Here is a 61,386-nt window from a genome sequence, read left to right on the forward strand (position 1 = left end):
TTTTTAGGCCTACCAACATTTCAACTCGCATAGGTTTACCACAGAAAGTGATGTGTGGGACAACACGCACACACACTCACGTACGCAGACGCACACACATGCAAAGGTTGGTCTCTTTAGAGGCCGATATTTTGGTCCCATTGAACACTTTATGAGTGATATAAAGTGATAGTTCACCCAATAATCGATATACTGTTATTGTTTACTCATTGTCATGTGATTTGAAAGTCACAAAACGATCACCTTTACATTAAACTTAGCTATGGAATGCAAGACCAAAAAGTTGTTATTCCCTGAAAACCATCCCATTCACGCTAGCTTATAGGCTACATTAAAACATGTTAGAAGTGCACAAGCGCTAAATGGATTTGAGAGCTACATTGGAGATTTTCAGCAAATATTGATTTAAGTTTCAGTCTGTTCTTTACACATTCCACATATGTAGAATATTTTATGATCGTTATATGGAGCTTTTTTGTAGCTGCATGTACGCTCAGCTTTGAAAAAAAAAAAATGCTTAAAGTTGAGAAAACTTAGAAGTTTAAAGGCAACCAGCTGCAGAACATTTTTGAGTTTTCTCAACTTAGGGTCAATTAGTTGTACAAACTTTGTTTGAGTTATCAAAACATTTTTCATGTTAAATAGTTAAATAAAGCAGAATTTGTCATACAAAACAAAGTTGGATTTTTTACAGTGCATAAGCTATAGTTTGGATAATGAAAAAATAAGAATGGTAAAATAAGTTCCAGGTCTAATTGTAGCCTATATAGTTGTGAAACTCTTAGCAAATAATATCAAAATAAATAAATATGTGCACACTCACAGTTGTGTCTAATGTCAAAAATAGTTTCTTGTCTAGTCACATTCAGTTATGAATGACATAATTTAAATGATAGCATTTTTCAATTCAAAATGGCGAAATTAGCCAACATAAATTTGCGACTAAAAACTGTACATTACTGTGCAGTTACAAATATCCATCCTGAAACAGAACGCAATGGAGAGCATTTTTGCGAAATATCATATATTGTGGGGGTCAATTTGACCATTTCCAATTATCGGAGGTGGGGTGACTTACCCCATCAATGTCTATAGCGGTCACGTCCTGGTGCAGACACAAGCATTAAACTCTAGTGCACATGTATGGACCGCCTGTATGGACACATGGAGTGTCAAATGCAGTTCACTTTGAAGGGCCATGTGTGCCAGTGTTTGCGTTTTACTTTCTTGAATGGAAAAGCGCTGCATGGAAATTCTGCAAAAATCTCCTTTTGTGTTCTACATAAACAAAGTCTATGTTTGTTGAGTTTTAAACGACATGACAGTGAGTAGACAATGGCAACATATTTACTTTATTTTTGGCTGCACTATCCCTTTAAGAAAGACAATACATAAGCTAAAGAAGTGTGATGAAAAAGTAAGACACAGGTAATTGGCACTATGGTGAAATGATCTTCTTTTGCGGTCTCGTTCTCAGGCCGCAGACGTTAAGAGTGTGGGTCCGAATGAGGGCGTTGAGCCCGGCAGTGTTGCAGCTGATCAGAGGATGCGCCCCTTGTGGTGCAGTGGTTGTGCTGTTTTGTTTTGGTTCTTGATCCGTGTAGAATGATCGAAAGATTGTCGGGAGGAGGTGCCCTGAATGTGGGCACACATTCATACAAGCTCTACAGTATCTATCCAAAGGCGCACACACATGCATACAATGTATATTCAAATATATATTCTGCATCACATGTGAATCAATACTTATGTTAAATACTTAAGTGTATTTAAATATGTCTGCATATGATCTATACAATCTAAATGATAAAAAAAACAGCAAGTGGGACACAAATGACAATAACAAGTGGTCACACCACTAATAACAGTAAAAGTTATTCACTGTTAGACATTAAAACTAAATTATTAAAGAGACAGTTCATCCAAAAATTAAACCTATGGTCCCTTTTTACAGTAGATTTAGTCATAATAAGGGCTACATAGAGATTTGTTGTTCTTTTGTGTTCAATGTAAAAAAATAACTGCATACAGGTTTGGAACGCCATTTTTGGGTGAACTGTTCCTTTAAACCACACACACAAGTTCAGGGGGAGGAGCCAGAAACGTTAAGAATGATCTGCAGAAAGTGGCTAGTTTTGCTAAAACAACTCACTCAAGACGGACTGTTGCAAAAGGGCACGGACGGAAAGACGGATACAGTTACTGTTCACGTGACAGGACTAGAGGTCTACGTACAAGACACTGGCCCATTAAAAATCTGAGTTATAGTCTCCTCCCCCACAAATCTCTGTCTCCTCTCATAGCCATGGTCTGGAATCAGCTTCATCATCACCATCCTCAGCATCAGAGAAGTCGTTCAGCCACGGCTATGTGTTCAACAACACTGGGAAGAAATAAAGCAGACATTACATACCCAGCTATCAGGGAATGTTCTGAGAACTTTGGCTAACAGAGGTTCTATCAAAGTTATAGAATGTTTAACATGAATAGAGCGTCTGTTTAAAGTTACAGTTTTTCTCAGTCGCTTAGGTGCATTTTTCAGATAGCGGAAATTCCCGAAACTACACGTTCAACCTCCACATTAACTAGTCACTTATGCACATCATAAAATCCATTTCTCATTCATTTGAACAAATTGCAAATGCTTTGGTACATTCATGCAGTTATTTATGTAAAATTGTCTACCGTTCCCTACATTCCCTGCTGAAAAAACACCATACGCTGGTTAGGCATGTTTTGAAGCATGGCAGCCGGTTTGAGCTGGTTTATCCTGGTCCTTAGTTGGTCATTAGCTGATTTAAGCTGGTCCTGAGCAGGAGCTATTTTCTTAGGACCAGTTTAGGACCAGCCTTTGACCATCTTAAACCAGCTTATGACCAACTAAGGACCAGCTTAAACCTGCTGCCATGCTTTAAAACATACCTAACCAGCATGCCTTTTTTTAAACAGGTTTATCAATCGCTATTGTCATGCGTATCAAAACATATTTCAAGTATTCCATATTTCACGGAAGTATCACGTTCTAATATTTTATTCAGAATACAACATAGATGACATATCAAATGTTTAAACTGAGAAAATGTATAATTTTAAGGGGAAAATAAGTTGATTTTAAATTTAATGGCATCAACACATCTCAAAAAAGTTGGGACAAGGCCATGTTTACCACTGTGTGGCATCACCTCTTCTTTTTTGTCCCATTATAGTCTAACACAGGCTTCTAGTTTCTCAACTGTCTTAGGTCTTCTTTGTCGCATCTTCCTCTTTATGATGTGCCACGTGTTTTCTATGGGTTAAAGATCTTGACTGCAGGCTGGCCATTTCAGTACCTGGCTGGATCCTTCTTCTACGCAGCCATGATGTTGTAATTGATGCAGTATGTGGTCTGGCATTGTCATGTTGGAAAATGCAAGGTCTTTCCTGAAAGAGACGATGTCTGGATGGGAACATATATTGTTCTAGAACTTGGATATACCTTTCAGCATTAATGGTGCCTTTCAAGATGTGTAAGCTGCCCATGCCACACACACTCATGCAACCCCATCCCTTCAGAGATGCAGGATTCTGAACTGAGCGCTGATAACAACTTGGGTTGTCCTTGTCCTCTTTACTCCGGATGACATGGCGTCCCAGTTTTCCAAAAAGAACTTAAAATTTTGATTTGTCTGACCACAGAACAGTTTTCCACTTTGCCCCATTCCATTTTAAATTAGCCTTGGCCCAGAGAAAACGCCTGCGCTTCTGGATCATTTTTAGATATGGCTTCTGTTTTGACCTATAGAGTTTTAGCCGGCAACAGCGAATGGCACGGTGGATTGTGTTCACTGACTTTTCTGGAAGTATTCCTGAGCCCATGTTGTGATTTCAATTACAATAACATTCCTGTATGTGATTCAGTGCCGTCTAAGGGGCCCAAGATCACGGGCGTTCAGTATGGTTTTCCAGCCTTGACCCTTACGCACAGAGATTGTTCAGAATTCTCAGAATTTTTGGATGATATTATGCACTGTAGATGATGATAACTTCAAACTCTTAGCAATTTTTCCCTGAGAAACTCCTCTTTCTGATATCATGCCACTATTTTTTTGCCACAGCATTGGGGGAATTGGTGATCCTCTGCCCATCTTGACTTCTAAAAGACACTGACAGTCTGAGAAGCACTTTTTTTACCCGTTCACATAGCAAATTGACCTAATAAGTTGTAAATTGGTCCTCCAGCTGTTCCTTATATGCACATTTAACTTTTCCAGCCTCTTATTGCTACCTGTCCCAACTTTTTTGGAATGTCTAGCTCTCATGAAATCCAAAATGAGCCAATATTTGGCATGACATTTCAAAATGTCTCACTTTCAACATTGTATATTTTATGTATATTCTATTGTGAATAAAATATATATTTCTGAAATTTGTAAATTATTGCATTCCTTTTTTATACACAATGTGTACACTGTCCCAACTTTTTTTTGAATCAGGTTTTTTATTTTTATTTCTTTATTTCTTTATTTTGAAACAGGGACAACGTACAATAAACTTTAACCTCAAAGAGAGAGATGCATAGTACCGGGTTTTAGCTCAAGAGCTAATTATCACCCGTAGTCCCTGGGCAGGCTGTAAGCTACAATATATATTGTAAGCTACAATATATAAACATACATGAGTAATAGCCTGTAAAGTTTGTATTTTGGTTCCCTGTCAGTGCTACATTCGATACTGTTGACCATAACATACTTCTTGACAGGCTGGAAAACTGGGTTGGGCTTTCTGGGATGGTCCTCAAATGGTTCAGGTCATACTTTGAAGGGAGAGGTTATTATGTGAGTATAGGAGACCATAAGTCTGAGCGGACATCCATGACATGCGGAGTTTGTATGAATTGCTTTGAGAAATGCACTTACTGGTTTGCAAATCTTAAGGATGATTCAAGAAATGTACCAAAGCGACTGAGAAAAACTGTATCTAGTCTCTTTTGACAATCAAAACATTCGCACAAACATGTTATACATCATTCATGGAACTTTTTTCTGAAACATTTTATTTGAGCACTAGGCAAATAATATATATTTTTTGTAATATATTTTTTTTCTTTTTAAGATTTTAAATTTCAAAAGTAACGTTCCCATACTACTTGCAACATGATCAAATTGAGAAAGCAATCCTTTAATGTTAATGTTCCTAAAAAATTGGTTATTTTCACTTAACTGGAACATTAGCAACATTTTCTTAGAACATATTTTTTGTTAGCTGGGTAATACGGCAATTTATTCTACACTTTGGCCATTTCTTATTCTATAATACACTCATTTATACTTCTGTAAGTCGCTGTACCTGCTATGTTTCAGTTCTCTGCTTTAGGGGTCTCCTTGTCTTTACATAGAAGAATAACAGAGAGGAACAGCCATCAAAAATATTAAAATCAAAAGATGACCAATATATATTATCAGAAATAGTACTAAAACTTACCCTTGGAGACCAGGATGTTCTCTGTTTGAGCTTCTTCGTCTCCTGGAGCCCTAAGAAAGTATAAAGTATAAAGAGAATTATAACTGGTGGTGTTTCTGTACAAACAACATGTGAATGTTGAACAGAGTATCAAAGAGGCTGGGCATGACTTACCTGGGCTTCTGTTTGATATTGCAGCTGCATCTGCGGCCTGCAGGGTGCACACGAGCAGAACGATTTAGAACAAATGGATGGATTTCAAATGTTACAAACAAACTGTCAGGATTTATTTTGTGATAAACGGTTGGGGCAACAGAGGATAATAAACCCTTATAGATGTTATCCTTGCAAGTGTGTCTTCATTTATATTTCTGTTACTGAGTGTGACATATATATACTCATTTGTCTAATTTATGATAAAACTTCATCTCATGCTCAGTTGAATAAAAGCCCTGCTGTATAATTAATATCCACGAGGCAGCTCAGTTTAGCTATTGAGCTCTGATCTCTTTGGTTTTACAGTACATTCTGAGTGATTTAGCTTCTGAATGAAGATGAGAGTTATGACTTAATACAGTGTTTTTTAATTTACTTTGGTACTATTTTCAGAAGCAAGGTGTACATTTTCAAAACTTTTAGTACTAATATCACAACAGATCATCAAAAGTGCACTTTTTCCCAAACATTTCAGCATATTTTTTAATTGTGTTAGTACAATACACAAAACCACAAACTATCCTTTCACTACTCAAAATAACTTTTTCATCTATAATACACCCCTCCTTGAACTGTCACCTTATCGTGGTGGAGGGGTTTGAGTACCTGAATGATCCTAGGAGCTATGTTGTCCGGGGCTTTATGCCCCTGGTAGGGCCTCCCAAGGCAAACAGGTCCTTGGTGACGGGCCAGACTAAGAGCAGTTCACAAGCCCATTATGAAGAAAGTAAAAACAAGGGCCGAGACGTCGCCCGGCATGGCGCAGCCGGGGCCCCACCCTGGAGCCAGGCCCGGGGTTGGGGCTCGTATGCAGGCGCCTGATGGCCGGGCCTTCCCCCATGGGGCCCGGCCGGGCTCAGCCCAAAAGAGCGACGTGGGGCCGCCCTCCTGTGGGCTCACCACCTGCAGGAGGGATCATAAGGGGCCGGTGCATAGTGGATCGGGCGACAGTCGAAGGCGAGGCCCCCGACGACCCGATCTCTGGACACGGAAACTGGCTCTAGGGACGTGGAATGTCACCTCGTTGGCGGGGAAGGAGCCTGAGCTTGTGCGGGAGGTCGAGAGATACCGACTAGAAATAGTCGTGCTCACCCCTTCACGCACAGCTTAGGCTCTGGAACCACACTTCTCGAGAGAGGCTGGACTCTCTACCACTCTGGAGTTGCCCATGGTGAGAGGCGGCGGGCTGGAGTGGGTTTGCTTACAGCCTCCCAGCTCAGTCGCCATGTGTTGGAGTTCACCCCGGTAAGCGAGAGGGTCGCTTCCCTGCACCTTCGAGTCGGGGATAGGTTTCTCACTGTCATTTGTGCCTACGGGCCGAATGGCAGTGCAGAGTACCCGGCCCTCTTGGGGTCTCTAGGAGGGGTGCTAGAAAGTGCTCCGACTGGAGACTCCATCGTCCTACTGGGGGACTTCAACGCCCATGTGGGCAGTGACAGAGACACCTGGAAGGGCGTGATTGGGAGGAACGGCCCCCCAGATCTGAACCCGAGCGGTGTTCTGTTATTGGACTTCTGTGCTAACCATGGCTTGTCCATAACGAACACCATGTTCAAGCAAAAGGGTGTCCATCAGTGCACTTGGCACCAGGACACCCTAGGCCGAAGGTCGATGATCGACTTTGTGGTCGTCTCATCTGACCTCCGGCCGTATGTCTTGGACACTTGGGTGAAGAGAGGGGCGGAGCTGTCAACCGATCACTACCTGGTGGTGAGTTGGATCCGATGGCGGGGGAGGAAGCTGGACAGACTCGGCAGACCCAAACGTACTGTGAGGGTCTGTTGGGAACATTTGGCTGAACCCCCTGTCAGAGAGATCTTCAACTCCCACCTCCGGCAGAGCTTCGACCAGATCCCGAGGGAGTCTGGAGATATTGAGTCCGAATGGACCATGTTCTCCACCTCCATTGTCGACGCGGCCGCTCGGAGCTGTGGCCGTAAGGTCTCCGGTGCCTGTCGAGGCGGTAATCCCCGAACCCGGTGGTGGACACCGGAAGTAAGGAATGCCGTCAAGCTGAAGAAGGAGTCCTATCAGGCCTGGCTGGCTTGTGGGGCTCCTGAGGCAGCGGACAGGTACCGGCAGGCCAAGCGGACGGCAGCCCGGGCGGTTGTGGAGGCAAAAACTCGGGCCTGGGAGGAGTTTGGTGAGGCCATGGAGAAAGACTATCGGTTGGCCTCGAAGAGATTCTGGCAAACCGTTCGACGCCTCAGGAGGGGGAAGCAGTGCCCTACCAACACTGTCTACAGTGGATATGGGCAGCTGCTGACCTCAACTGGGGATATTGTTGAACGGTGGAAGGAATACTTCAAGGATCTCCTCAATCCCACCGACACGTCTTCCTTTGAGGAAGCAGAGGCTGAGGGCTCGGAGGGGGACTTGTCCATCACCCGGGCTGAAGTCATCGAGGTAGTTAATAAGCTCCTCGGTGGCAAGGCGCCGGGGGTGGATGAGATTCGCCCTGAGTACCTTAAGTCTCTGGATGTTGTGGGGCTGTCTTGGCTGACGCGCCTCTGCAGCATCGCGTGGCGGTTGGGGACAGTGCCTATGGACTGGCAGAACGGGGTGGTGGTCCCTCTTTTCAAGAAGGGGGACCGGAGAGTGTGTTCCAACTACAGGGGGAATCACACTCCTCAGCCTCCCTGGGAAAGTCTATGCCAGGGTACTGGAGAGGAGAATTCGGCCGATAGTGGAACCTCAGATTCAGGAGGAGCAGTGTGGTTTTCGACCCGGGCGTGGAACGCTGGACCAGCTCTATATCCTTCACAGGGTGCTGGAGAGTTCATGGGAGTTTGCCCAACCGGTCCACATGTGCTTTGTGGATTTGGAGAAGGCATTCGACTGTGTTCCCCGTGGCACCCTGTGCGGGGTGCTCTGGGAGTATGGGGTCCGGGGCCCCTTGCTTAGGGCAGTACGGTCCCTTTACAACCAGAGCAGGAGCTTGGTTCGCATTGCCGGCAGTAGGTCAAATTTGTTCCCGGTGCATGTTGGTCTCCGGCAGGGCTGCCCTTTGTCACCGGTTCTGATCATAATTTTTATGGACAGAATTTCTAGACGCAGCCAAGGGCCGGAGAGTGTCCGGTTTGGGGACCACGCGATTTCATCGCTGCTCTTTGCAGATGATGTTGTCGTGTTGGCAACCTCAGACCGGGACCTTCAACATGCACTGGGACGGTTTGCAGCCGAGTGTGAAGCTGCTGGGATGAGAATCAGCACCTCCAAGTCCGAGGCCATGGTTCTCAGTCGGAAAAGGGTAGCTTGCTCACTTCAGGTTGGTGGAGAGTTCTTGCCTCAAGAGGAGGAGTTTAAGTATCTTGGGGTCTTGTTCACGAGTGAGGGAAGGATGGAACGGGAGATTGACAGACGGATCGGTGCATCATCTGCAGTAATGCGGGCGATGTACCGGTCTGTTGTGGTGAAGAGGGAGCTGAGCCGTAAGGCAAAGCTCTCGATTTACCGGTCAATCTACGTTCCTACTCTCACCTATGGTCATGAGCTGTGGGTCATGACCGAAAGGACAAGATCCCGGATACAAGCGGCTGAAATGAGCTTTCTCCGCAGGGTGGCTGGGCGCTCCCTTAGAGATAGGGTGAGAAGCTCGGTCACTCGGGAGGAGCTCAGAGAGCCGTTGCTCCTTCACATCGAGAGGAGCCAGCTGAGGTGGCTCAGGCATCTATTTCGGATGCCTCCTGGACGCCTTCCCAGGGAGGTGTTCCGGGCACATCCCACCGGGAGGAGGCCCCGGGGAAGACCCAGGACACGCTGGAGGGATTATGTCTCCAGGCTGGCCTGGGAACGCCTCGGGGTACCCCCGGAGGAGCTGGAGGAAGTGGCCAGAGAGAAGGAAGTCTGGGCGTCTCTGCTTAGACTGTTGCCCCCGCGACCCGGCCCCGGATAAGCGGAAGATGATGGATGGATGGATCTATAATACATGTTTCATTTACAGTAACCGCCTTTCATAAAGCTCTTATATCAAACGCTTAATTTGAATCTCTTCTCATTCAGTTTAAAACACGGACATAAAACACTTTTGACTTTTAACCGCCACAAGCTCAAAGTTTGTGGATGAGTGTGTGTGTGTGTGCGTGAGTGAGTGAGAGAGCGAGAGAGAGCGAGAGAGAGCGCGAGAGAGACAGACAGATACATTTGCTATTTGTGAACACAGAGCAGGATAAAGTACAAAGTACTTTATAAAGTACTGTGTATAGTATCAGATTGAACAGAGATGTGTCAGAAGGAAGACAGATAGCATCAAATCCTCGTACTTCACAACTTTTCATAACACACTAGATATATGTATATCATTTATGGATTCAATTACATAAGTTAGGTAATGTAATAGTTTTTTTTTTTTTTAATATGGCAACTTAACCCTGTATAACTGTAATTATTTCAGCAATGAGGATGATTTGAAACATGTATCTTGCATTTTTTTTTTTTTTCGAACATGAGAGAAATAAAAATACAACAATGTTCAGACATTATCAAAAGAAACAAATAAAGGTGAAAGACAAAAAAAAATTAATTAATTCTATCCCATGAACGAAAAAGGAGTAGGATGAAGTAAAACTTATATACTCCTACCCCTTTAATTATTATTTTTCCTTAAATAACATGCATATGCCTACGCCTACTCATACACATATATACATCAACACATATACATACTCATGTACACATTTGTATTTATACATACATACACCCATATATATACCTATACCCCTATATCCACCGACACATACACATACCTCCACATGCCATATACATACATGCATAAATTCAAAATAACCACTAACAAATGTTATAACTCTTAACAAAGGAGCGCTCCCATTTTCCTACAGTACTTCTTGATACTTCTTAAGAATTTTTTCTCTATACATTTTTTTAAAGAGGAATATGTTGGAGCATTGCTTTAAATTTTCATCTATTTTATTCCACAATTTAACTCCACATATTGATAAACAAAGTCTTTTCCTTGTTGTTCTAAATCTATTAATCTTAAAGTTTCCACATCCCCTTAAGTTGTACCCTCCCTCCCTCTCAAAAAACATCTTTTGTATATTCCCAGGCAATAGTCTATTTCTTACTTTAAACATGAATACAGCAATTTGATATTCAATTTGGTCATAATATTTTAACAATCTCGACTGCCAAAATAATGAATTTGTATGTTCACAAAATCCAACATTATGAATAATTCTCATAGCTCGTTTTTGCATTATTACTAACGGCTGTAGTGAATGTCGGTAAGTGCTTCCCCACACCTCTACACAGTAGTTCAAATACGGTAACAATAATGAACAATACAAGATGCGAAGAGATTTAAAATCCAGTATATACTTAGCTCTAGCCAGAATTGCGATACTTTTAGACAGTTTGGTTTGAATGTATTTTATGTGAGGCTTCCAACAGATCTTTTCATCTATGATTACTCCGAGAAACTTATTTTCATGTACTCTTTCTAAGTTAAACCCCTCTATCTGTATTTGTACTTGTTGATTTGGCTTACAGTTTCCAAATATCATGAACGTTGTTTTACTCAAATTTATCGATAATCTATTAATATCCAACCATTGTTTTATTTTCCTAAATTCTGAGGTGATTAATTCTGAAAGTAGCTTTAAGTTGTCTCCTGAACCAAATATATTGGTGTCATCTGCAAATAGTACAAACTTCAATACTTCCGATACTTTACAAATATCATTAATATAAAGTAAAAATAACTTTGGTCCTAACACTGACCCCTGTGGGACACCACATTTCATGCCCAAACATTCAGATGAATGCTCTCCTATTTTCACAAATTGCTGTCTGTCTCTCAGATAACTAGTTACCCAATTTAAAACTACCCCCCTGATCCCCATGCGTTCTAGTTTACTGATTAATATTTCATGATTTATTGTGTCAAATGCTTTTTTTAGATCAATAAATACCCCAACTGCACATTTATTTTGATCTGTAGCGTTTGTTATTTGTTCAATGAGTTCTGTTAATGCTAATGCTGTTGAGTTTTTTTTCCTAAATCCATATTGACTATCTGAAAGTAATTTATTTTTATCAATAAATTTCTCTAATCTATTATTAAATAATTTTTCAAGGATCTTTGCAAATTGTGATAATAGAGAGACTGGCCTGTAATTTGTGAATTGGTGTCTGTTTCCATTTTTATATATTGGAGTAACTTTTGCTATTTTCATTTTTGTTGGAAATGTACCTGTTAAAAACGATAAATTGCAAATGTTCATTAACGGTTTGGCAATCCCCTCGATTACTTTTTTTATAATTAATATGTCTATTCCATCATGATCAGTGGATGTTTTGTTTTTACATTCTTTAACAATATTTATTATTTCTTTTTCATCAACTGCTGTCAAAAATATTGAGTTAGGATTTCTATCTACTAAATGGTTATATCTACTTTCTAATGTTTGTGGAACTGGAATTTTCTCTGCTAAGTTTGGACCCACATTTACAAAAAATGTATTAAACTTATTAACCACCTCCTCCATATCATTGATGTTTTCATCATTATCAGTGAAATGATGTGGATAATTATCCTGTTTGGTATTATTTTTAATTATTTTATTTAAGATGTTCCACATACCTTTAATATTATTTTTGTTGTTATCTAGTAGTTTTGCATAATAGTCTTTCTTACAAATTCTCATAATATTCGTTAACTTGTTCTTATATTTCTTATATCTATTTTCAGCCTCTATTGTTCTGTGTTTCATAAAGTCTCTATTAAATGTATTTTTCTTTTTACAAGCATTTTTCAATCCCTTAAAGATCCACGGTCTATCATTTTGTCTTTGTTTCCTGCTCAATATTTTGATTGGGCAGTTTTTATCATATAATAGTTTAAATATTTTTAGGAATTGTTCATATGCTTTATCTACATCTTTTTCGTTATCCATAAACGTCCAATCTTGTGCTAGCAAATCAACTTTCAATGCCTCCATTGTTTCTTCTGTTCTGACCCTCTTAAAGAATATTTTTTTATCTTGTCTTTTTAAACTATAGTTATTATCATACACTATAAAAATTGGTAGGTGGTCACTGATATCATTAATCAGTAAACCACTCACTATATTATTTTGTATAATATTTGTAAATATATTATCTATTAGCGTCGCGCAATGAGACGTTATTCGACTGGGCCTAGTAATCTGGGGATATAGCCCTAAACTAAACACGGTGTTAATAAAATCCTCCGTCCTTTTATGATTTTTTGGGTTTAACAAATCAATATTGAAATCCCCACAGATGAACACAATTTTTTGACTAGTCATTGTAAATGTTTCTTCCATCCATTCCTTAAATGTATCAATATTCGAACTTGGTGACCTATATACACAACTTACAATTATATTTTTCTTTTTTTCCATACTTATTTCTATTGTAACACATTCCAACAGATTGTCCACTACCAGTGACATTTTTTCCACCACTTTATAATTTAAATCCTTGTCCACATATAATGTAACCCCACCTCCATTCTTATTTACTCTGTTAATTGAAAACATTTCATATCCCTCAATTTCAAAATCTGACCCTTTTTCACTGTTTATCCACGTTTCAGTTACTGCGATTATATTAAAGTGCTGTTTCAGTTGTTTAAGATAGTGTTTAATACTGTGAAAGTTGGCATAGAGACTTCTACTATTAAAGTGTATAATAGATAGCTGCTGCTCAGTCTTAATTGAACTATTAAAATTTTCCTCAGTGTAATAGTGACATTTATTGTTGATGCCAGCAAAGAAGTTGTTTACCGGATCAATGTCATTTTCTATATCCTGTGCATTGTAATCCGTGTACTGCAAAGAGTTCAGTTCCAATTGCTCATATTCAACCAATCTTTGTAGTAAATGCCCATCTCCGTTATGTGTTATTTTATTTTGCGACATAGTGAAGTTAGAATTTCAGCATGATATTTGCCTACCTGTTTATGTGTTGATGTTAGCTGGCTTTGTTTGTTTTGGTACACTGGACCGGGGATAAATAATCAGTTTATCCTGCCGTAAAAAGGCAAAGTTCCGGCATGAGATCTTTTCTTTTCCTTCTGACTGCCTCTGTAAAATCTTCATTGATGTATATTCTGGAACCTTTTAGATGTTTGGATCTTTGTAGTATTTCCGTTCTGTCCTTGTGTCTTAGGAGTTTTACCACGATTTGCCTCGGTCGGTCTCCACCAGGTTTTCCTATACGGTGAGCCCTCTCTACCTCCACCTCGTGTTGCAGCTGTAATTTTTCCTTCACAACTTTTTTTATCTTCTCCTCCGTCTCTGACCAAGTCTCTCCTTGTGACTCCTGTATCCCGTCGAATACCAGATTATTTCGCCTGATTTGGCTCTCCAGATACTCCATTTTGTCTGAGACCGGCATCAAACTGTCACATATTTTAAAAATATCATTTTGTATCGAGGTACTGCGTTCCTTCAGATCTTTTATCTCACTTTTAATATCATCCACTTCTTTTTGTGTATACTGCAAGCTAGTTTTTATTTCTTGCATTTCCTTGGATATTGACTCTAATCTCGAGTTAGTGGAGTCCATAATTAGCTTGACAAAGCCATTGAAATTGCTATGTTGTTGTTCCAGTAATGCCGTGAACATTTCCTTTTGTTGCTGCAACATTTCATTTACACAACTGATAGTCACATATTCTTCTTCTTGCTTTGTCTCCTTTTTTGGCGGCATGTTTTGTTGTTATCAGTAAACTGCGCGTTGTTCAAAACGAGTCAGTCACTTTAGGTATCTAACTACCAACATTTAGCTGTTTGATGCCAAAATATTTTAGATTGAATATGTACTTAAATGTTTTTTCCCCCTCATATGCAGGTATGTTGAGATTTTTCCCAGCAGGAAAAGTGAGATCCAAGTCCAGTATGGAACAGCGCGAAATGAGTCTTCGGCTTCCATAACAGGAGTTGAGGACATGCCCCGCATGCCCCGCAAAATTTTGTTGTTGAATTAACTGATTGTTAAACTGAACGAAGATAATACTGTTGTGTTTGGGTGATTAAACCAAATGTGCTCATTACATATTAAAATAATCTTGTGTTTGAAACAATATGTGGACTGCAATTTAATGAAAGCATGAGATCAGGTTCTGAAAGAATGACTAGCTGTGTTACAAGTGTGATCAGTATGGAGTTTTGTACTAAGAGTTTTGAAAATGTACACCTTACTTGTGAAAATAGTACCAAAGTGAATTCATAAAACTTATAATAACAAATAAAAAAGACATTTCTTACTGAGAATAAGGAGCATTCCAAGAGCGAACAGCACCACAGCAAACGCCAAACCGCAGATCCTCAAACTCTCATAGTCTGGTTAAGAAATAAAAGGTTTTCATTTTTTAAAACAATCTTTCAAGAAAGACTCAAGCTTATCTGAAAAAGTATTTTTTTTTTTTTTAAGTGAAATTTACATAAACCCTTCCGCTGGGAACACTGGCTGGATTATCATGACAGAATATGCTAATCAATGACTTGAAGATAGTTAACTCCACATCAGCCACAAATTCATCAACTAACCATTCAGGAACATCTTTTTGCATTCTACAAATTGCCACTTCTTCTTGAGTCTCTTCATCATTGTCTGTCTCTGGTCTGAAGATAAAGTACTGAACAGTTTTACTGCCTGTCTGCATGAGGTAATCATAGATGCTAACTGATCTGAGTTCTTGAAGCTCCGCCCCATAAGCAGCAGCTCATTTGCATTTAAAGGGACAGAAAACCGCTCAAAAAGTGGCAATTGTAACATGCTTAAAAAAATATATGTGGGGTATTTTGAGCTAAAACTTCACATACACTCTGGAACTTCAGAGACTTATTTTACATCTTGTAAAAATGGGCAATCAATCACCCCTTCAAATGGAGGAAATAAGCCTCAATACATGTTTTATTCAACTACATAAAATACATCAGTATTGCCCCACTCGTGAAATGAAAATAACATTGGAACAAAACTAATTAAACAACATTGAGGGGGTCATTTATTTTTAATTTATCATTATCTATATTGTATAACAAAATGATTGCAGGGTTGAGGGGTGACACTGTAAAAAACAAATCATGGGTCTTGTAATTTTCACACAAAAATTTAAGGTGATAATTAAAAATAGTGTGTAAATGGACTGCATTTATATAGCACTTTTATCCAAAGCGCTTTACATTTTGCCTCACATTCACCCATTCATACATAGTGTGTATATTTTTAGATATTATTATTATTATTTATAAGAAAATTGTGGTTCAGTGTTGTATAGAAATAAAAACATAAAATAATAGAAATAATAGTATAGAAATAATAAAACGTGAAAAGACATACACTTTTCTAATTTTTGTATGGAAATGTAAGAAATTTTAGGCTTGAACTAAGAAACCGATTAAGCTGATAAAATTAAGGAAAATCATGTTACTTGTTTATTTTAAGAGAATAAGCCGAACTGTGCAGTTTTATTTGGAAACACCATTGTTAGTTCCCAGCATATTTTGCTTAATTTAGATTAACATTGAAATGAAGCATTGTTTGATGTGTTTTTGAGTGAAGGGAAACATCTGTTAATGTATCATGTTCATTTATGTTTGACATTTTGAAGTTTTGACCGTTACCATTGTGCAGAAGAGTAGAGCTTATGGTTAGGTTGTGATATGAATAACTCCAAGTATTATGATTATTATTATTATGAAGAATTTTGCTTTGTTCCATAAGAAATAACTTTGCTAATGCTAGTGCAATAACAAGTGTGTTTCTACTTTTTCCAGCATCAAACAGACTATTAATTGAACATAACTGCAAGTCAAATATAAACAGGTCATTTCCATTTACTCTAATTTATATATTTTTTTCAAAGTCACCTTAAATTTAAAAAGCACATTCCACTAATATTTAATTCATCATAACAACTACTTAAATATTATGTGTAATATTGTTACCATCATTTTTTTAAAGTAGATACTGTGTCATATTTTTTACAGAGTAGATATGTCTAATGAAATTATGTTATTAAATTACAAAATTAATGTAATTGTTGTATTACTGAGGTAATATTTTATGCACTTTAAAAGGATAGTTCACCCCAAAATGAAAATTCTGTCATCGTTTACTCGCCCTCATGATGACCCAAACCTGCATGAGTTTCTCATACAATGAGCATTGTTATGATAATGTATGGACTATTATATTAATATATTATCTATAAAAAAATAATAATAGGCCTATACCTTTAGAAGAAGTCAGAGTCTGAGAGTCTGAGCAGTCTGAGTTACTGGACAGACCCGTTGATACCTTTTTTTTTCTATTCAGTCTTATATCTGGAGATCGACCACCAGTGGACTAGCTAGCCAACACAATTAGGAACAAATCTGCTTTCTTAATAAATCAAACAATGCAACTTTATAAGACTGTATGTTTATGAGAAAAATTATATTTAATAGGCTGCTCAATCAAGTGAGTAAACACAATTATACAACAGTATACTTAGAATACTCAATGATGCTTTTAAGTATATCTATCAAACGTTTTAGCACAAGTATAGGCCAAATATACTTAGACTATTCTGTCAGTATAAGTCCCGTTTACTTAAGTGGAATTGTACGTTAATTTTTCAGAAGTACATCAAGTATATTTCGGAGAAGTTCATAAAAAGTAGACTGAAAGACAGATAAGTGCACGGCACCAGAGATTAATTTTGATAGCACTCGCAAGGAAATGTACATAATCAATTCTCAAATATTAAACCTTTTAAAAATGGCTAAAAATACTGATTTACTAAAACAATCTTTGGCATAGAATAGACTACTGTTTCCATTTTGTTTAATTTCAAGAACCGATGTGAATTATACATTGCTGCTCTTAGTACGACTGCTGCGGCTGGTTAGGACATAAACTCTGGTCATTAACACGGAAAATATACCTTTTATCATGTGTCACGTCACACGGTGTTAAGCTGAATTTAGTTTGTGTCAAACATAGCACCAGCTTGTAGGCCAAAGAGCTAAACTTTTAATATGTCATCAGATATGCAGGTTTTTGCTTCCAGCTAACTCTCGACGTGATGTTGTTATTGTGGCCTCACTCAGAAGTGGCCTGCCTCCAGCCAATCTCAAAAAGAGGCCAAACCTGTGAAGTGTTGAAGTGGTTGTTGATGTCTGGGCAGCCAAAGAGGTCTGGAGCTCTGTCAGGGATGCAACTGGCCTCATGGGTTCTTCCCTGACAACTGCCCTTCTTGTCTGATTGTTCGGCTTGTTTGGACAGTCTGATCTAGTATCTGCAACTGTAGTGTTTTTGGTTCTTTGTTTTTTTTGTTTTAAATAACCTTTCTCTTTCTATTTAAACCACGAGGCCCTGTTTACACTTGTTGTTATGATCTTTGCTTTCCCACATAGTCGACTGACAGGTGAGTAGGGGTCCTTTACAGTTTCCCTGGATGAAACATATTAGTGTTTACAGTACAAATGCGATGAGGTCATTTGCTTTCAAGTTTCAGTGATCACGAAGCATTTTGGAGCCCATTTTGAACTGTTTCTTGACTATAACAATTTTTCTTTCAAGTTTGTATAACACGTAACTACAGTATGCTTCACAAGAAAATGCTATTTCAGGTTTTTTTGCTTCAAGATTTCCCATTTAATTTAGTGTTACTTGCTGTTTCTTTGTAACTGTTTGTGAAATTCACTAATAATTTGAGTGAAAAATGATTTCTTCACAATTGTTTTTCAGGGTACTTGTGATCAGTGCAGTGGGTAAAACATTGCTAAGAAATGCAAGTTATATGTGACTCATATCTGCAACTATAGAGTTATTTTTTAAGTAGATAATGCAAGTATTGAATGACACATCTCTTGTCCCCATGTTGATAAAAATCGGGAGAAGGTACAGAGGTGTTGTGTGTGCTGTGTAAACATGATGGTTAAGGTAGTTCTAGATGAAATGTGAATATATATTTATCTAATCAAAAGTTCACCCAATTTCAAATGACTACTTACTATTTTAAACAGTATTTTACAAAAATACTTTAATTTGTTACTTTAAATAGTGTAGAAAATTGCTATGTGGCAAATACATCTAATTGAAATCTCACTTAGATTTAAATTACTGGGTGTAATTACATTATGAATGCACAGATAAATATGACTGTGCATGAAGTATAACTATACATACTGTATAACTGTGTATATGAAGTTCTGTTGAAAGCCAAGATTACCAATTATAATAGTAAATGCCTATACTGGTGATGGTCTATATACAGTAAAATAACCATTGATATGAGTAAATATGACTGCTTTTGTAAGTGTTTATTCTTACCGTATGCAAATGGGTTCAAATCATTCTTTTTTGTACCTGATGGAAAAGCATAAAAAATTAGACAGAGATTTTTTAGCCATTGGTTTTAATATATGTATACATGGTTAAACAGTAATAACCTACCTTTGGCATCAGATTCAGACATAGCTAAGACAGAAGACCAATGCAGAGAGCAGAATCAACAATGTGAAAAGAGAAGAACAGAGAAAAAACATTAGTACTATTGATGTTTATGTTCAAAACATCCAATAAATGAAGCAAGAGTGTTGTATCATGTTATTTGTTTCTGAGCAAGATGAGAGTGCCCAAAGCTAGATGCAATATTGGCAAAAATTATGTTATGACAGGGTCAATGCAATTTGCTGTATCAAGCTCTAAAAAGTCTATTGGACTAAATCGATGCCTATGAGACGAGGGGAAACTCATAAAGATTAACATCTTTCTGATTTGCCTTCACACTAAAAAAAAGTTTTTTTTTGTTGTTTTTTTTAAATTCTGATGTTATTACAATGGAGGTGATTGTAAACTAGCCAGAATCACCATCAAACTGGAATGGGCTTTTAAGGAATGAAAATGTCTTTAATTTAGGCCTGTTAGTTTATTGAATCAAAGTCCATTAGCCCCTTAACTGTCACCCCCCTTTTTAAAAATAGTCATGAAAAATGCACTATCCAAACTTAATGGGCTGTAATTCATGAATGCTTTGGAATATAGACTTAAGTTTGGTCTTGATTTAAAGATGAGAATAAGCAGATTATTACTGAAGTGAAAGCATGAATTTTTATTGAAAATGAAAAATACAGTACTAAATATTATTTATTTTATGTAAAATAAATATTTTACAAAAAATGTTTTACTCTAAAATCACTATGAAATCAAAGTCATATGTCTAACCAAATTGTGTTCCAAATTTGAAGTTGATATCACAAAAATTGAAGTCCCCATGAGATTTTGTTTAGGCGCTATACCAAAAATAGCCACCGGGTGTCATTCAATTTCCATTGATTGTTTATTTGATGTATTTTCCTGTAAATTTCTATCCAAATATCAATTCTATCATAAAACAGTCACCAAATATGGAACACTGAGACCTTTCAAATGATATATGATTTGTCAAGAAATTATGTGTTTTGTCAAGATAAGAAAAGATTTTCATTACAAAACAGTTAAAGGTTACAAATGCTGTTATGATGTAGATTTTTTTTAGGGGCACTCTCATCATAAATTACTATTTTACTGGCATCATGTAATTTTTATCATAAAACAATGGACACATATCTCTTCAAGAGTGTTAGACCTTTCCAACAATATATAGTTTGTCATGATTACATTAGGATTTAAGTGAAATATATTGAAGCAAACGTAGGCGTCCCGTATACAGGACGGTGACAGTTAAGGGGTTAAAAAGTCTCCTTATATGAGATTCAGTAGGTTGCAGTGAATCATTTGACTGGTGGAGGTATTTATAGGATGGATACCCCTTTAACAGAAAAGTAAAATATTTTTAAATTGACCAAGTTTAATGTAAGAAAAGCTGCTAATAAAAAAGAGAGAGTGAAGGAACGAAATAAGGAAGTGAGGAAAGAAGGGAGGAAAAATAAAGGAGAGAAGTTTAATTAATGTAATTAATCAATGGAAAATGTTGGGTAGAACAAAAGGAAGGATTGAACCTTGTGGTTAGAGGGTGAAAGATACCAGCAATGGGTGACGGGTTTGTTGACAGAGCTAAAGAATACTTTTTTTTTTACTAGTTAGAGAGCTGTATGTGTGTATGAATCTAGTGCACATGTGCTGGTGGTTTCATGTGGCCTAATTGTGGGGGTCATTCTCATTCTCAGAGGAATGCCATAGATGGGAGTGTATTAAAATGGATGCTCTCATTTCACAAATTAAGTTTGTTTGGCAAAAGCAGAACGACAATTCGCGGACACGTAAAAGCACATGTACAGTATAAACATGGAGCTTTAGTTCAGTCTACTAACGCACTATATACTACCCCATCTACCCACCCCCACACGCACACACACACTCCCAGATTAGGAAAGGTCACTGATCAAATAACTATAGGATGGTGATAATGTGTCATCATGTCATGGCTTTTTTTCCCGTCCTCTTCCAGCTCTTTCCGATCCCAGCAGACACAGGGAGACTGGAGTGAGATGGAGGGGGGCACTTACCCGCCACACAGAGGGAAAAAAGGAGGACCAGAACAGTTTCCATGGCAACTGCAATGGGGAGAGAGAAAGAAAGAGGGAGAAATAGTAAATAGAGTGAGGATCGGTGTTAGTGGGTTACATGTTTACCACGTTCAGAGAGAAAGATCTCACGAGCTCACAGTGTTCAGAATCCCGATTACGCCCGGTACTATCCTTGACTGGAATATTGTAATTGTATGTATGCAATATTGAAAGAGCCTGACAGCATCATCAGGTTCAATTTACTCTCACTGTAGCCTCAAAAATCACAGATACACATCTTGTGGTTTTTTGAATCTGTTCTCAGAGTTCACTGAATAAACACTGTTTTTTTTTTTTAACATTAACCACTGTGTATGTGGGCATTTTATGTCTGGGCTAAAGTTGTTGTCAGGAGCAGGTGTTATAACAAAAATCATTATATAACATTGTGAGTAATTTGGTATCAGGTTGAAGGTATATTAAATATACATATAACACACTACCATTCAAAAGTTTGACATCTGTATAATATGTTGTCTGATTTAATATATTTTAGAATGTGCTTTATTCCTGTGATGTCAAAGCCGAATTTAGAGCATCATTACTCAAGTCCTTAGTGTCACATGATCCTTCAAAAATCATTCTAATATGCTGATTTGGAATTCTTTTTATTTTCAATGTTGACAACAGTTGTGCTGCTTAATGTTTTGTGGGAAATTTTTCCTAATTCTTTGATGAATATAAATTTCAAAATAACAGAATTTATTTGAGTGTACTGTGAACAAGTGCATTTCATTTGACATCATTAGATTATATACTGCAATAACAATAATACTTTTATATATTCACAAATGTTTTATATGGGAGGAAAGTTCAGTATGATGACAAAACAAAGACTGTGACATGGCATCATCTTTATCAAATGCATTATAAATATGCAGCGGGGATGAACAACGTGCATGCCCTCTTCTTATTACACACACAGGGATGAGCAGCAGCACACAAAGATGTTTAAATATTACAATTAAAAGGATTTCTCTATGGAGAATCGTTCAGTCTTTCCGCTTTCAAATACCGCCATTTAAACAGTGAATCCGCCATGGTGCAAACACAAATGGCTTTAAAAGGGAATGGAAGATGAGATTTTGGTTTATTGCAAGTTACACCCAAAACACACCAATGACTAATTAAGAGAACAGGGGACAACCCTAGCAAAAGTGGATTTGGACTTTGGATTTGTGCACTCAGATTGTTAAATTAGGCCCTTAAAATATAAATGCTTTACTATAGGGACATACATTTTTTTACATTTGTGTATATATTTAATTAATCCGATTTATTTAATAAACTTTGTACATCTCTAAAGTTGTTTATATTTCTTTGCATTTTATACATTTAGATATTACGCTCATTCACTGCAATTACACTCATTCACTGCTATAGGAGGAGAAGAATTGGCTAAACTTGTTAAATCATCAAAATCAACAACATGTATGCTTGACCCTATACCGACTAGGCTATTAAAAGAGATGCTTCCAGAGGTCATAGATCCTCTGCTTGATATCATTAATTCATCCTTGACATTAGGATATGTACCGAACACTTTTTAAGTTGGCTATAATTAAACCAAAAAATTAAAAAAACTTGATCCTAAATAATAAGTCAATTACCAGCCAATCTCAAATCTACCGTTTCTATCAAAAATACTAGAAAAGGCCGTGTCTTCACAATTATGTTCATTTTTTAGAAAGAAATTGTATATGTGAGGATTTCCAGTCAGGATTTAGACCGTATCATAGAACTGAGACTGCTCTCATCAGAGTTACAAATAATTTACTCTTATCATCTGACCATGGTTGTATCTCTCTAGTAGTGTTACTCGATCTTAGCGCTGCATTCAATACTATCGATCACAACATTCTTTTGAAAAGACTCAAAAATTATGTTGGCATTAGTGGAATTGCATTGGCATGGTTTAAATCATACTTATCTGACCGTTATCAGTTTGTAGCAGTAAATGAAGAGATGTCACACTGATCACAAGTTCAGTATGGAGTACCGCAAGGTGTGATGTAAAACATTCGATGGATAGTATTTCCTACAACTTAATTCAGATAAAACTGAATTTTTAATTATTGGACAGAAAGGCTCCACAAGTAGTAACCTAGAATACTGTTTAACACTTGATGACTGCTCTGTCAAGCCCTCGTCGTCAGTGAGGACTGAGGAACCTGGGTGTGCTCTTTGATACCAATCTTTCATTTGAAAGCCATGTCTCTAGCATCTGTAAAACCGCATTCTACCATCTTAAAAAATATTTATCTAAATTTGGTACATGCTTTCAATGCAAAATGCTGAACAGTTAGTATATGAGTTCATAAGCTCAAGGCTAGATTATAGTAATGCTCTACTGGGTGGTTGCCCTGCTCGCTTAATAAACAAACTCCAACTGGTCCAAAACAGCACCTCGAGTTCTTACAAGAACCAGTGTTCAAAAGGCTTCAGATATTTGACCAATCGCATCCTGTAACGTCAGCAAAGATCACGTGACAAGGAAGGAAGAAGAAGGCAGGAGTGCTGAGTAATTTAGAGAACATGAGCTGTCCTGAGATGAATCCTCTTCATCACACGTTAGGTTGGCAGCATCTGAATATTACTGATGTAATATAGTGTGCGTAGATTCAAAGTAAGTGTACATTGTTAGTTCTTCTTTATAATATGCAGATTGCTTCGTGCCGCAATTCGGTTGTATATAGCGCCATTGCACCATATTAATGTGCATTCTCTGGATTATTTAAGTAATTCTGACATCCTGTTATTCTGCAAGAAGTGTACACTATATTAAGTGAAATATATGCTAATGTTTCATTGTGTTAGTTCGTCATTGAAGAGTATTTGTTATTATGTATTACAAGCGTTGGTATCATTCATGTGAAAAGAGAATTCATAGAATGGCTGTTCTATTTGATTAGAACCTGTAATCGTTCTAAATCGTTGTTAAATTAATTTATGTAAAGGAATTTGTGTTATAATCACACTTGTAAGATGTTAAAGTAAACTCATATCTATATATTCTGTATTTTGTTCCAGAACCACACCTGTTTAGTTGAATAATCATCAGTAAAAATCATTTAAAGAGATTCTGGAGTCTGCAGAGTGAATTATCTCCACTTGATGTCATTGCACAGTTCTGACCGACTGTCTGCAGGGGTTCGAATCAATGCGAATTGGCACATAATCAACACTCAATTACAACCAGGAAGTATGATCATATTAGCCAAGTTCTGTCAACACTGCACTGGCTCCCTATTAAACATTGCATACATTTTAAAATCCTGCTTATTAGTTACAAAGCACTAAATGGTTTAGCTCCCCAGTACTTAAGAAAGCTCTTAACACATTATACTCCATCACATCAATTGCGGTCTCAAAACTCTGAACAGTTTATAATAACTAGAATATCAAAATCAACTGCAGGTGGTCGATCCTTTTCCTACTTAGCACCTAAACTCTAGAATAGTCTTCCTAGTATTGTTCGGGAAGCCGACACACTCTGTCAGTTTAAATCTAGACTAAAAACACATCTCTTTACAATGGCATACCCATAAAACATTTTTAACTTACATTATTCAAGTCAGTTGACTGATTGTTAGGCTGGATTAACTAGGTCAGCCGGAACCGAGAACACTTCCCATAAACACCTGATGTACTCGTTACATCATAAAAAGAGTGGCATCCACACTAATGTTAGTCTCTCTGTTTATCCCGAGGTTTACTGTCCGGATCGGATGGTGGACCTGCGCCCAGACATGACCAGCTCATCCTGGAGCGTTGAAGTTTTGAAACAATCGTCACTGTAAAAGCGCTATATAAATTAAGATTGATTGATTGATTGAATTTATTCATTGATTCATTGATTGAGTTATCTCTTGCAAAATCCAAGAACTAATCGCATAATTCTAATCACATATAAATGTATCAAACTGTCCCATGCTCAAATAATACATAGATGTATTTACTCAGGTGAAGGTCTACAATGCCTTCAAAATGAGCTGTTGCACTGTCCCTATCTGACTTGCCTTTTACATTTTTCTCAGTGATTTGACTTCCTGTCAGCGAATGCTGTACTAACATTTGTTATAGGAGGACAAAGTCGTTTGTTCAGTGTCATGGGCAGGATATTGCTGGATTCTGCCAGCAGTCCCACAATCCCTATGACAGCTTTCAGGGACCCATTCAGAGCAGTGTCATTTACTAGGACATTAAGCATGGGAGAGCCATTGACAAGAAAATGACACAGGGTAGAGGAGATTAACGGCCCTTGACCACAGGAAGGACAGTTATCCTACTTCTGAGTGTTTCAAGAAATGGATTTTGTCACAGGAACAATATTTTCAGACGGACTATTCATTTGCCAAATCAAAACATGGTCATTGTGCTCAGCTTCCCAAATTTATGAAAATCTATTAATCTCTCCAGCATGTGACAGTGTTAGTTCTTTTAATAGATAACACACAAACAAAAAAAAAATGGAAAATATAATTAGAAAAACAGAAACGAACCTGTGTTTACAGACAAAACAGACTTTGAGTCATTGTCAGACAGTAAAAAGTCTAAATATTTGATCAATCATGTAAACATATGGCTTAACAACAACACCAACAAAAAAAAATACATGTTTTAGTTCTATAAATACCTAACACCCCTTCTGCTTCTCTGCCCTTTAAAGCCAACCGTGCCATCAGCACCCTGGTGTTATGTAGGGCATCATCATCTCAAAATGGTGTCATGGTCAACCTGTGAAAGAGAACCAGGTCATTCTGAAAAAAAAAAATGCTGTTGCCAGGTCTAAGAAATTATGAAATTAACAAGATACTGAACTAATTAACACAGCACTCACTTAACTCAATTTAGTGTGCAATGTAACACAATAATGACTGTAAGTAAGCAAATATCTAAGAACGTCCCAAAGAGCAACTGTTCACAACTACACACGGATTCTGAATCTGTCACTAGTTCGCTACTTTCAAAAGATAAACTCAAAACATAAAGGCATGTTAGAACTGTAAATAGTTTGGGCTGTTTCTGACAAATTACTGAAAAACAAGGAGGCAGTGTGATTGTGTGGTATTACGTTTAAACAGTTTCATAAATACTTTAATATTCATAACTTAAATTTTAGACACAGATACTTTTGATACTTTGCCACACCAGCTGAAATAATTCCAAACAGAGCTGCGTTTCAGCATGATTGGTCTTGGTTCCTGGATGTTTTTTTGTTTGTGTGATTTATTCAATTACTTGGTCTTGGAATGAATCTGCATTTATGACCAAACTGACTCACTCATAAAGACATTGGAGAAGCTGTGAGTTTAATAAGCCTACTTAAAAACAATGACATTACCACCTTGAAATAAAAATAATGTAGCTTTCAGTAAAAAAGTTGTTTTATTTAAAATCAGCTAAAACAAGCTTCTGTGCAAAATCTCTTAACATTTCAGCCTCAACAAAAGGGCATGTCTGCTTCATTATTAAGAAAAGTTATATTATGTGGGTAAACGTTGTTCCCTCGCCTTGTGCTGTCTTGTTTATCTATCTGATTTAAAACTACATTTGAAAGTTAATTGTGAATAAAAAAATTGGATCTCCAATAGATTTTGTTTGTGTGTTAGAGAGAGAAAACAGTAATTCTGACTCCCTTGACCAATTGTCAATCTTAAAAGATTGAGCTTAGTCTGGTCATAGCCAGACAAGTTCAGTTCCCTTTATCGAGGGAACTCGCACTGCGTCATCGTAGATGACACATCGGGGAACGCCCTCGGCGTGACGCTGCTGAGTTCATATCAAAAAAGTCCAATCTTGATTGGTGTTGCGTAATGACGTAACGAGTGACGGCATACCCGGAGGTATAAAGGGACGCCGGCACAAGCAAACGCAGCTTCCTGCTTTCAGCGGTCGCGCTCTGTGTTCTGTCTGTCTATTTGGTGTTGTTTGTCCCGTAGGGCTTATTATATCATTAGATATGGCGAGCGAGCAGTTCAGACGGTTTGTGCCTCCCTGTCCGCGCTTTATTTCGGGCACGGACACACACCAGCTCTGTGTGCAGTGTCTCGGCATGCAGCACGCCCGGGCCGCTCTCGAGGGAGCGGCTTGCGGCGAATGTGATAAGCTGCCGCTGAGAGTACTGCGCTCGCGGCTGGCGGTCTTTGACGAGGCCGGTCAGCCTCGCGAGCCTCGCGGTTCTGGGCCCGCTGTTGCCGAGGCAGAGCGGCGCCGCAGGTCGTGGGGCTCGCAGCTGGATGTGTCAGCGGGATTAGGGAATGTTGAGGCATCTCTCTCTTCCTCTGACGATTCAGAGGATCTTCCGCCACGTGTGGAAGCCCGCGCTGCGGCTTCTTCCCGCGAGGCGGAGGATCAGGTGCTCATGCTGTCCGATTCCGAGGGATCGTTGACAATGAGCACCGAAGCAGGCGCAGTGGGGCAGTCGCCACCCCACTCGCAGGCTATGGAGGAGCTCGTGGAGGTCTTGACTCGCGCTGTGGCCAAGCTGAGCTTAGATTGGCCACAAGAGGAAGTGCACGTCCAGCCGCCAAGCAAGCTGGATGAGCGCTTCTTCAAGCGTCGAGCCCAGCCTCCACGCCGGGGTCTGCCGTTTTTCCCCGACCTGCACAGTGAGCTGTGCAGGGCGTGGGAGAAACCCTTCTCAGCACGTTTGACTACGCCCCCTGCACTTGACTTCGCTAACGTGCTGGGAGCGTCTGAGAAGGGATATGTTGCGCTGCCGAGGGTAGAAGAGGCGCTCGCGGGCCACCTCTCTCCCGAGACAGCAGCTTCATTGAAGACCCCGGCATTGCCCTCGAAACCATGCCGAGAGACTTCGAAGCTGGTGGCGAGGGCATATAGTGCGGCTGGTCGCGCTGGTGGGTGCCTGCACACTCTTGCGGTTCTGCAGGCCTACCAAGCGGACTTGCTGAAGGAGCTCGATGAGGGCGAGGGTCCCTCTCCGGAGGATGTGACTGAGCTGAGGAAGGCAGCGGATTTGTCTCTTCGTGTCACCAAACAAGCGGCCCGTGATATCGGCCGCTCCATGGCGGGTTTGGTGTGCGCGGAGAGGCATCTCTGGCTGAACCTGTCGGGGATCAGGGAGAGAGACAGACACTTTCTCCTTGATTCCCCGGTTTCGCCTTCTGGCCTTTTCGGCGGCGCTGTGAGCACCGTCGTCGAGAGGTTTCAGGAGGTGAAAAAGCAGGCGGCCGCTCTCAGCCAGTTCATCCCTCCCCGCTGGGGCTCCTCCAGCAAGGCTGCCTCGAGCGGGCAGTCTCGGCCAGCAGAGGGCTCCTCGCACCGTGAGGTGCAGAAGCAGAGCGTCGCTTCTCGTGCCCCTCCTGAGGGAGCTTGGCAGAAGAAGCGACGCTCTCGCGGGAAGTCTTCAAAGCCGAAGACCGACCTGAGGGAGGTTATTCAGGCCAAGAAGGCTTCCAAGCGGTCCTAGCTGCGGCAGGACCGCTGAGAGCTGTCCCCCACGGGGCGGAGCGACCGAGGTCGTTCTCCCCCCGAGGCTCTCGGGAAATCGATGTTGTGCTCTCGCAGTCAAAAGGGCTCCGGACCACGTCGTTTCCCCATGTTCGCGCGCGGCTCTGGCCAGCACATATAAAATCTGCGGCAGAGCAGCGACTGCGTTCACACACCGAAAATCTGCCTCGATTAGTCCCTGCCGGTTATCCGCTTCAGGGGGTCGAGGCAGAGGTTCGGTTGATACCCCAGACCAGCCTCGAGAGGCTGGTCCCCTTATCAGAGTATCTCGGCGCATGGTCATGCCTTCCGAATATCTCTGTGTGGGCCCTGCGCACTGTAGAACGGGGATACAGACTGCAGTTCAGAGTTCCCCCCCCGAAATTTGGGGGGATAGTCTGGACAGTGGTCGGTCCCGAGCAGGTGGGGGTAATGGGGCAGGAAGTACGCTCTCTGCTGGGAAAAGGGGCGATAGAAAGGGTCCCCCCGCCAGAAAGGGAGGTCGGGTTCTACAGCCGGTACTTCATAGTCCCCAAGAAGGATGGGGGGTTGCGTCCAATATTAGATCTCAGGCTTCTGAATCGGTCTCTGAGGAGATACAGGTTCAGGATGCTAACCATTCCTGTTATCGTGAGTCAGATCCAGTTCGAGGACTGGTTCGTCACGATAGATCTAAAGGACGCTTACTTCCATATTTCCATCCTTCCCAGTCACAGGAAGTTCCTGAGGTTCGCTTTCGGGGGCGAAGCGTTCCAATATCGGGTCCTTCCCTTTGGCCTAGCCTTGTCACCTCGCACCTTCACGAAGTGCATGGATGCAGCCCTGGCTCCGCTAAGACTCCAGGGCATCCGGGTACTGAATTATATCGACGACTGGTTGATCATGGCCAGGTCGTACGATATGGCAGTTCAGCATCGAGATGCTGTTCTAGCACACATGAGGTGTTTGGGGTTGAGACTCAACGCGAAAAAGAGCACGTTGATGCCCTCCCAGAGAATTACGTTCCTGGGAATAGTGTGGGACTCGGTAACGATGCGGGCACACATGTCACCCGCACGTATCGAGACCATTCGGGCGGAGGTCTCAAGTATAAGGTTGGGCCACAGCATCACTGTCAAACAGTTCCAGAGACTGGTGGGTCTCATGGCAGCAGCGTCCAGTGTGATTCCACTCGGCCTGCTCCACATGAGACCGCTACAGTGGTGGCTGAGAACCAAGGGGTTTTCTCCGAAGGGGAATCCCTTTCGTATGATCAGGGTAACGCGCAAATGCATTCGTTCCCTGGTTATATGGAAGAAACCTTGGTTTCTGTCCCTGGGGCTAGTATTGGGAGCATCGTGTTGCCGGAAAACCGTTTCAACAGATGCATCCCTTACTGGTTGGGGCGCGGTCATGGAAGGCCGAGGGGCGAGAGGTCCTTGGACAGCCCAGCATGCTTCATGGCACATCAACTGCCTAGAGATGCTGGCTGTCTGGAAAGCTCTGAGGAGTTTTCTCGAGGACCTTCGCGGCCACCATGTCCTGATACGATCCGACAACACTGCCGTGGTATCGTATCTAAATCATCAGGGGGGTCTGAGATCGCGCTCTCTGTACAGACTGGCGCATCAAGTCCTCCTGTGGTCCCACGGGAAACTGTCTTCTCTCAGGGCAGTTTATATCCCGGGGGACCAGAACCAGGGAGCAGACATCCTGTCGAGGCAGGGGCTGAGGCCCGGGGAGTGGCGTCTCCATCCAGAGGTGGTGGAGGCCATATGCGAGAGGTTCGGCCGAATGGAAGTGGATTTGTTTGCGTCTCGAGAGACGACCCACTGTCCACTTTGGTTCTCCCTCAGGCATCCGGCTCCGTTGGGCCTGGATGCCATGTCACAGGCGTGGCCGAGGCTGCGTCTGTACGCATTTCCCCCGATTGCTCTGCTCCCGGGAGTTCTGGAGCGGGTTCGCCGGGAAGGCATTCGCCTGCTTCTGATAGCACCCCGGTGGCCGACCAGGGTATGGTTCTCCAACATTATGGACCTGCTAGACGACCTTCCATGGCAGATTCCTCTGAGGAGGGATCTGTTGACTCAGGCGGGGGGCTCGATATTTCACCCCCAGCCAGAGTTATGGAACCTGTGGGCTTGGCCCCTGAGGGGGCAGAGCTCATAGAGGAAGGGCTGTCAGCAGGTGTCGTGGAGACTATACTCAGCTCCAGGGCTCCTTCCACCAGGAAGCTGTACAACTTGAAGTGGAGAGTGTTCTCCATATGGTGTAGAGACCGTGAAGTAGACCCAGTGAACTGCGCTGTGGCTTCAGTACTGGATTTTCTGCAAGTTTGGTTTTCCGCCGGGCTTACCCCGTCCACACTTAAGGTGTATGTGGCAGCGATAGGAGCTTTCCACGCACCATTAGGTGAGGGACCTCTGGGGAGGCACCATCTGGTTGTACGGTTCCTCCGAGGAGCGCGGAGGATGAGACCTGTGGCTCGTTCTAGGATCCCTGCGTGGGATCTGGCAGTGGTTCTCGAAGGGTTGGTTGAGGCCCCTTCGAACCGCTGGAGTTGGCTGAGGCCAAGAACCTCACGCTTAAGGTAGCTTTTCTCTTAGCCATCACCTCTCTGAGGAGGGTGGGGGACCTTCAGGCATTGGCAGTAACACCCAATTGCTTGGAGTTTGCCCCAGGCAACGTGAAAGCTATCTTGCGGCCGACCCCGGGATACGTCCCCAAGGTAACGTCTAATGCGGTACGGTCGGTGGTTCTCCAGGCTTTTCATCCCCCGCCTCATGTGACGGCAGATGAGGGCAGGCTTCACCTCCTCTGCCCGGTGCGGGCATTGACGATTTATTTGGAGAGGTCTGCCCAGTGGAGGAAGTCAGACCAGTTGTTAGTGTGCTTTGGTCCACCTAGGAAGGGGCTGCCTGCAGCGAAACAGACAATTAGTAACTGGATTGTCCAGGCAATAGCAACGGCCTATCAGGTGCGCAACTTGCCTTCACCTATAGCCGTGAGGGCTCATTCTACCAGGGGCATGGCCTCCTCGGTAGCCCTCCTTTCCGGAGCTTCTCTGCAAGAGATTTGCGAGGCGGCTGGGTGGGCCACACCGCATACCTTCGTGAGGTATTATAGTCTGCACCTCCCGGTGACGCCAGGCGCTAGGGTGCTCGCCCCCTGATTATGCACTCCGGTTCATGTCATGGGATGCAAGATAGGCGAGGACTAGTGGGTACTCGTTCCCCGATGTGTCATCTACGATGACGCAGTGCGAGTTCCCTCGATAAAGGGAACGTCTCGGGTTATGAATATAACCCATGTTCCCTGAGAGGGAACGAGACACTGCGTCTCGTAGCCCCGCCTATCTACAGAGCGGCCCGCTTCATAGCAGTAAGCTGCGTTTGCTTGTGCCGGCGTCCCTTTATACCTCCGGGTATGCCGTCACTCGTTACGTCATTACGCAACACCAATCAAGATTGGACTTTTTTGATATGAACTCAGCAGCGTCACGCCGAGGGCGTTCCCCGATGTGTCATCTACGATGACGCAGTGTCTCGTTCCCTCTCAGGGAACATGGGTTATATTCATAACCCGAGACGTTCTGTTATACGGTGACATTTTCTCTTTAAAATACATGTTTAATCTCTCTGACATAGCATTTGAGCATGTGACAGCTGACAACTGCACTTTTAACTTCAGTTATATTTGCTAGACAAGGCTGTTCACACACCTGAGACATTTTGAATGTAATGTTGGAAGTTTAAAAGGCAGAAATGACATATATTTGTTTAACAATGACCACTGGAAAACTGTAGTTGAGTAAGAGAGCAATTACAGTCTCATAATGTTGTATTTACTAATGTCAACGATTTATCGCTGTTCTACCTCTTGGTTACCAGATGTCCTGACAGAAGAAGGAGCAAATGAGCCAGAACCACAAGGGAATTATGGACATCTGGGAAATCGTCTTATAGCAGCCTCTTGGATAACCTCTTGTAGATACACATGGCTCTAGATAAAACTTTATGTTTGATAATGTTCACAGAGTATAGCTCAGTAAATAGCTCCCTTATCTTGGTATTTTTTCAGAGCTTCAGTCTTATCAGCATATCAACCATTCCAGAGGCCCTACTGCCAGTTAATGGACAATATCATACTTGATGAATTCACAAGGAGCAGAAGTGATTGGAATGAGTCGATAAAAGCATAGTTGAGATGTTCTGTTTAACCAGTTTAATCTCATTTGAAGCGTAAGTGATCTATTCAAATTTAAGACAGACTACACCAGGAATATTACTATAGGCTACTATAAATGTTCTGTCGTATTATAACAGGTCATTTTAAGTATATTGTAAACAGCAGACACCTGATTGATTCCTCTCATACTGATTGCAAGCAGTCCCTAAAAGATACCACCAGAAAACATTTACACTTGTTTTAATATTATTCTAAATAATTTATCAACAATACTGATTATATGTGGTAGTTATTGGCATAGGGAAAAAAGGCCCATTCATACCAAGAACTATAACTATAAAGATAACAATAACTATATTAGTGTTCACAGCAACAAATGCTAGAAATCTGTTTATTTAAAGTTTGCGCGCTGTGGTTTCAAAGGGCCCTTATCATATCTGCCCAATGTGGCGTCAAGCACAAATGTAAATTCAGTGAAATGTAGAAGGGGCAGAGAAAACATTAACATTTCATTTTTATTTTATTTTAATATTTTAAAAACGTTAAACATAGTTAAATCTTCTGTCAGACAAACTTTCAAAGTATTCATATTAAAAGTTAAAATATTTTGTTTAAAAATGGTCTGAAACATTTGTACACATTATGTCGGGAGAATCTGTATATGTATGGATAAAGAAGCGGAAAAGGTCTGAAAACAGAAAGACCGAAGACAAAACCACTAGTGCACACAAGGTGGAAATATTTGATGACTGAGAAAAGTAGTGATGATAAAGTTGCATCTTTTTTGTTAGAGAGGGCAAGGAAATAATTTCGTAAACCACACATTTCAGAGATGTTAATGCCAGTGCAGCGTTTGACACCACCAAATACACAAATAACAATGTTATCGCTTGCTAAATAACTATTAAATGTTCTTTTACTGTTCATTTTTGGTCAACAGTGTACTGGTACATTATTTAGAGTGTTTTCACACTTGTAGTCCTGGTTCGCTTAGCATACCATACCCAAAGGCATATATTCACAATCCTTATGTATAGTTTGTGATCGTTTGAGAAGCAGACCAAGAACCATCTTTTCCTCTTTTTTTTTCCGTTTGTTCGGTGCGCAACAGGGTTCGGATGACAGCGTTCACACTTAATCAAATAACCTAACTAACAGAGCAATCACAACGGGGTTCGTATTACTTGAATAAAACATGAGTTCACAAGTGTGAACACACTGAGGCAGACTTAAGATTTAAAGGGTTAGTTCACCTAAAAATTAAATGATTCGGATCGCCAATGTCACGTGATTTCAGCAGTTACACATGCGGCCCGAATCATAAATCAATCCGCTGATTCATAACCATTCAAATCTTTATTTGAGGATTGAAAACAAACCCGGAAGAGAAGACAATGCTGGATAAAGTTGTAGTTTTTGTTATTTGTTATTTTCTATGCTTCAAGAGATTCTAATTAAATAACTGATGTCACATATGGACTACTTTGATGATGTTTTTATTCGCTTTCTGGACATGGACACTATAGTGTGCATACACTTGCATACACTTTCAGACTAAATATAAAATATCTTAAACTGTGTGGAACGACATTAGGGTGAGTCATTAATGACTTAAATACAATTTTTGGGTGAACTAACCCTTTAAGCTAAATGAGTGCTGTTTTCATGACTTCCATGTTATTTCCTCTCTCATTGTTACTAAAAGCAAGCAGAAGAAACAAAATCAGAAGGAGCTTTATAGCACAACATTTTTTTCATAGTAATGAAGCCTTTACTTCATACAAATAAGGCGGATAATAATAACGTAAAGAATAAAGTCAATTTGTTAACTCGTGGATGCCTTGACGAGACCATAAGCACAGCCTCTCTTCAGCAGACAAATGGCACAGTACTGATGCAGCCAATTCTTTTCTCCTTTCAAGTAATGCCTCCCCAGTCAGTCGCTGACCCATGTAATTTACCCTTAAAGTCAATTGAGGCTATGTTGTCGGCTACAGATATTTCCAGTGTTCCCTGGAGGACAAAAGGAAGACAGTTGCTTTATTTCGCAAGCTTGAGAACGAGACAAAACACAATTCACTCCCAATGCCTATCATATGAGTTTGGGAATTCTACCTGCATAACAGGTATGGTTTGATTCGTTAGATTATGTACATTTCTTGTTTATTAACATTTTAGGTTTTTTTGAGTTGTCTGCTCAGTGTCCTGCACTGAGCACCGCATTTCGAACGGAGTAGGGATTTATCTAAAGATACAACAACAGGTTACAAGTGAAGTGCATATGTTGTGCTATTTTTGGTACGCTGATTTCGTCATCAAATACTGCTTCCTCATGTAGTCACTAGACCATATGTCGGAAGCTGAGAGAACCTAACCTCAAATATATGACTCGCTCTATGAATGAGAGCGAATAATATTATCAACAGAGCCTGCCGCCGACTGAGAGCTCTCATGACTAGGTGTAAGAGTAGAGCAAGTGTTTGCTCGCATTTATTCTGGCAGAACTGGAGCAGATTCTCTCCCCATCTAATTATCGCTGTTTTTTATGCACCTTTAGGCCCGCTAAAAGCATCACATAGGAGAGAAACTTCTCACGCCAATTACCATCAATGGTGTATTTTAGGTAGAATGTGGGAAATATGATCAGTTGCGTTCAATTTTTATTTTCTTTCACTTTAACACAAAGTGGAAATTAGATATTTTAGTAAAAAGTATGTGATTAGGATTAGAAGAACTGTCACCAAACAGATAACATGCTAGAGACATAATAACTTAATAATCACTGCAATAATGATCCAATCACACACACACACACACACACACACACACACACACACACACACACACACACACACACACACACACACACACACACACACACACACGTCGTGTTTCCATGTTTTATGGGGACTTTCCATAGGCGTAATGGATTTCATACTGTACAAACTGTACATCCTATCCCCCTACACTGCCCCTGCCCCTAAACCTACCCATCTCAGGAAACATTCTGCATTTATACTTTCTCAAAAAAACTCCTTCTGTGTGATTTATAAAATGTTTTCCTCATGGGGACCTTAAAATTTTCCCACAAGGACAAGGATTTCGGATATTGCCATCTTTGTGGGGACATTTTGTCCCCATAACGTAGGGATTACCAGGTCTCACACACACACACACACACACACACACACACACACACACACACACACACACACACACACACACACACACACACGTTGGTCTGTGGTTTACAGGGACTCTCCATAGGCGTAATGGTTTTTATACTGTACAAACCGTATTTTCTATCCCCTTACACTGACCCTGCACCTAAACCTACCCATCACAGGAAACATTCTGCATTTTTACTTTCTCAAAAAAACATAATTTAGTGTGTTTTTAAGGCCATTTGAATTATGGGGACATTTGATATGTCCTCATAAACCACATTTATAGTGTAATACCAGTGTAATACCCATGTAGTTATACAAATTTGTGTCCTCATAAACCACATAAACAGGCTCACACACACACACACACACACACACACACACACACACACACACACACACACACACACACACACACACACACACACGACAGGACCTGTTTTTATTAAAAACAAACAATTCAATTCAAGTTTTATGCATCATGCAGGGACTTCTAAGAACATGTCTGCTTTTTATGGTAAATTATAAAGTGACTCATTTTACTAATACAAATCAATTGTGACAAATTTCTTTTCTGCTAATATAATATTATTTTCACTGTATATGGTAAGGCAATTAATTGGTAATTTGTTCATTATATGCACTTATTTATACAATATTTTTAATTATTATATTCAACATTGTTTTCCCATTTAAGTTATGACATTGCGTTTCATAATTTCATATCCAGCACGAACTTCAGTATTTTCCAGCTGTTTCGAATGATGTGCCTGTTTCCCTTTCCTTCTCTCCCTCTGTTTGTATGTGCCAAATTATATCTGACACCATTGTGATTAGCTTAATTACTTTTTTTTTTTTTTTTTTGAAATGATGCGATGCTGTCAGAAAAAAACAAAAAACAAACTAGAACAAATTGCCTGCGGTGGCGTCGATGACAGAAAATGGTAGGCCTATACAAAAGACTACAAAACATGCCTTTTTATCTTTTTTGGTAAGCTCAGATGATTTTTGATTCACACACCAGCTGCCATATGCAATTTCACCCATATTTAGCCTACTTACCATATTTCCCCAAAATACAATTTAGCCTTGTAGATTTATTTGAACAGATGTAGGACTTCAGTTCAATAAATAACATTTTCCTGTGAACAATAGGTCATCATTGAATATTTGAGGTGACACCCTTTAGCCTTTGATCAACCACAACGAGGGTAAATTGTATCCATGACAACAAAGCTTTCATTGGCGCGCTGCCAGACGCGCCTCTACCAGGGTGCAGAAATATTGCTATGGCAACTGAATCCGTCAGGTGATTACGATTATAAGTACAGAAAGCTGGCTGTAGTTTTGAAAGAGATATGGTAACCTAGAAACTGAAAATGATGGGTATCATTGTTTGACGAGGAGCAGAATATCTATGATGTATACAGTGGTAGCTCCAGGGCAACTTCTTCCCCAAACATTCAGGCAAATCAGACATTAATTAGAAATCAAAAATGCGAGTCGGTACATGATGGCACATCATCGAAATAAATGATAAATGCAGGACAGCAGATACAATTGATGTATGATCCGATATAATTACATTTTAAGGGATAATGCACAGTTGATTACAAAAATGATTATCTTGTCTCATCCAGAAAGGGTTTGTTTTGGGAGTGTGCATTATCCCAATTAATACACACTTACCACACAAACAAATGGACATGCAATTTTGAATTGTGAGTACAAATGTCATAAAGGTCGTTATTTATAAATATTTAACCACTGACCAATCAGAATCAAGTGTCCCAGATAGCGCAGTGTAATAAGCACTTTTACTCTAAACCTTCCGATTATAATGTATCGATCACTGCCGAAGATAACGCGCAACCTGTTGTGCGCTCGCGGAGCTCAGTCGTGGTCATCACCGGACCCCTCCCAACCTGTGGATTTCCTTCAGCATACTAAAAGCTAATCTCCCCACACTTTATCCCACGCTCTTATACATTTCCCCCCCAATAATTAAACTCGTGCGCCATCACAATTTCCCCTCTCATGTTTGCTCGGAAACACATTCACACATTTTCCTTATTATTATGCAAATAAATTGCTCAGATAAATTCGCCGACACATAACATAAATGATGTATAGAGGTCATGTGAATAGTCATTTAACGCTTTAATGAGGCAACAACGCAATTCGGACACACCCTCGCGAAAAAACAACGGCGCGCTTTACAGCAATTTAGATCCATAAATTAATTTAATATCCGTAAATAATTCATTTGTAAGTGTGTATTTACTTCTGCGTTGTGTAAACTGTATTACACAATTAAACAAAATAAAAATAAATGTATGCACAGTCCATTTAATAAATGTGTTTACATTACTTAGACTGATGATGTCATTGGAGTTAAAGCCAGCAATTACGCATGTCATTCCTAAAATACCACATAATGAGAAAACAGCATGCAACAGCACCAAGACTATTAAACAACAGCACACGCCCTAGTTTGGAAAAGTGACTTCATAACCTACCTCGTCTCGTCTCCTTGGGGTACTTGTAAGTGAATGGGCAACAGTGGGGCAAATGCTGCTTCCTATTGACAGACAGGATCCGCGCGACTGTCGGGTTCTCCAGCCGTTGTCTGTTAAGTGGATTATTTGGCGTTGTGAAATGTAACGAAAAGTTATGGATGGTCAAAAATCCGCCTAAACGACCGTTTGAGGTTGTATGGTTGCCAACAGTGTTCACCTCCTGTTTTCTGATATAAATATACTGACTGTTGGCTTGTCCCTTGTCTCTTCTCTCGCGCTCTCTCGGTTCCCGCCCCGCCACGCGCGCAATGATGGACACCGCACGCGTTGGTTGGTTGGATTTTATAAACCATAGCTTACTACACAGGCTTTTAGTGCTTATCCATAGTCTGTGCCTATCCTTTACTCATGACTCCACAATTAGATGTGAAGTTTTTTCTTTCAACGTTCTCACAAATTATATATATTATCCTTGTTGTTTCTTGTAAACAGTTTTTGCAATGCAGAACTCTTCGGCTTCTCTTGAGAAAAAGACCACAGTAATCTCACATTCAGAAGATTTCTCAACAATGTCTGTTGAGGTAAAACTGCTTAAATTTGGAGGGATGCCAAAGACGATCAACAGTCATACATTTCAATATACTCCAAAAACCAAGGTTGTTTATTTACACCAGTGGTTCCATAAACCATTCATTGAACATTTACATAGCACATGTTTTGTTTTTTGTTTTTTTTAAAGCGATATTCATTACGCAAACACCCAGCCAATCCAACCAACGTAAATCCAACCAATACCAAATTATCTATGCTATCCACATTTATTTCTGTTTTGTAAGTACTGTATATATCAACTATATATGGTGTTTGAAAAACATAAAAACATAATGTACAAAGCTGATTAACATTTTCCACTTGGTGGGATATTCCTCAACATGGATTTATTTTTGAAAGTCAGTTTCTGTATAGACAAAACTATTGGATACAAAAAGGTATTGAAAAATAGATCCACTCATTATTGTATGCCTTTTTTCTCTTTTTTTCCTTCTTCTCTTTTTTCTTTCTTTTTTTTTTGTCTCATTACACAAATCACTTCAATTTTATATTCAATTAAAAAAGGCGGAACTGAAAAAAAAGTTTCAGTAGTTTGGCCCATTGGATGTTACTCTATAAATCGTTTAATATTTCTGTCTTAAAATAGTTGCCAAATGTTATCTACGTAACTTAGACCTTATCTTGCACTCTTTCAACTGTGTCACACTTGAAGAATAAAGCTCAAACTGTATCTGATATTTGGCATGATTTATAAAGAAACTATGAATCAGAGAGAAAAGGACGGAACCTTCACACAAGATAAAACAATACAATCACATTGTATCTTAGCTCACTGATTTTCAAATAAAATGAACACCCATTTGGTTAATAAATACATATTTGTAGAACACTCCCGATATTTCTGTAGAATCAGTGCAAGGATAGATTAAAAAAGGCAAGAGGCTCAGATTCAGCAGTCTGCTGTGAACGTACAGTATAATGCGTCAATCAATAAAGTGTTTTTTTTTTTTTTTGTCCAATTGTGGCAACAATATTGCAACATTGTCCCATGTCAAAGTGCATTACTCTGTCCTTCATCTTTTGTCCATTGTCGTTGTTTAAATTCTCAGGACTGGACACACCATACAGAAGAAAGGCATCAGGGCTTCTCTTGCTAATATTTAAGATGACACAAGATACAGAGAGGTTAAGAGGAAGCACTGAGCATATGGTACCAAAAAGAACAATATTATGAGCTCCATGGACTCATGTTGGACCATGATGTCCAGCTTACCTGCATCTTGCTGTAGATCCAGGGCAGAAGGCTGGTCACTCTGCTATATACTCCTGGTTTTTGTCTTTGGCCACAACCTGCTCCCCAACTCGTAATTCCGGCCAGATACCAGCGTTCATTACCTCCCTTGCACACCAGAGGACCTCCACTGTCCCCCTGAGACCAACAACAAGGACGGAGAGAAAGTGAATGGAACTTCAGATCATTATGAACAAACAACATTTTGTTGTCATATTTTGCACATTTGTGAGTTCAGGCACTAATGTTGGATGAGAAGGCCTGGCTCGCAGTCTCTGATTTAATTCATCGCAAAGGTTCTATCGGGCTGGGGTCAGGACTCTGTGCAGGCCAGTCAAGTTCCTCCACACAAAACTCACTCAATTATGTCTTTATGGACCTTGCTTTGTGCACAGGTGTGCAGTCATGTTGGAACAGAGAGGGGAAATTCCCAAACTGTTCCCACAAAGTTGGGAGCATGAAATTGTCCAAAATGTCTTGGAATGCTGAAGCCTTAAGAGTTCCTTTTACTGGAACTGAGAGGCCAAGCCCAACCCCTGAAGACAACCACACATCATTATCCCCCATTCACCAGTCAATTTGGCCAGTACCGTTCTCCTGGTAACCGGCAAACCCAGACTCATCCATCAGATAGCCAGACAAAGTGTGATTTGTCACTCCAGAGAACACATTTCCACTGCTCAGTCCAGTGTACTTTACACCACCACATCCAACTCTATTCATTGTACTCGATGACGTAAGGCTTGGATGAAGCTGCTAGCTATGGAAACCCATTCAATGAAGCTTTCTACGCACTGTTTTTGAGCTAATCTGAAGGCCACACAAAGTTTGGAGGTCTGAAGCCATTGACTCTGCAGGAAGTTGGTGACTACTGTGCACTGCGCACCTGTGATTTTACATGGCCCACCATCTTGACCGTGGAATATTTAGTAGTGAGGAAATTTCACGAATTGGAGAAAATAAAGAGCAGACTCCCCAGACCAATGTTCAACTTAAAATTGAGCTTGGTCTGGTGATAGCCAGACAACTATCATGGTACACGGCTTGAATTTACAGAGCTCTTGAGAGAGACCCATTTTTTCACAAATGTTTGTCGAAGCTTCGATAAAGGTTTGAAGGCAACTCAAAATTGAGTTGCCTTACTTGTTTTTTTAAATATTTTTCTTGCAGTGTATACACTGTAAAAAACAAAACAAAACAAAAAAAGTGACCTGGTTGCCTTTAAATTTTGAGTTCATTAAAATTACAAATTTGAGTTAAAGGTGCACTATGCAACTTTCCGTCAGGTAGAGGGCGCCTATTCTAAGCAAAGGCGTAGTTTGATGATGCCAAGTGTGAGCGCAGCATCTTGGGACATTTGGTCTTCATCTCACAGCCGGTGGAAAATAGGACTCTGGCAGAAATCATGTTGATGGATGTGGTTATTAACGTTAGTTGTATTATGAAGCAGAGCAGGACCGAATGTTGTGGAGCTGAGCAAGGCCGCTGAAGCGATTGTTACACAAACATGCTCACGAGCACCGGAACTTTTATTATGACGGGACACAGTCGCCATTCACCCGCACTATTTCTGCTTTCCCGGTCATAAGTATAAAAAAATGCAATTCTGTTTATTTTATCACATACATTTAAGTGTGTTTAAAATGATGTTATGTATTACTTTGTGCATTCGCTCAGCGGCTGCTGTGACACTTGTTCACACTGCTAAGAGTAAAGCACTTCTGCTAAATAAAACCGGAAACCGAGGGTAACGCAGATATGACACAATTGACAGGCGACTCCCTCAAACACTATGTTGAGACGTCCCGGTTCCTTGGTTAAAATAGCAATTTTCTTACAATTAAAAATAGTTGGAAACATTTAGGATGTTGTAAGTACTCAACTGAACAGAATAAATAACACTGGCCTAGTGGTTTTTGGATATTTTACTGCAAAAACACTACATAGTGCACCTTTAATACATTGAACATTTTTGAGAATCAACAACCTTTTTCCAAACATTATTAAAATATTTTGTAAGCATATTGGGTAATTGTGTGTGTTTTATTTGTGAAGACGTAGTGAAACATATTGTAACATATAACGTAGTGAACAAATTGTGCTATTTTCATGATTTATCACATTGTTTATGAGGTTTAGATACAATAATATTTAGAGTTTCTATTTATTAAACCAATTTTACTTAATTGTATCAAATCAAATTTTTAATTTTTAATAAACTCAAATGGAAGTGATTGGAACATCTGAATTTAATGATTTGGAGTGGTGTCTCAATATGTTTGGCAATATACACTGTAAAAAAAAATGTGTTGGTTTTTGTTGGTTTAACTTAAAAAAGTAAGTAACCTGTTTGCCTTAAAAATTTTAGTTTATTGAAAATAAAAATTTGAGTTGATACAATGAAGGAAATTTAAAAAATAGAAACTCAAAATATTATCGTATCTGAACCACATAACAAATTTGATAAATCATGAAAATAGCACTATTTTGCTATTTTGTTTCACTGTGTCATCAGAAATAAAACACACACAATTACCCAATATGCTTACAAAATCTTTTAATAATATTTTAATAAAGGTGGTCGAATCTCAAAAAAAATTCATTGTATTAACTCAATATTTTAATTTCAATGAATTAAAAAATTTATGGCAACCAGGTAACTTTTTTTCTAAATAATTTTTTACAGTATATAGAAACAGGTTCCTTTTGTTTATATAAATCCTAGTTAATGTTTTTTTTCTTCTCTTTTTTACTGTATGGTAGCAACACATGCTTTTGTTGGTTGCACCACATTATCAAATATTATTTCTAATAAGATCAAATAAGATGATATATATATATATATATATATATATATATATATATATATATATATATATATATATATATATATATATATATATATATATAAACGTGTATGTGACATATATCATTTTTATATACAATAGCTCAAAGCAAATGTCATCATGTTTGCATCAATGCTTGGTTGAATAAAAAAATATTTGCAGCACTGTAAGCAACAACATACAGCATTTGCCAAAACACCAGAATAAATCAATGTCATGACACAAAAGAAGCACTGGGCTAGACTTGACCACTGAATAATGTAGTCGCCTGAGGTCATTCGGTGGTTTGGTATTATGAACACAACGGTAGATTTACCTGACAGGAGTCCCGGCCCCCATTCATATCACCGGCGCACATCATGTTCTTAGAGATGGCCCCACGGTACACCTGACTGCTGTTACACACACGTGTGTCAATGACATTCACAGCCACATCCATGAGGCTTGTAGAGGCATACCCTGTGGAATAAAGGAAACACTCACTGTTAAGGTCCAGGTCGGCTACAACACACACTGTGATGTGATGTGTTTTGTGCTGTGACATAGACAAAGTTTACAAACTGTACTAGGGTAAATCTAGTAAATTCTATAGTATGGCTAGGTTATATTTCACCTAAAAAAAGATAAAAAGGGTAACAATAAAATTATTGTTAAATGTATTAATCTTTTCATAATTACTATCTTATATAATTGTATTCATTGTATTTTTGCATTTCTATGTATTAGTAATTCTCATTATTCGCAATGATGATTGCCGGACACACATTTTATAATAATATAGCAATAATTGAAGGCAACACAACAAACATTTATACATATAGAACTTTACAATTAAAATAATATATATTTTTTTAGGGCTGTCACACAGTAATCATGATTAATCGCATACAAAATAAAAGTTTGTGTTTACAAAATATGTGTGTGTAATGTGTATAATTATTATGTATATTTGAATACGCACACATACATGCACTGTAAAAAATTATTTAGAAAAAAAGTTACCTGGTTGCCTTAAAATGTTTGAGTTCATTGAAATTAAAATTTTGAGTTAATACAATGAACATTTTTTGAGATTCGGCAACCTTTATTAAAATATTATTAAAAGATTTTGTAAGCATATTGGGTAATTGTGTGTGTTTTATTTCTGATAAAGCCAAATTGTGCTATTTTCATGATTTATCAAATTTTTTATGTGGTTCAGATACAATAATATTTTGAGTTTCTATTTATTAAACAAATTTCCTTCATTGTATCAACTCAAATTTTTAATTTCAATAAACTCAAAATTTTAAGGCAACCAGGTTACTTACTTTTTTAAGTTAAACCAACAATAACCAACAAAATTTTTTGCAGTGTGTATATATTAAATATTTGCATGCATAATCTGTATATATTTATATAATTTATATTATATATACATATATATATATATATATATATATATATATATATATATATATATATATATATATATATATATATATATATATATATATATTATAATTTTCCTAAATATATACATGCATGTGTGTATTTATATATACATAATAATTATACACATTATACACATATTTTGTAAACGCAAACTTTTATTTTGGATGCGATAAATTGTTTTTCATATCATATGGAAAAAAATGTTTTACAATATAAGTTTAATTTTCTTCATGCAAAATTTAATGTATTATTTCTCTCTCTGTTTCCCGGAGTCACTGTCTTTTTTTAAAACTAGATATGTGAGAATCACCCATTACATGTTGTGTGCTCTATAAAAGTATTTTGTTTAGGTAAATTTTTAATAATACATGTTGTTAATCTTTGTCCTATTTCTTTCCCTCTAGCATTTTCGTTCATTCTCATCTTTATCTCTCTGTACCTGCTCCCTCTTGTGTTGTCCCAAAGCCAGACGTCTTGCACTCTAATCCATCAGAAAAGGTCTGGTCAAATGTAGGAAGGCAGACTGGCTGTATGGTATCTGTATTTGAAAAATATTTTTAGCCATTGTAGAATATTCAGAATATAGAGCTAGAAGGGACTATGTTAAATGGTTTTTACTGTATAAAAAGTAGTGCAAACTACTAAATTAAGTGACTCCAACTCACTGGAGAAAGTAACAGGATTGGCGAGTTTCAGTAAGGTGATGTCATAATCATTGCTTTGAGTGTTGTAATTCTCATTCACCATAATCTTCTTCACAAGGTATGGGATCTGAAGGGTATTCTGGGAAATAGTCCCAACATAAACACGCCAATTTCCAGAATTCGCCATTGAGCTGTTATCAAGACGAAATGAAAATCACATTACATTTTTCATCAATATTGTAATGACAAATTGATTTAAAAAAAGTCTGAACACTCAAATCAACTATAAATAATAAACATTTGCCAAATAACATGTTAGTTCCAGTTGCTTAACTGGTAAACCTTTGGATTAGCAACAATCAAGCAGCTTTTAAACATTTGCAAATCTTTTGTTTTGAATCAGTGTTTCCAACTTGTATCAAACTCATCAATTCACATGATTTCAGCCAATGAGGCTTTATGTCATACTGTTTTCTGGAAGGTTCATCACTAGACGGGGTTGATTTGGTGAACCATGAACGAGTGTCAAAAGGCCTGTATAACAAGCATGATAATTACAATGATAAATAAAGCTGCAATTAAGTAGCAATTAGACAAAATGGCTGACAAATACTCTTACTAGTAATTTGATATAATGGTTTATCACTTTTAACCAATAGATGGCACTGAGACCAAATTTATGTGGTGTGGTCAGAATAAGGTAACAATGACAAATGCAAAGTTTGGTGTCAATATGCTGTAGCATTACAGAAATACAGCCGTTTTGTCGCTTTGGCATCATGCCATACATTTTGTTGATGCGTTATACAAGAATGGTTTTGTCTATCAACACAAAATCGATAAACATTTGTTGGCACAGTTTGAAGATGATCTGACTCGAATTTGGTGAAAAGCGGACAAACATTCTAGGAGGAGATTGAAAAAAATATTTTTTTAAAGAGAAAATCAAAATGGCGGATAGGAAGTCGGCTGACTATGGCAAAATATATGTTCTTGGCATGACCCACTGAACATATTAAGAACAGTTATAAGCTTGCTTTCAATTTTCATTATAACTTTTGACCACAAGGTGGTTCTGCCCTAAATACTTTTAAGTACCTTCAATGAATGGTGCCGAAGACACACACACATAATGCGATGATAATATAATAATGCATATAATATGCATGCAATACTGTATAATATAGCATTTTAGGGCAAAATTCAGAATGTCTGATGCCCAAAATATCCGACATGAGAAAATTGGGTATCGTTCGACTCGGCATGTGACCAGAAACCAGTAACTTTTGGCAAAAACTGTCAATTTTACAAATCTCCTGACCACTAGGTGACAATATGGCAAAACTGTACAGGTACCCTCAGGTCATGGTTGTCATAACACAAACCAAGGGGAGATATAGTCTCATGTTCATTTTGGCATGCTGTTCCATGTATTTGTTTGTGTGTTTTTCGATAATGGTTTGACAAATCATTTGGACAAATCAACTTTTTTATTGGCATGGTCTGAAGATGATCTAGTTAAATTTTGTGAAAATCGGAGCAATGGCCTAGGAGGAGTTAGAAAAAGTAGGTTATTCTGAAAATTTAACATGGCATAAAAAAATGTATCATGGAAATTATTATGATGGAATAATCATATTAATAAGAAGTAGAATTTTTTTTATGAAATACAAATATAAAAGAATAGCAGAATCCACACCACAACCATAACGATAACAGCACAGAGAAACTATATCATTGGAATCACTTTCAGATTTTTTCCCCCAGCTGAATAATGATCCAAACAATAACAGCCAATCAGAAACCACCAGACTTTAAAGAGCTTGAGCCTTTAAAGCAGCAGACAAAAGTGCAGCAAGCGTTTGGAATAACCATAATAACCATTATAGTTACCTTTATTGATATAGTTCTTAGTGTGAACGGGCCTTAATGCTTTTTAACTGATCTTGGGTCTGTTTTATAATGTAGGTTCATTTTTAATTTATTTAATAAATGTAAAACGTATGCATGTATAACACTGAAAAGGAGAATGACATTTAATTGCTTCTAATTGACAATCCCTGGCTAATAACCAACCTTTGGAAGCAATGGGCAGCTGACACAACAAAGTCTGGAGAGATGAGTGTTCCACCACAAACATGGCCTCCATTGTAATGCAGGCTGACCTGCCAAGGCCACTGGCCAACCTTGGAGGCAGTGCCCCCTATGATCCTGGAGGCACTTTGCTGCTTGCCACAATCTAAAAAAAGAAAAAGAAACCTATTAATTCAACAGTTCAGTGTGAAAAGGATGATCCTTTCACTCATCTGAACAGTCACTTATTAGCAAATGGAGTGAACAATGATTGAAGGCTAACTGTGCTGTAGTTGTACGTCATAGTCATTTGATGTAAACTGAGATCCAATTTCTACCTGTGCACTCAAGTGAGACTGCTTTCTCGTCCAAACAGCCCGAGCTGAACAAACAAAAAAGACAGACATTATGTACTACTAAGTATTACTAAGAATTAATACCCTGACAAACAACAACAAAAAAAGATTCTATCCCAGATATTTGAATACTCCAAGAACTCTGGGCAAATTTCTGGGAAGATTCTTTCAAAGTGATCAACAAAAACTATTCCAGTATACAAATAATTCATAGTTTTCACATGATGTTACATCCTTATAGGAATGCCCACCTGGAGGGCGAAACAAGGCTTTTCTCTATTTTGACTGGATTTGCATTAATGTAGACAGTGATATAAAACGACCAAATGCAATATTCTCCTTATTTATGACTGTATGCTATGTACAGCAGATGAACCCAGAATATAAATGTCTTAAGAGTTTTAACATAGGAAACCATTACAATGAAAACGCTCAACTATTTAGTTGCATTCATACTCTGGGTTCATCTGCTCGCCTGTATATAGTATTCATCATAAATAAGATGTATACTGAATGTAATCTTTTAACTCTTTCCTTGCCATTTATGAAAATGTTCTGCGTTTTTACTATTATACGGTAGGGGGCACTATACATCTTCTAAACGAGTATTGAATCTTCGGAGTATTGCATCTTCCTGAGACACAAATCTTTTTCAAGACTTTTTTTTCTCAATTATAAAGTCAGAATTGTAAGATATAAACTCACAATTGCATAATAAAGTCAGAGTTCTGAGATATAAACTCACAATTGCATAATAAAGTCAGAGTTCTGAGATATAAACTCGCAATTGTGTGATATAAAGTCACAATTGTGACATTATATATTACGCAATTGTAATCGGGCTTCCATAGTTTTAGTTATTTGCAACTAACATTTTTAAAATTTTACTTATATAACTTTTGATGATTTATTCTTTTTAACTTTTGAGGAACATTAAAATGTAATGTTCCCATTATGTTTGATGAATGATAGTATAACATGCTTCCTTTACATTTATATAACCAATAAAAATGTCTTTAAAACATTTTACATGCACATGCATGTAAGCTATTTTCACTGTTAAAGACTTGGATTCCCATCCTAAACATGGACAAAGTTTCAAAAAATAATGTTGGACGTTTGATGGAGTATTTCTGTGTCAAACATACTCCTTCCGGTTTCTCACAAGTTTCGGAGAGTTTTTTTCGAGTATGGGTCGGCTTGACGTCGATAGAGCGTAAGGTCCTTGTATGGGCCGTACGGGCTCTTCTCCCGGAAGGGTGCGCGCGCGTGACTAGAGCGAGAGAGGAAATGGACGCCCATATACACTGCTCTCACTGCTGTCACAGGAATTCACGAAATCAACAATGTTACCAAAGAAGTGTTTTTGATGGAGCGGTCCCAACAATAAAGGTTCACGGTCCTGCTTTGGAAACAGGCGGTGAGTAAAACTGCTTCAAATGTCTGTTGTCGGCTATCGTCGCGTAAGTAAACATCAGCAAACAACATGATCATGTATAGTTAATTTATCAATGGAGCATACGATGTATGGTGTGTGTTTAAATAAATTTGTTTAGCTGACCACTAGTTACGTATATGTCTGTTTATTGTAAAACCGCCCCAAACATAAAGATTCAAATGCGCTACTCCATTGTTTTTCTATACACTATCTGACGTGCAAAACCGTTTTGCTTGCTACTGCTAAGGTTTAGTCGCATACAATAGTCCATGATCGAATCATGCCATCATAAACCACGAGTAAACCCATACAAATGTTGACAACCCACTAAATACAGTACATAACACAGAGACAGACGTCCTGCTGTTGCTGTTTCTCCTGTTCAATTTATTTCATCCTCTGGATCTAAACCTGGATCATATATGAATTAGTTGAATCTGATTGATAGCCATGGTTTATTAGGGTAACGTTTTCTTCTCCACGCTTGAGGATGTCACAGCTTTCAGACGCTCTCATGCAATAGCTGTGCGCGCTTGTGATTCTTCAACTCCGCCCACACGATACGCCTCCATCCGCTCGTTTTTTTTTTCCGGAAAGACTCGGTACAGCCTATCTTTCTTTTATAAATATAATAAAACTAAAGACTTTTCGGAGATATGAATGATGCAATACTACTCTATAGTTACTCAAGATTGACATGAGATTGACTGAAACTGACCCCCCCCTTAATATACAATCTGCTTTGATTTGATCAGGTCTTACCTGACACTGACCAAACCCTGTATAAGTTTGGCTGATCTTTGTCCTACAGTAAGGGTTACGGACATCTTGCTATCCACTGGTTTTGATGCATAAGACCTAAGGGAAAGAAACAAAAGACAACCGCTATATTAAAATAGTCCTTGCTGGAACAAGATTCATATTTGGTTATATCTGGCTATTGAGTTCAGATGCATTAATGGTACAAATACCGTACAGATTTTACTTAAGGTTAAATCTGTCATCATTTATTTACATATTATGATTACAAAACTTATTTTGTATGACTGCTTCACATGGATTAGTTTTATATTGCTTTTGGTGCTCTATGAAGATTGATGGACACTGTGCTGACTAAAGGTACGTTCAAGGTACGTTCACACCAAACACGAATAGAACGTCTGGGGCGAATGATTTCCATGTTAAGTCAATGGAAAGGCACGTTGACGCGCGTCTGGAGGTCCTGTGGAGCGATGGAAGCGATTCCACCTCATTTGCGCGTCCAGTTTGCGCGAATAACGCAAATTTGAAGCGAATTGAGTGTCTTGCGCGAGTGGTGCTTTTTGTGCATTCGCGCATTTGAAGCGAATTCGCGTCTACACCGGAGGAGAAAAATTTGAACTTTGCCGTCAATTCGTGCCGCGTTAACCAATGAGGAGCCGGCTTGCTGCTGTCAAGTGGTAAAGTGACGTGATAAACCCTGCATATAATTAAAAAAATACTGATATTTTGTCACTAAATGTAGTTTAAATGCTTTTCAGTTGATAATGTAGTTGTTTAAAGCTAAAATATGTGGTTTACCTATAAAGACAGTGCCTATTTAAAAAGAACACTTTTGCGTTTTCGTTAACCCCGGCGAGAGTCCTTCTGGCGTTTGCCGCTGGCTCAGATGTCTCTATAGAGGTTAAACATGACATATACTTCGTCTTGTGTACATCTAATGGGCGATCTTTGGTCCAATTAATCTATCGTTGCCTACCAAATCATTTTGACTGAGGGCAAAGTGAAGTTTCAATATACATGCAGTGAAGATAATCCAGGTAGTGCGTTGGCTGAACCACATGTGTGGCTGTTAATGCTTAATATATTTCACCTGGAGCGTGTTTAACGCGCGTCTATTTAGCTTCAAATGCTGGATTTTTACGCGCGTCCAATTAGCTGCGGACGCGCGAATGGATTCAAAATGTTCACGCGTCAATCTAGACGCGATAGACACGATTTTGACGCTCAATTCGCGTTTGGTGTGAACGTAGCGTAACCTGAACATTCTTTAAAATATTTCATATTGTGTTTTTTCTAAAGAAAGGAATTCAAATGGGCTTGGACTGACATGTGGCCCAGCAAATGTTGGCAGAATTTTAAGAACTGTTCTTGTAAGTGATGGATAACTATGTTTACCTTTTAAAGCCCAGTTGTTCACAGATCTGGTCAGCGTAACTCTTATCCATGCCTTGATAACACACTGGAAGGAATCGACCATCTTGAGCAGTTCTGACCTGCAACACTCCACCTTCAGCAAATCTCACTGAGAACATAGGGGAAATCAATGTTAATGAAATTGCATTTCCTTAACTACTTAAAAAAAAATAAAAAAATAGTTTAAGAGTAAACATATCAGATTAAAACAACTTTAACATATTTGAGATATTGCAAGATTTCAAGATTTGTTTATGTATGTATGTATGTATGTATGTATGTATGTATGTATGTATGTATGTATGTATGTATGTATGTATGTATAAAATAGTTTAGTTTTAATTAACAATAACACAATTAACATTTCAATAAGCATCATTTTATATCCCAACACTTGCATAAATGTAACATTTCAAATCTGTAAAAAAAAAAAAAAAAAAACATCAGACGTAACTGGTATGCCTTTAGTGGTTTAGATATATTTACTGGTTGCGCTACAACTTGCCGTTCATTAAAAAAAAAACATTTTTCTTTTCATAACACAATAAATAGAGGCATTACTGTGTACTGTAAATGTTTTTTTGCAGAACAATACAGTTTCTAGCTAACCTTCTTATCAAGACATGTCAAACTTCTGGTTTTCACCAAAATATTATCCGAAACACTCCAAAACTCTCAATAATCTCTTTGTATAATGAGTTACATCTGATAATCAGCCTCTTTGCTGTAGAAAGTGTGCTCACCGCAGTTTATCTCATCGCTGGCCTGTTGGCAGTCTTTGATACCGTCACACTGCATGGAGGAGTTGGAGCAGGTGTCAGACCCCTTCATGTCATCCTGCGTTTTGTGGTGGTCTTCGTTGTGGTCTCCCTGGTGGTCTTCGTTGTGGTCTCCGTGGTTGTCTTCGTTGCTGTCTTCTTGGTCCTTGCAATCTTTTCCCTTGCAATCCTCCTCATAATGGACAGAATTTGTCTTGGATCTGTAATGCACTATCCCCATAGGTGAGATCGGTAAAGAGAAGCGTTTATGTACAAGGTAAGCATTAATTGTGTGTCCTGTCATCACAGATCTTTCTTTTACCTCCAAGCCCGATGGCCAGTCCAATGAGAACCAACAGCACCAGCGCACCTACCCATCCACCCCAACACTTGGCACTCCGTCCACAAGACTCCTGCCTTTTTGGAGGAACTGAAGGAACAAGAACAGATCAGCAATTTATCGAAAATAATGTCCCAGATTTATGATCAAAAGTATGCAGCACTATAACTGTTGTCGAGACAAGGATATTTATTTATTCAATAATACATTTGAATACAAAAGACAATGATTCGACTCTACCTTATCTAAGATGAACATTTTCAGTTTCTGAATTAAAGTTCATTTTTTAGCTTGTATAATTTTGGTGGGGTTTAAAGTAAAGCATGTTTAGGTCATATGAATGTCTGAAGAATATAAAATATGTAGGTAATAGTTTGGCATAGACATCCCTTGTTTTTGTAAAACAATTATAAAAAAACAAACAAAAACAAAAAAACCCAGCAAGATATTGTTGGCAGAAATTAGTAATATATTTCCATGACTTCATAATTTTAGTTAAATCGTCTGCATTATTTAACTGAATTAAAATAAAAGAACACATTAGTACAATATGGCCACAATTAAAAAAGAATGAGGGTAAGAATTATTGAAATGTCATGTGTGGTGACACCAGCATTTTGTCCAGCCCTCTTGTTGTTATGTAACAAGAAAACCAGAAACAGAAAACCTCACAAACAAGAACTTGTAGATCCTCTTGACTGTGTGTCAAGGTCAGTTATATATATATATATATATATATATATATATATATATATATATATATATATATATATATATATATATATATATTTGCACAACAATAATTGAATATTTAATGATAGAATAAATGCAATTCACATTTATTCTACATGTCTGAAACACAATTATGAAGTGATTTTACTCATAGTTATTGCAGGCAGAAAGACAAAAGAATAATAAGTATAATCTGCAAAACTTGAAATGGCTCAGCGATTTACTGCAGAGCAAGTACTGAACGCAATCAAATATTAGCGTCCATATGCCTTTAAGCATTGCAATTTAAAACCAAGTGATTTTAAACCGTTGAAGTGCAATAAGCAGCGAAAGAGAACTTATTTCGGTATATGCGTGTGCTGTCTGAGAGACACCGATATAAAGCCGCTGCTCTTTACGTGCGTGAGAAATTAATTGAGTGCTTTTTGCGGACTAATTAGGCTTTAACAGTTAAGTACACACACTTTTGTCAAAATGTCGACCTTTGAAATAGTCAGTATATTGGATCTGTGCATTCTATCTCAAAGTGACAGCAGCCTAATATTCCTGCTGTTGTCTGAGTCATTAATGTTAATCAAACAACAAGAGAGGAAACATGTCACTTCTCTGGACTGAATTTGTTTTGGTAATTTAATAAGAATAAATGTACTGTAGGCCTATATTTAATTTACACAGTGGAGACTATGCAGTGTTTATACATTTGATTACTTTCAAATATACATTTTTGTAGTAAATTCTTATTTCTAGCTCTTGAAGTCTTTCAAGGTGGGTCTATTTCATTTGTGTCTGTGCTATTGTAGTAAGAACTTAATTAAAGGCACAATATGTAATTTTCCCCGCTGGATGCCTTGATCACTCGTAATAACGGGAGTTGTTGTCTTCACCTCTACAGCTGGTGGAAAATAATCTGATGGGACTCAGGCAGAAATCATAACCTTGGATGAGCTAATGTATTAAAGATTTATTAATGTTAGTGTAGTATGAAGCAGGGTGGGGCTGAAAGCTGTTAGAGCGGAACGAGGGCGCTGGAGCGATTGCTAATGAGAGACGAGCGTGACACACGGCTCAAGAGCAGTGAAGTTTTTATTATGACGACCACTTTCGTTTCTTTTAATCATGTGTATGTGGGGTAACGCAGCGCTGTTTTATCATATTAGATACATTTGAGTGTGTTGAAAGTTATGTTACAATGATACTATGTGTGTTCGCTCGGCGGCTACTATGAGCATCTTTGGTGTTTCCATGGTTTCAAGGGTAAAATCAAGGGTAGCGCAGGTATGATGTAATTGATAGGTGACGGATAGGCATGTCCATATCCTGGTTAAAAAAAAAAAATTCTCTAGATTTAAACATTCTTGGAAACATTTGGGATAATTTAAGTACACAAGTCAAAAAAATATATAACATTGTTTCGGTGGTTTTTGGATATTTTAATTAAAAAAATCTTACATATTGTGCCTTTAAAAATACACAAAAAGCTTGAATTTTTACAAATATTTGGAAAATATGTGCTTGAAGTCTTCCATTTGACCAAACCAACAGTTTTCAGATATTAGTTTAATTTAGCAAGAGCATATTAGGGATGCACCAACTGAAGAGTTTCAGTACTTACCGACAACTCGCTGTGTGACGATGACAGCTGAAACCTGAACAGCTGGATCCTTCTGAACATAGTATGGCACGGTTTTCTGCGTGACACCATGTTTGTCCTCCCAAATCACCTCCTCGTAGGTCATAGGAGGGGTCTGTGGGTCCACTGCCACAGAGTAGTATGGTGGAGGAGGGTCCTTCTACACAAGAGAAAGCGAAAGAAACAGTTTTTATGAATGATGAACTCTTGCCCTTTTTTCGTCACCTCCATTATGGTTTGTGTGGTTTGACAAAGTCATGGAAAATAATTTTGACATGCAAAAGATGCCACGCAATGCCCTTAGTTAAACTTGTTTGTGTGCCTCGTCCTAAATAATTGAAATACCTTACTCGTCAACAGGATTCTTTGAGTTCTGCATTCTAGTCAAATGCCATTACAAATATGTCAATATACTAGCTTTTCTAGTTTTTTCTTCTATTTTTGGAGTTACTGACTTACTGTACATGTTTTAATGTCATTTTGTTAACTATATTCTTTCATTGAAACAGTTATAGAGTGGGATATTTTTCTCCATGCAATTGATTGTATTGTTGTTGTTTGCTACATTTGTTGTTATTTGAGTTATTTTATGTGGTAAAGCCTGAAACAGAGAATGTAATGTGATTCTTTGGTCACTAAATTGGGATCAAACCTGATCACTGAGGCAATGTGTACTCTGACTGTGCACTAAATCAACATATAGCCTTCTAAATCGACAATTTGTACAATATTTGCCATTGTCTTGCTAATTTTCAACCATTTGATTGTATTGCTTCAGACCGCCAATCCTTTATCACCCATGAGAAGTCTGAACAGATCCAACCAGGATATTCTGAAATGGGAAAGACTGTCTTCTGGGAAAGACTTTGTCTTGAGGAAAGCTAGGCAGATTGCGTCTGACAATGTGTTGATGTCTTCCTGCTGATCTGTGACCTGGACAGTACGGTCACACAAGAATCGAATGGATTGCTTCCTTGTTAGCACAGTGTGGAAAATAATAGTCTTCTTTGTCTTCTGAATTACAGGAAGTATTTATTTAATAGGAATAGTTAGGTAAAAGTATATTGTTTATTGTTATGACTGACTTTCTTCTGTGGATTAAAAAAAATAGAAGATCTGATGCTGACTGGTCATTATAACAAGCTTCAAATATAATGCTATTAAAGTGGTCCAATCAGATCCAAACATTAATCATTGAAAACCTTTCCTCTAATGTTGTGACTAAATTATTTGAGTAAGTGAGCTGCTCTCTAGAACTGCACATGTTTGCTCTGTGAACAAACCATCTGATTTATTGAAAGAAACTGGACTAAAAGAAAATCAGGACTAATAATATCGTTTTGAGGCGGGGAGGGTCTTGATTTTTTAAAGTTTTCTTTCATGTTGTTTTTTCTACATTGTTTATGGGGGTAGTTGTGATATTTCTAGTTAATACTAAAGTTATGGTCACATGGTTAATTGGAATACTTGATTCTGGCTCGTCAGTCGCGGCATATTCAGAGGTCAACAGTCGTTCATGCTGCCCCTACAAAACGTGAAAGTTGGCATGAAATGGAAGTTGACTTGTCTTGTCAATTTTCACGTACATCTGAGTGAAACTTGTCTGGCTATCACAAGACCAAGCTCAATTTGAAATTGAACGTTGGTCTGGGAGTCTGCTATGCATTTTCTATTCCACAAGAGGAGTGACAAATGACTCTGTATGCAATTGGATAGTCCCTCAACCAATCAGACCACAAGAGGCGTGATAAACAGGCATCAATCCATCTTCTCTATCTGTCACCGTGTTAAACCAGCCAATAGAATTACAGCTAAGCTCAACGATACAGTGCTCCGCAGGGGTCAAAAAGGATAAACAGTTCATTTTGAAGCAATCTCTTCTTTAAAACTCAGAGATGTGGATTGTTGGTGTTTGTCAAAAATAGTAGGTAATTCGGCCGGGGATTTTTATGGAGGTGGTGGTAGAAAAACACTGACATTCTGGATTTTGACGGCAATAAAATCACAAACTAGGCCCTGTAAAGGATGAAAATACCTCATGACCCCACGAGAATCAATTAGCCTACCGTCTGAATAGGGCTTTAGTTGCAGGGCGAAATCAAATCGCCAGTAGATAAGGCTGGGTTAACCCAATTTAGAGTGAAACAGCTTCTCTACCAAAATAAAAATGTAGGACGGGTTTGAGCTGGTCCATGGGGAATTGATTGGATGGTTGTGGTTTGCTTTTGGTCAATGTCATGTGATTGAAAGGTTGCCCCGCTCTAGACATCTAATGGGTCCTGCACACTGTGCGATTTTTCAAAATCCTTTGCGAATGTCCCTTGTCAGACTGTACGAACATGATCCCCGATGTAAGCCATGTCACACTGTAAGATCTCAGTTGTCATTAATGTCAGACTGCACGATAGTGAAGGAGCGCTAAAAACGGACGCGCGCAAGAAAACTCGTCTGGAGTGTTATATCATCAATGAATGATACGTTCGGTTGAGCTGCATTACACGCGGGACTGAATTGCTGTCTATAAAGAAATCTGTAGCTCTCGTTTTGGTCATAATTTGTCTTGAAAACCGAGATATTTGACTGTTGTCGTAGGAGAAGTCACACTGCAGGATTGTGTGCCAAATCTTCTGACACTGCCAGAATTCCGTCTGAGGTAAAATTTGATCGCAGCGCTCATTAGTCAGCTGCCGGTGAACATGTCAAACTAGCGACCAAAGATGTCAGATTTTAGCCTAGGATCTAAGAAATCTTTTAGGATTTGCTAAATTTGTCTCAAACGGCCAAATTGTGGGCAAAATCACACAGTGTGCACCCGGCTTAAGATCAAGTCTTTGAATATTGACACAGCGATTGTGTGAACAAGCACCAATTGTGGGAGAACAGGAAATCATTGCTAAAATCGTATCAGGGTGACATTGCTACAATTACTTCTTACGTCTCAGGCAACGATTGTAGTAGTAATAATGACTTGATAGCACTTGTGAGGCCAGTTGCATAGATATTTTAAGATTGTGTCTTAAAAAACTAGTCTGATCAACTAGGGGTAATCAGTCTTACCTTGCAGATTCAAAAGAGATTAATATTCCTTTCCATGTGACTTTTATGTCATTACCAGTCTTGAAGACAAACAATAGATGACTAGGCTATTAGCGTAAAAGAGGTTTAGGCCCCACTTTATATTAGGTGGCCTTAAGTACTATGTACTTACATAAAAAAATAAGTACAATGTACTTACTGTGTTCAAATTGTATTGCAATTGCACTTTTGTTGATATTGAGGTGGATACGGGTAGAGTTAGGGACAGGTGTGGTGATATGGATAAGTTTAAGGGTAGGGTTAGGTGTAAGGGAAGTGCCAACTGTGTAATTACAAATAGAACTACATAAATTAATTACAGACGTAATTACAGGTATTTTTTAAAATGTAAGTACAATGTAAAAACATGTATGTACACAATAAGTGCATTGTATCAAATGATTAATTACAATGTTAGTATATAGTAGTTAAGGCCACCTAATATAAAGTGGGTCCGAGGTTTATGCAACCAGCCACATTGATAACATCATGGTAGTGTTCACGTAATCCACATCACAGACCCGATCACCCTGCTGGTGTTTATTTTGTGATAAGGATGACTTGACTGTACATTATTAGCCTATTGCACTACACCTCTGGAAACTATGTAGTTGAGCCAGATGCCTTGTATAGTTGAGTTGTGTTTTGTGACTGTGCAATTTTTAACATCACAGCCTACCTCACTTTAATTTCCATTCCAATGGCCTCTTTCAGAAGCTGTACCTCTTCGTGCTTGCACTGCTTCTCTAAATAACAATAAACTTGTCTGTTTCACTTAAACTGTGCATGTTTCATAATCTGCCAAGATTTAGTATGTGGGCCCCTTTTTTGGGGCTTTAAATCACTCAGCGGCTACTAACTAACTAAAAAATTATTTAAAAAATAAGTTACCTGGTTGCCTTAAAATTTTGAGTTCAAAGTAAGCATATTGGGTAATTGTGTGTGTTTTATTTGTGATGACGCAGTGAAACATGCCAATTGTGCTATTTTCATGATTTATCACATTTAGAAGAAGAGCACACAGGGCCTGAGTTACACACTTTCACTAACTTTCACACTATTAAAGGGGGTTATTACAGTTTAGACAACATATACTTACATGTTTATGACTTTTAGTAGTGCTTTATGTAACTTCAAAAGGTTTTCTGTAAAATGACACCAACATTTTGAACTTAGACCACTGTATGTGTGTATGGGAAGCTTTTCAGTTTGGTTAGGCCAAATCCAGGCAGAAATCCCCCCCCAAAAATGGTTGTGGAGTTTAAGAGGTTAAAATTGCTTATTTCTCTAGATTTAAACATTCTTGGAAACATTTGGGATAATGTACACAAGTCAACAAAATATATAACATTGTTTTAGTTTTTGGATATTTTAATAAAAAAACAAGTACGTTATGTCTTCAGGTTTTATTCATTGTGTATAATTCTAATCCTAAACATGTAACAAAGCAAATATTGAGTGCTTTGCACAAACCTTTAATGTTTCTTTGAGTACTCATTAAACCAACTCTAGTAATATTTAATTACCTGGTCTAGAATAAGGTCTTAAATTGACATCCCAGAACAATACTGACCCCAGGACCACAGTTTCAGTCCAGAATGAATCGTTTCTGTCTGTCTGACATGTATCCTATTCAACTACCTCAACATACCAGATTCTTTTCTTTTAAAAGTGGGTGGGTTATAACAAGTCCTCTCTCTTCATGTGATACAGACAGCTAAAATAATCCGATTTTTAACGCCTTCAACAATTTAGCATTTGATAAATTAGATGCATTTTAGGTCTCGCTTTTCAGTGTTTGATACCACAGCTGAAACAGAGAATGAGAATGTTTTCATTTCAATGTGGAGGAACTGGTTTGACTCTTACCATTATACAAAATAGCAAGACCAGCAATTATATAAAAAGCAATTATCAGCAAACTAGCTGTTAAAGTGAATAAAATAAAAATGTAGCCTTAATGTTTATTGCATTACCTTTACCTGTGGAGTAAGATTATAAACAAGCAGATCCTCCCCATATTTTTACAGTGTATGTATTTACATTGTTTTTACAAGTATCACCGAAATGATTTGATAATCTTTTCGGTGATACTTTGTATTAGATTCCCATCAGTTAATGCATTAACTAACATTAACAACGAATGTATTCATCTTTGCTCATTGCTAATCCATGTAAGCTCATATCCATTGAATAATATACAACTGCTAATTGGTAGTTCATGTTAACTCATGGAAACGTATTGCAAGTACATCCAGTTCATTAATATTTCAAATAATTTCTTGATCATGTCATAGTTTTAGTTAGTGACTCCCAAACATGGAAAATGTGTTGAAAATTTTTTGCCTTATGATTGTCACATATTGCTAATGTGTTGTAAGGAATTTAATCACACTTAATCATTTTAATTAACAGTTCTATTTTTATTTTTCATTCCTATTGCATTGTTCTAAGCAAAACCAAAACTTTCTTCGTACCCCGCTTAGTGCTAAACATGTAAGCCAGAACCATACAAATGCATTTATATAAACAGACCACTAAAATAATAAACCACACACTATATAACTTTAACATGTCGCACACACATAAAAACATAGTTGCGATAAATCCAAAACACTTTGCAGCCAAAACTCTGCGATTGTGCCTTACCGTGTCATTGTCTGCCATTAGGTGCAGGAGAACTATGGTTAGATCCAAAAGTGTCTGTGTGTTTGGGTGGGCGGGATTTCAACCTGTCTCTACAATCCCAAAGAAAAATGAGACCCTCTTTTCTATTTCTGACTTGCTTTGTAAGACATAGCTAGGACTGCCTTGTAATCCTCCCCCTTGTAGTCTCATTGTAGGAATGCCAGTGTCACATCTACCTGCCCGACCAGTTTCACGACATCAGAGCCCTGCATCTCTTCTCTCACCTCTTGTCTGGCTCTCCTCGAAACAATGGGCTGAAAATAGGTTCAAATCAAAATAACTTCCGTGCCGGAAAGCTCTATCAAAAGTGCATCAGTGCTCTGAAATTGGTAAAGTAATGGTCATTTACTACACCACTGTGTTCACTCCACCCTCATATTTACAAGTTAATGCTTTGGGGGAAAAAATAGTTCCGTTGGATACATATGACTAAATGGACTAAAAGTAGCTTGCTTTATCAACGATTTAAAGATGTTAAACTTCAATAATTTCAAACCAATCATTCAACCATCCATTGCAATCATTCATAGATGAACTGCACAGGCTAGAAGTTGGGTAATAATTTATGAAGTATAACTGGCGCTATTCAGCCAGCTTTGAATTATAATGTCAGTAATGTATGTAAATGATCTTGTGTTACCCAGAACCAGAAATTGACGCTTATTTGTCACCAAAAGTCCGCTGTATGATTTGTTTTGTATTATGCATTATTGTATTCTTACCCATGGAAGGTCGGATCGACAGAGGGTTATTAAAGTTGGGGTCTAATGCTGTTTAATGCAAAAGTTGGATTCTCATGCTAATTTCTTTTTGTTGTCATGGACAAAATTACAAAAAATAACTACA

The 61,386-nt window shown here is 38.6% G+C and overlaps 2 protein-coding genes across 2 annotated transcripts; both read right to left on the reverse strand.

Moving 5' to 3' along the window:
• Positions 1-5,290: 5,290 nt before the first annotated feature.
• fxyd6 (FXYD domain containing ion transport regulator 6) lies at positions 5,291-38,642 on the reverse strand. Its single transcript, XM_067450998.1, has 8 exons — positions 38,509-38,642; positions 21,144-21,191; positions 19,090-19,113; positions 18,967-19,002; positions 14,910-14,984; positions 5,614-5,650; positions 5,461-5,510; positions 5,291-5,364 (listed from the first exon to the last, which is right to left on the reverse strand). Exons 2-8 carry the CDS (start codon positions 21,184-21,186, stop codon positions 5,336-5,338), a joined length of 294 nt encoding a protein of 97 aa, XP_067307099.1. The 5' UTR covers positions 21,187-21,191; positions 38,509-38,642; the 3' UTR covers positions 5,291-5,335.
• Positions 38,643-39,255: 613 nt separating this feature from the next.
• On the reverse strand, positions 39,256-60,738 carry tmprss13a (transmembrane serine protease 13a). Its single transcript, XM_067450999.1, has 13 exons — positions 60,502-60,738; positions 54,760-54,937; positions 52,398-52,505; positions 52,061-52,306; positions 51,300-51,426; positions 49,905-50,000; positions 47,687-47,730; positions 47,352-47,514; positions 45,297-45,466; positions 45,071-45,169; positions 43,514-43,656; positions 40,334-40,489; positions 39,256-40,213 (listed from the first exon to the last, which is right to left on the reverse strand). Exons 1-13 carry the CDS (start codon positions 60,517-60,519, stop codon positions 40,199-40,201), a joined length of 1,563 nt encoding a protein of 520 aa, XP_067307100.1. The 5' UTR covers positions 60,520-60,738; the 3' UTR covers positions 39,256-40,198.
• Between the last annotated feature and the right edge of the window lie 648 nt (positions 60,739-61,386).

This window comes from Pseudorasbora parva, chromosome 8 (genome assembly GCF_024679245.1).
Source record: "Pseudorasbora parva isolate DD20220531a chromosome 8, ASM2467924v1, whole genome shotgun sequence".
In the NCBI taxonomy this organism is placed as follows: domain Eukaryota; kingdom Metazoa; phylum Chordata; class Actinopteri; order Cypriniformes; family Gobionidae; genus Pseudorasbora; species Pseudorasbora parva.

Coding starts and splice junctions, on each gene's coding strand:
- fxyd6 (XM_067450998.1), bottom strand. CDS start 21,186: ATGGAAACTGTTCTGGTCCTCCTTTTTTCCCTCTGTGTGGCGG. Junction 14,985..18,966: donor TTTGAACCCATTTGCATACG/GTAAGAATAAAC, acceptor TTTCTTAACCAG/ACTATGAGAGTTTGAGGATC. Junction 5,511..5,613: donor AATATCAAACAGAAGCCCAG/GTAAGTCATGCC, acceptor ATACTTTCTTAG/GGCTCCAGGAGACGAAGAAG.
- tmprss13a (XM_067450999.1), bottom strand. Junction 51,427..52,060: donor CAGCGATGAGATAAACTGCG/GTGAGCACACTT, acceptor CTATGTTCTCAG/TGAGATTTGCTGAAGGTGGA. Junction 47,731..49,904: donor CAGGGTTTGGTCAGTGTCAG/GTAAGACCTGAT, acceptor TTGTTTGTTCAG/CTCGGGCTGTTTGGACGAGA.